General features: G+C 47.9%; 4 protein-coding genes, 1 non-coding gene and 2 pseudogenes across 5 annotated transcripts; 3 read left to right on the top strand and 4 right to left on the bottom strand.

Moving 5' to 3' along the window:
* The first annotated feature begins 4,889 nt into the window (after positions 1-4,889).
* On the top strand, positions 4,890-5,888 carry LOC137142601 (mas-related G-protein coupled receptor member H-like). Its single transcript, XM_067532003.1, has one exon. It carries the CDS (start codon positions 4,920-4,922, stop codon positions 5,886-5,888), a length of 969 nt encoding a protein of 322 aa, XP_067388104.1. The 5' UTR covers positions 4,890-4,919.
* Positions 5,889-12,007: 6,119 nt separating this feature from the next.
* On the bottom strand, positions 12,008-22,274 carry LOC137142622 (mas-related G-protein coupled receptor member H-like; annotated as a pseudogene).
* Positions 12,875-12,947, bottom strand: TRNAK-UUU (transfer RNA lysine (anticodon UUU)). Its single transcript has one exon. It is a non-coding gene; the product is annotated as a tRNA-Lys (tRNA).
* A 4,398-nt stretch (positions 22,275-26,672) lies between the features above and the next one.
* Positions 26,673-49,407, bottom strand: LOC137142621 (uncharacterized). The gene is given in 4 exon segments (XM_067532015.1): positions 26,673-27,679; positions 48,098-48,185; positions 48,476-48,870; positions 48,873-49,407. Coding segments are annotated over 4 exon segments (2,025 nt in total).
* Positions 28,649-45,203, bottom strand: LOC137142584 (mas-related G-protein coupled receptor member H-like; annotated as a pseudogene).
* LOC137142583 (mas-related G-protein coupled receptor member H-like) lies at positions 34,591-35,592 on the top strand. Its single transcript, XM_067531986.1, has one exon. It carries the CDS (start codon positions 34,624-34,626, stop codon positions 35,590-35,592), a length of 969 nt encoding a protein of 322 aa, XP_067388087.1. The 5' UTR covers positions 34,591-34,623.
* A 5,029-nt stretch (positions 49,408-54,436) lies between the features above and the next one.
* LOC137142597 (mas-related G-protein coupled receptor member H-like) lies at positions 54,437-55,405 on the top strand. Its single transcript, XM_067531999.1, has one exon. The coding sequence runs from the start codon at positions 54,437-54,439 to the stop codon at positions 55,403-55,405; it is 969 nt and encodes a 322-aa protein (XP_067388100.1).
* The last annotated feature ends 1,845 nt before the right edge of the window (positions 55,406-57,250 follow it).

Here is a 57,250-nt window from a genome sequence, read left to right as displayed (position 1 = left end):
ACAGGGACTCTGCCATGCAGGAGAGTGGAAGGGGAGCCCTCGAGGTCAGGCAGGTCTCTGGGTAAAGGCAGTGGGAGCGAGGAATCAGGTCCTTTTGCTAGTCAGCTCCACCAGGGTAGTGTATGAGCCAGGAAAGTTCCCCACAATAGCGGGACCATTCCCCTGCTTACAAGTGGAAGGTCCACATGCTTGCTTTGTCAGCAACATGTAGCTGTGCTAAACAAATACAACATTCGAAGACCCTATGAAGCAAACCATGGTGAGAAATATAATATGTACAAAGGAAAGTTACCTGAAGATACATAGTGTGAATTAGCACAGGCACTGAAAAAGCGGCAGCCACTGTTTGCTAATGCTTATCACATAAGTGATGCTGCTTTTAAGGTGAGTCATGTGATTGCCCATGAAATAGCTGTGTCATCAAAACCACTTTCTGAATGAATTTTTGAGGAACTGTATGCTAAAAGTAGCAGAAGAAGTGTGCCCAGATAAGCAGCAAGCTTTTACAATTACCAGCCAATTAAGAAACGCAATTGCTGAAAGCACCAGTGATTTAGCTGAGAATTTGAACAGTCAACTGTGGGACAAAGCAAAGTCCTTTGCTGCTTTTTTAGTTGCAGTCGATGAAAGCAGAGATGCAAGTGACGTGTCTCAACTAGCCATGCCTATGTGTGGAATTGAGAATAAGTGCAGCAGAGGATCTGTTAGAATTGGTGCCAATGAGAGACGGATAACAGCACCTCTTCAGCAACTTGGTGGAAGCTCTGAACAAAGTGGATGGGGACTGGACAAGAGCTGTGAGCCTGGCCTCAGACAGGGACACCTCAATGATGGGCAAGAAAGATGGAGTTTTGACAAAACTGAAGGCCAAATTACAAACTATCCAGCATAACCAGCGGCTTTCACTGCATTTCACATCAAGAAGCTCTCTGTAGTAAAATGCTGAAAATGAATCATGTCATGGATGTGGTTCTTAGACCTGAAAATTTTATTCAAGCCTCCAGTCTCAACCACTAATAGTTCAGCCAGCTTTTGGAAGAACGGGGCATTAATCGTGGACTATTGTATCACACTGAAGTCATTGGCTAAGTCGGAGAGCTGTGTTGCAGCTCTCTTTTAAATTGCGTGGTGAGATCCAACTTTTCATGGATCAGAAAGGGGAAAGCTGTCAGTGAGTTACAGGACAATGAATGGTTTCAAGACATTGCTTTCATGGTGGATATTACATTGCACTTGAATTCACTCTACACAAGAATGCCAGGGCACAACCAAGTAGGGACAGAATACTATGCTACCATTCACGCCATTGAAATTAAGCTTCAGCTGTAAGAGAAGCAGCATCTTGTGGCATATTTTCCTGCCTTGAAATTGCTACCTGCACTGTTGAGACTCAAGATGATGAGTACGTAGGCAAAATTGCTGTCTTGTGAAAGGCATTTCAAAAATGATTCTCTGACTCCAGGAACCGTGAAGGAGAACTTGCAGTTTTCTGCACACAATTTTCTGTCAATGTGCATCATGTACCAGAGGAGTTCCAAATGGATCTTATTGAACTGCTGGGTGACCCTCCATGGAAGAGCAAGATTTACGATATCGGGATTCCCAAGTTTTATCAATATCTGGGATCAAATTTTCCCAAACTGAAGTCCTTTGCCTCAAGAAGTCTTTCCATCTTGGGGAGCACGTACGTGTGTGAACAAGTATTCTCCATCATAAATATCAACAAATCTAACTGCTGTTCTAAACTAAGTCACACACCTGAACTCGATACTCAAGATAGCCTCAGCCTAATCAGTTGCTCTAAAGGTTGATGCACAGGGTCCAGCTCAGAGATGCCAGGTATCTGGCACCAGCAGCAGCATCTGTCACTAGAATCTAAAATAAACGACAGTAAGTGCCAGCATTTCTTTAGCTACTTGTATTTTAATAACTTGTGCTGAATGTGTCCTACGCGAAGTAGCAGGGATCAGGCCTGCCCCAAGAAATGAGTTTTACACCTATAGTCTAGATTCACCTTCGGAGCACCTTAGATTTTTAAAATGAGGCAACAAACCCAGCATGTTCACAGTGAAGTTTGCAATTCCGCATCATGCAACCCTAGCTCCATCCTGTGAGAGATACTGCTGTGGCATTTTTCTAGTGTAGACCTCTCCTTCATGCATGGCACTTACGCTGCAGTGCTTGGCTTTGAGCATCACCTGGAGCCCTTTCAACAATTGGTCTTTCCTGGCACATCAAGACCTAGAATCACGTTCCAGGGGCTGTTCCAGAGCTGTTCAGTGACACCAGGCTGATGCTGAAGGCTCCAATGTTCGGTCCCAGGAGGCGGTGAAGCCAGGTGGCTTACCCCAGAGAGACAGTGCAACCGTCAAGGAAGGTTGGCATACTGAAGGGGGTTCTTCTGGGGGTGGGGGATTTTCTGGAGCTGTTTGACATTCACTGGGCTTGTGAATCAGTGACAGTGATGAACTGGGAAGATGTCTGTACAACTGATGAATTCTATGTGAGCTTGTGAAAGCTGTGTCTGTGTCAGGCTGCAAACTCCGTTCTCAACGGGCAACCGTTTACCTTCTCTATGAGCTGTTTGCCTCCACGTTGGGTCCAAAACGCCACAGGCGGGTGGCAAAAGAATAGCAGTACAGAGTAGTTGACGCTCAGTGACCAATCATTGGAAAGCTAGTCACTCTAGACAAAAGACTGGTCGCAGCCCAGAACAACCAGCTTAGCAGGTGGGAGGTCATCTTTGCCAGGCAGTCATCTGGCCAGGATTTGTGCTCACATGGGGAAAATGGCCAGGGTGTCCCCTGACACAGGGTGCTAAAGGCTTTAAGAAGAACAGAGGCTGGTCTGCTCAGAGCCCTTTTCCTCCATTCCATGAAGGAGAGATCACTCAAGAGCCTGTATGAGGCAGAGGAAACTCTGCCTTCCTGTCTGGGCCCAGGTACGTCCCCCAGGACTCAGAAGGGAAGTGTTAGCTGGAAAGCGAGGGGCATTGCAGTTTCAAGTGTTGATTGGTTTGTAGGAGCTGTATTCTAATGTGCTTTGTGTGATTCAGTTTAAAAGAGCAGAAAGGTGTGAGACTGGCTAAAGTGTAAGTGTATTGACCACTTCATAACTGCTGCATGCCCTGAGAGTGTTAAACTATAACCCAAAGTTTGCACTTTTAGGGTGGGATTCTAGAGCAGGGATGTGTCACTGTATCTCGGAGGTCAGCACTAGGGCTGGGGCCTAAGGAGGCGGGGCCAAGGAGCCCAATTTCTGACAAGGGGCAGCCCCGGCACTTAAGTGTCACCAGCTGCATCATGCTGCTGCATGAATGGTGTAGTTGATAATCACAGGGCCACAGACTGTTTCTGAGATAATACAATAGAATGCCATACTGCAGCTGGTTAGAGAAGAAAGATTTTTCCCCCAGATGATTGTGACAAATAAAATATTGTTTCTGAATAATTTTTCAATGGAAAGTTTTCAAGTTTTGAATGAAAAATTAAACCCCAAAATACTTGGATTCTGAAATGTCACCATCGTTGCTAGTGGGAGTTGTACTTCAAGTGCCCCTAATTCCCATTTTCCTCCATAGACTGGGCTTCTTTGCAAAAAAAATTGATTGAAATAAAAACCTAATTTATCAACAAAAAAGAATAGAGATGGGAAATTGTTGACCCTCCCCCGGTAGAAAAGTAAAGAATTAAAGCTGGACACGTAGTCAGGCCTAAATTACAGGGAACGGGATCAAGGCAGGGACAAACCTTGTTTCTGTTAATTGGTGTGAATTTTAGTTAGTCAGTTATCTCTCTTCTTCTCCTCCATTCCTGGCCATCTGTAACGAAATAAGAGTCTATGGGGAATTGCTGAAAATGTATACGTTGACATACTGTTATGGATAAAAGAACTGTAAAGTAACCCCCTTGTTGCTCACTTGCAGAGTCGAGGTGGAACGAGCAGGCAATAAAGGGTTCTGTCTTCCCAATCCACCTCCTGGACAACCTCTTTGATTATTTCTAACACCCGTCATCCTCTATTTCTCTACGCCATAAAAGTAGCTTTCTACAACATCTATCTCGGGCAGTTTAATCTTGGGCAAGCCATTTCCTTTCCGTTGAGGAGAGCAGGAGCCATGTGCCTGTCACTGCCTGATGTTATCAAACCACCCAGTGTGCATGAGACCTCCTGATGCTGTGATCTTGATGTCCTACCCTGCAGGGTGGGGAGGACATTTCTCTTCCTACACTTGGCAGGCGCTCGGTGTCAGATCCTCCACAGGGACTGGCAGGGAAATACTCCATCTCTGGATAACAGATTATTAATTGGAAAATGTTTCCACGATGATACTATCTGGAAAATTGCAATTAGTGATTGTGAGACACTGAGATTCTGAAGTAGATCCAGCCCAGCCTGGCTTCTGTAAACACTTGGTTCAGGCCCCAGGGAGGAAGGACGGTAAGAGACCGGTGCATAGATTTGGTGCTCTTTGCCACCAATAATTACATATGATTATTCTCTCTCTCTCCCACTATCCACTTCCCCTACTCCATCCCCAGGCAGTACATGGCCAACATCCCATCCCATTTCCGTTCCTCCCTCCTTGTCTATCTGTCTGTCCAGTTCACCCCCTGTGTTTAATTCTGTCTCTGTCACTTGCTGTCTGTCCAGGATGCTTTCCACCCCTCAGCCTTCTTCCAGGTCTCTCGCTGTCCCCAGCACCACCCAAAGCCATTATCTCTCTGTAGATTTCTCACTCCCTTTCATTGGGATGTGACTGTTCCTTGCCATGAGGCTGGTGAGAAGCTAGAACAATCACTGAAACACAGCACTGGGGATGTCCGAGTCACTGATTCCCCTCTGTCTGCTCTGTGTTCACAGGTGTGTGTGAGAGAGGGGGAGAGAGAGAGAGACCAGCATCCCGCAGCAGAGGTTTCATGATGGCCAAGTTGAGCACAACCTCCCTGACCCCAACAGAGTTTAACCTAGATTACGAAGCCGAATATAACGAGACTGAATGCCTAGCGTACGATGAACCTCCAGTGACCATCTACAGCATCATTCTGCTCATCTGCCTGTTCGGGCTGGTGGGGAACGGGATCGTCCTCTGGTTCCTCGGCTTCCACATTAAGAGAAACCCCTTTACTGTCTACATCCTCAACCTAGGCACCACAGACACTTGCTTCCTCCTCTGTTCGGTTACTTGCATCATAACTCATATGGTGAAAGGTTCATTTTGTGTGGATGAAACTTTTATTTTCATATTTTTGCTATTTGACCTCCTGTCTGTGTTGACGTACAGCAACAGCCTTTATCTCCTGACAGCCATCAGCACTGAGAGGTGTCTGTCCGTCATCTACCCCATCTGGCACCGATGCCACCGGCGAAGACATTTGTCTGCCATTGTGTGCGCCCTGCTCTGGACTCTCTCCATTCTGCTCGCTGGACCAGTGGCTTTCTTTTGTGTTATTCTTAAAAATGAAATCTGTGGCATATCCCTCCTACCCGTCTTTGTTCTGAATGTCCTGATATTCACTCCCATCATGGTTCTGTCCAATCTGACCCTGTTCATCAAAGTCCGACGTAGCTCACAGCGACAACAGCCAGGGAAGCTCTACATTGTTATTCTGCTCAGCGTCCTCTTCTTCCTCCTCTTTGCTGTTCCTATGAGTGTCCAGATGTTCCTAGTTTTTCATAACATATATGATTCCAGTGAGATATTTCACATGCTGTCCTCTGCAAACAGCAGCATCAACCCATTCATTTACTTTCTAGTTGGAAGCTACAGGAAGCGGCGATTCAGAGGCTCTGTCAAGGACGCACTCCAGAGCGTTTTTGAGGAGAAGGTAGATCCCAGAGAAGATGGAGAGACCACCAGAGTAGACCCAGTGGAGACATCCACTTAAATTCCTACACCACCCAACCAGGGAGACCTGGTTCTGGGGATGGAGGTTTCACTAGATCCCAGAATCAAAGAACTTAGAGATGGAAAAGACCTTCCAGGTCACTTGTTAAATTCCTCCTCACCCAGAGCTGGGGCCTTCCCTAGAGTGGATCCCCAGTGTTCTCTGCAGTTATAAAGAACACCAATGGGTCACATGGGGCCCGATCCTACTGCCACTGAATCAGAATTATTGTCAGGGACTCTTCATAGCCTCCCCACTTTCCCTGTATATAGGCTGAGTAAAAATTCAGTGGCCAGGAGAAATGGTGGTGGTGGGGAATGATAGTGGCACTAATGCAGGAATATCCCTGAGAAAATCATTCCACAGCCAGCTCCCCTGTGCAGCGACACTCCCACGGAAGGAAGGGGATCGTTCCATGCAGCTCTGGACTCCCGCTGATCCCAGCTTCTCTTTGAATCATTCGCCTTTATTTCAATGGAAATAATACAAACTAACTATCGACTAATCAAACTTCAACTCATCTACTAATGTTGTGCTCCACAACGACCGTGGTGACTGCCTGGCATTGCTCTCCAAATCCTCTTCCTCTGTATTCACCCTGGCGTTGATGATCTGGGGAATGTGTGACAATGTGGGGAATGTATTTATAGTTTATGAATTTGTTGTGAGATGAACTCTCTGTATGTATCTGTATCAAGCTGTGAACTTCATTTTGACAATAAAGCTGTTTTATTTGCCTTCCTGCTGTCTTTGTGGCTCCATCTTGGACTAAATTCCAAGGGTTGATGGCTCAGGGATACTACAGAAGGTTGTCTAACTTTGATGATCATCCATTCAAATGGAAAACCCCTGGACATGGCGATGGCTGCTGACCACGGCATGCCCACTTTTCAAGCATGAATTCGGTGGGGAGGTAACTTAGCAATAGATCACCCGGTAAGGGACTTTGAGCCCCTGATGAGACTGTGAGGGGTTCACCTGGCAAATGCGAAGGGAGGTTGTGAAAGAGAGGGTCCATCACTGGCCATTTTACAGACACAGAGATGAAGGCACTGACTGCAGAAGAGAGAGCGATTATCTGATTCAGAAGAGAAACTATGTGCAGGGTTGGGGAACCAGGCCCCCCTAAGTGACTCTGACCTTCATCCAAAGAATACACCAGCATGGTGAGGAAACTGAGGCCAGGAAATGCTGTTACTAACCCGTTGCCCCAGGCTTCCCCTCCTTTAGCAAACAACACACACAGCTTCCCCATGCCTCCGTACAGCAACATTTCTCTGCCAGCTGGCGAGCTGTGCACTGGTCAGGTCGTACTGTGTGGCAATGGAGAAGTGGCCAGTAGGTGTCACTGGGAGATCGAGGAAGACAGAAGAGCAGCAGGTGATGCTCTGGGCTTTGTAAGTCAGGGGATGCACTCTGAGCTTGGAGTTCTTTCCATTGGACAGTGCTCTCCTGCCATCCCCAGACACAATATCCACTGCCCCTAAGCCCCAGTGGCTGAAATCAGGCCCTGCAGTGCTGGACATTGAGGGGGCAGCCTGGCCACAGAGCTTGGGAAAACTTTGTTGAAATGTATTTCCCTTTGGAAAAAGATGGCTTTCGGATCATTCCTTTGATATTTTTGTGGATTCCCTTCAATATACCCCAAACCCTGAAAACTGAACCCATCTCAGTTTTCAATGAAATCTGAAAAAAAATTCTGGGAAAAGATTTTTGGGGAAAAAAATAGGAATTAAAAAAAAATGGTGGAAGTTAAGATACACGGCTCAGGCAGAGCTGATTGAAAAATGGGTCAGATCAGGAGCCCAATCTTTTGGTGTCACACCCCTGAGCCCCAAGTCCTGTGCAGACGGGGATAACGCTCTAGGTTAAGCTTGCCACTTTTTGACTTCTGCCAATCAAACCCAGCGTAGGGGAAAGATACACACACACGAAAAGAGGTTGAGTCTCAGACCATTCTGTTCTAGTCAGGGTCTTACACTGCGTCCATCACCGTGGTATCTGCTGAGTGCCTTTCTAGGGTACCATAAGCCACATGACTAGCATAGCTTCTGTTCTCTGTCTCATAACACAAAAAGAAGGGGACCGACAACGAAACTGAAAGGTGACAGATTCTGAACAGATAAAGGCAGTTACACGTGCTATCAGACATGAAAGGTCACAAGCCAAAGGGAGAGATTGATAAGGGCAGTGGAGCGGCTTTTCCAAGTGCAGGAAAGTGAAAAATACAGCATACGTGAGAAACAGACCACGTTCCCTGCCTCTTACATTGAAACAGAGACTTGCACCGGCACCTTGGGTGACCAGATATCTCGATATTAGGGGCTTTGTCTTACGTACACAACTATACACCTTCCCTTCCCCCCCAAAAAGGCCCTTTTTTCACACTTGCAATCTGGTCACCCTACCTGTAGGTGCACCAGGTCAGTAATTCTGGGGCCTGCAGAGTGCTTTGAGCTTATATGCAGTAGAGGTGATGTGAAATCCAGCTGAGGAATGAGACATTCACAGAGGGAGAGGAAAAGCTTTTAAGAGAAATTCAACTGGGTCTCTGAGAAGGCCCAAACATCTCACCTCCCTAAGATCCCAGGGCTGTATTCAGAGGTCAGACTGTAGCAACGTGCATGGAACTTGCAGGGAGGAGCACAAATTGCAGGAAGGAAGCATTTGGAGGCGACACCAAGAAGGAGGCGCATGGGATAGCATCTGTGTTACATGGCTGGACTATTAGGTGCAGGTGCAGCACGTCTGCAAATAGTTCCTCAAGAGCCCATTTAGTTGTAGAAATGTGGCGTCCTCACCTGGTATTGCCCAGCACACCGTGCATGAAATGCAGACAAAGGGAGGCACCTGGTGTGTGTGTAGGACTGGATGATAGAGCCAACTCTACTTGATCCACTGCAGCCCAGGCCAGGTGAGCTGTGTGTGTGTGTGGGTGTGCACACATGGGAGGGTTAAAGCTGAGTGTCTGTTGCTTTGTTTAAAGACAGAGTAGTGTCACCAAACTCAGTCTGTCAAAAATCAGGACACTGGTTTAGAAGTGCTGTGATTTTTACCTATTCCAAATGTTGGGTTCTTTGCTTTCTGGCTCTTGCACCCTCAGAGTGCACTTAGGCCAGGATACATGACCCATCTCCACACGCCCCAGAGCTACAAACTCATACTTTTCCTGTATATTTATTTATTTATTATTTTAAAGTGATTCTCACACAGTCACATGATTCCAGAAGCTAGAACTTAGAAAAGACACAGATATCCCAAGATTCCAAGTAGCACTGGGAGAGTCACCAGTGTTGGCATTGTGTGGTGCCACTGTCTGCTCTTCTCTTTGTTTGCAAAAAGCAAAAAGAATCCCAAGCAACTAAAAGTTCTACCAAAACCCCCATTGAACCAGGCAGCTTTAGATCTTCAGTCGAATGCTCACCGAGCGCAGTGTTTTTGTGCTGTTCCTCTCACACTTCTTCATTAATCTCTACACCCTGTTCTTTAGAGCCCAGCTGTCATGCTCTGCTGATGGCATGTGGCTCAGAGACCTTCTCAGTCCAGGATGGTATTAGCCAATACATCTATGTTAAGTGCAGCATACACCACATTAATAAGTATTATGTGCATGGTATTACTATAATACGCACAAACACAATCACGTCAGTGTTGGAAAGTTTTGTTAACCGACTGTATTATGCTCACCCCACAATTCTGTCACCCATGTCAAGTATTCCCCAGCACTTTGCAAAGCTGAAGTAGCTTTATGTCCCAGTACCTGGAATTCTAATATCTAAAACAAAGAGAAAGAAGTTACAAAACAAGTCAATGAATGGGGAGAAACTGGGGGGCTGTATTTTAGAAAGTTTTGTAACTTGTAAAATCATCCGATAAGTATTGCTAGCTGGAATGCATTTCTTTGAAGCGCACCTGAGTAAGGTGAACATTCAGCCAAAACTTCCCAGAGGTTCACATGTCTACTTTTCGTAGTGTATCCACTTGTTTTGTCTTTAAACAACAAATCTGGCTAAATTCAATTATTTGGTCTCTTGAACATTTTAAGAGAAACTGCGAGTAGTCAGACAACTGGCTACATCTTTTAGTCAGTAAAGGGGCAACAGGAGGGTGAAAAATAAAAATCAGGAAGTGATTAAAACAGAGCAAGAGCCTTTATTTTTCATGGATGAGCCCTTAGGAAGTCACACCAACTGTTTTTGGATGGAAAGGAAATTTTGGGAAAGAAATTACCACTTTTCCACCTCCTGGGGATTTCGTCATCGAAATAAAAGTCATTTTTCAATGACAACCCAAAACAGTCTGAAAATATTGGGTGGAAAAAGAAATGAGGAAAGAGTTTCCAAAAATATAATGGAAATGAAAATATATTTACCAGCCAGTTCTGCCTGAGCCATGTGTCAGTGCAGGAGCGGGAATGGTGAGGGCTCAGAGCTTTGAGTCCCGTGGCCTGTGTGGAGGGGCCCTGTGAGCTCTGCCTTCTGCTGCCTGGAGAAAGGAACAAAAAATGTGGTTCCATCTTGCAGGCAGGCTGCAGGAAGGGGATTTATAAAAAAATCAGAGAAAATGAGAAGGAAACTCCCCAATCCTCACCCTTTCTCCTCATCCAGCCCCTCTGTGAGGGGCTCACTTCTTCCCGCTCTTCCAGATGCATGTCTTTATAAGATGCGAAAGGGCTGGCTTGCAAAGTGTGGTTCTGTAGTGTGGTAGTTACTATGTCTGCTATGTGCTCAGACGGTCTTGGCTTTGCGCCCCAGCAGATCTGTGCTGAAGGGACAATTTTTAATATCAAACTCCATACAGTGATTTCCAGGGGTCACTTGTGTTTTGCTGGAGCAGTCTCGGTATTTGTGGGACGCTCTCTCCACCCTGGAGGAGCTGATTTCAAATACAGCCCATAGAGCTGGCTCTCAGGGTGGGGAGGCGACTGTCACACACAGACACGGTTTCCTCCAGCAAAACAAAAGCAGCCCCTGAAAACTGCCAGCTTCACTTTGCAAAATCCAACCTCCATGGTCACTGCGTAGCAGCTGGTCCTGCTGATGCTGGAAGCTAACACCATCAGGCTGGAAAGGAGCCGTAACAACTGCAGTATGGAACCACCTCTTGTCAGAGCTTTGGTTGGTGCTTCACAAGAAGACCCCTGAGCTTCTGAGTCTATGGAGGCAGGGCGTCGGGGGTTGGGACGTGAGTACTTCACAGGGCAGGACCCATCAGGGGGTGCAACATTTAGAAGAGAAATGTCCACCAAAGAAAAAAACCACAGAAATCCCTGTGAATTAGTTTCTCCCTTCATCCCCAAGCTAGGAGTCTCTCTGGGGCAGAGAAGTACGCACCTAGCGTGGGAGTAACTCACCAGTCAGCGTGTATTACACAGCTGCCTCTGCTCCTGATGTACAGGGGATGGGGTTCTGGCACAGCCCCCAGCGGTACAGGCTGTCTCTCTCATGCTTTTATCTCCTTCCCCTCGTGCTGCATTTGTCTCCCCCATCCCATGCAGGAGCTCTTAGCGACCGAGCAAACAAACCCAGAAATGCAACCCATCTTAGCCACCTCCCTCCATCTGGGTGCACAGCTCCCTATAATGCAGCCCAGACCCCAATAGCTCACACCTTGATGGCGCCCCAGTGGAAATTACAATACTTGCTTACTCAGCTTCAGCTCCTCAAGCCCTTCCTTGAAGATACTCGTGCTAAATTTGCTCTTCTCCAGACTTCTGGGGTCTCTCCCATATTCCATGAGTTCTCAAAGATAGTTGTTAACGGTTCCAGCCCTCAATGCATTTGAAGACTATTGCGTTCCTCTACAGCCTTCTCTTTTTTTAAACTAGACGCGCCATTCTTTGAACCTTTCCTCTTAGGTCATGTTTCCCAAACCTCTCACTTTTGTTGCTCTCCTCTGGACTGTCTCCAATTTGTTCACAGCTTTCCTAATGTACAATACCCAAAACTGGACAGAGTCATACAATACTCCAGTGGAGGCCTTGCCGGTGCTGAGTAGAGCAGGACAGTTACAGCCCCGTGTTTTACATACAACACTCCTGTTAATTAGAAAACCCTCCAAGTATGACAGGAATCATAACCAAATTGGGAGAGTGGCAAAAGTGACAAGAATTGGAACCATCAACTGTTCTTCTCTTCAAAAAGAAAGAAAGAAAGAAAGAAAGAAAAGAATCCCTAGCAACCGAAATTATCTGATAGCAACATATGATCTGCAGAAACCAACACTTTTTAGATCTTCAGTCTAATGCTTTCCCAAACGAACTATTTCAGCTGCCCCAGGTGAGGAGGGCATGGAAGCTACTAAGAAAAAGCCATACATACTATATTTGGACCTCTCAGAAGCCGTATATGCCATATGTAGACATCTGACCCCAGTGACTCCATTTGATTGGCACATACGTGACAGCAGGAATTGAGAGGTAAATAGCTGAAGATGTAAAACCAAACAAGAGATTCTTGAAATAGATCAAGAAGGCTGTGAAAAAAATCGATGGATCCAAGGTTCACGAGGGGATAATGGAAGCAATTAAAGAAGATAAGGATATTACTGAGGAGCTAAATGAATTCTTTTATCAGTCCTCACTTCCGCACACTGACTTTTGATCTGCCATGGAAGATACTGGGGGGAGAAAAATATGATTGTGGTGGAAGGACACAAGAAGATGGAGGTGACAGAAGAAAGCAATTCACAATTCCTAAGGTCTTTCTGTATCCCCTCCCCTTTCTCTGAGCTCCTTCCCCCATACCTTTCCATTCAATCTCTCCCAAATCCATACAGGATGGAAGCATACAGTGGAGGAAGTTGCTCTTTGCCCCATCAGGATTTTGTACCCGGCCCATGGCTCCTTTTTTTTTTTTTTTCCTCTTCCTTTCTTGGGGGGACCTTATCACACTTTCCTTCACCTTTGTGGGGGTTGGTTGAAGTGTACATTAGGGCTAAACCTCTGGGGTTCTGGAAAATCAATGGCTTTGACTAAAGGGCACTTTCACCTGGACAGGGACTTGAACCCTGGACTCTCAGATTAAAAGGCTGATGCTCTACCAACTGAACTATCCAGGCTCTCACAAAGCTCTTTTCACTGTGCATATTGTGTCACCTAGGGTCAGTGACCTGCAGTATAGAAAATCAACCCCATGGAAGAGAAGGTGGTTCCCAGACATGAGGTTTTTTGCAGAACACACAATTTACCCCTACCTGAACAGCTTTCCTCAGGTGAAATGACGTTTACAGACATGTGACAGGTCGTGCTCTAGATATTAATCTTCTGAGAACATCAGAGTGTATGAACAAAGCTACAAGCCCCCTTTCAGGGCTCCTTCCTCCTTCACTTCTTTCCACTTTGCTGTACTGATGCTCAGGTGTCGCTGCGATTTCAAGGTGGAGAGGAAAGAGAAGGGCTAATCCTCTAGGGCAACGTCCTATGGTGTAGTGGTTATCACACTTACATTACACGTAGAGAGCCCTGGGTTCATGCCTCAGTGGAACCAGCCATGTGTCATTTTAGTGACAGTCTTCGTAAAATCCAGTAAATCCAACATTGCCGTTTTCAGGGGCTGATTTTGTTTTCCCAGGGCAGAAGGTGGTGGTGTCACACCATCAAACTGGCTCCATATGCATCTCATTGCAGATGTACATCACCAGCCCTGAGCACATCTGCAGCGTGACGCAATCTGTAATGTCCGAGTGCCCGCTAGTCCTCAGACAATAGAATCTCATGCAATTCTTTTCCACCTTCAGAGACACTCCTTCTCGTATTCAGTATAGCTGACCCCAAGAGGTTAAATACCTGTTGTAAACCCTGTGACCTGAAGCCCCAGAGAGAAGGGACCTGAAGCAGAGCTCTGTGTAAATGGAAAAACTTGTCTCTTTTGCCAATAGAAGTTGCTCCAATAAAAGATATATTACTACACCCACCTTGTCTCTGTCACACTGCAGACGCCTTGGGGATGGGGTGACATTCAGCTGCGAAGGGTTACACCGTCTGCCCCAGCAAAATGAACTCAGACCCTGAAAACTGCAGTGCTGGATAGGTTGGATTTAATAAACTCTTGCTATTCCTTAAACAGTTCAACACTGGTGGTGGCGTGTGGTGTGCGTGTTGTTCTACACCACAGGGAATAGGAGGTTGGGTCCACGCTGCGGTGTGTAGCTACACGTCGGGGAAAGATTCCAGCAGAGAGGAGGCAGCGGCTCCAGAGAGCTGAAAAAGTTACAATCTGTCAAATATGATTATCCTTTTACATGCCTGTATTATCTTTGTATCTAAAACTGTGAATATTGGCTATGTTCTTGTATCTCAAACCTGTGTCGTATTCCTGGGTGACACCTCCCCAGAGAGAATTTACATCAGGACTAGACAGCTCTGTATTGCTGGCCCATCAAGGACACTCCACGCTCACAAAGGGCCATTGAAGAAACTCATCCCAACCAGATAGCTCTTCTTGAGGATGCCTCAGACAGCGAGAACCCAATGGCCACCCCTTGGGATTCAGCAAATCCTATAAGGACATGTGACCTTGCATTCCATCTTGGGCCAGTAACTTTTGAGCCAGTAAATTTCCATTCGCATGGCAGAGGATATAAATTGCAGTTGGAACATCTCCATTTTGCCTCTTTTCCTGTTCTTTTTCTCAGGACTGTGGATTTACAACTAAAAGGAGCATCTTGAACTATGGGCTGAGGGCCTTCCAAGCTTCTGTAAGTTACCAGAATGACTTTACAAGCCAGCAGTCTATTCCATTGCTGCTGAAAACCTGATATAAGGATGTAGCCCCTTTGCCAGACAGAGCCGGCAGCAGCAAAGGGCCGGGTTCTATATCTAGAGGTTCCTATCGCTGATACAACACCAAACCGGCTTGGACCCCCACCCAGCCACCTGGGAAATTACACACTATCCCCGGGGCACCCCCAAAAGGCAATACTTCCTCTTGCGCAAGCTCCGAGTCTGAGTGTAGAAAGTAAATATTTTAATAAAAGGAAGGAAGTAACTTAACACTGGTTTGGGAAAACCGTGCAAACAGAATTCCTGAACACAATAAGCCAAACCCACTCCAGCACAGAGTACGTGGGGCGTGTCCCTTGCCTCCCCCTGCTTGCTTCCCCTGCTCTACTGACTGTCGTAGATTCACTGTCCACCAGTTGGTTGTGGGGCTCCCCAAGTCCCCGCTCCTGTGCCTGCTGCCTGCAGCCCCCACTCTGCTGCTGGCTCTGCCACCTTTTGGCTCCCACCGCCTCCAGGCCTCGCTGAGTCCCCTCTGCTGGTGGGCAGCCTCCTTTTTGGTTTCCCTGTTTCTTTGAGGTTTCCCAGTTCCTTTAGTGATTCCAGCTCTTAGTGAGTTTCAGCCGTCAGCTTTCATTCATGGGAAAGCTTTCTACTGACACAGGACAATGTCCCTGCTTTTAACAAAACAAAAGACTCCAAAAGGAATAAAGAATTCTACCTTTTAACAATGGGAGGAGATAGTCGTCAATCTGTGACCGAGAATAGCCCTTTGTCAGGACTGGTGCAATGTCAGAAGGAGACCCCCTCAACTCCCTTCCTCTTACAGCTCTCTGGAGTTCGTTCGCCACCTTTGTTGAGCTCTGTTTAGATGAGAGTGAATTTTTCACCGGAACAGGCTAAAGACAGTTCTGCTGCCATTTGTTCATACAACAGGAAAACAACATTTTATTTTCCATCATGCTGAGAAGCTAGCTATACTCCTGCAAATACCGAGCCCAGGCAAATAAAGTGCCCCCCTTCAGCTGTAGAGCAGGGGAGGGCCACTCAGTCCTTGCTCACAAGGATGTTAGTCATTTGTGTGTGTATATGATCCATTAATAACTTTCTTTTCTTTTGTTAATAAATCTTTAGTTAATTGACTAAGGATTGGCTGAATGTGTGATATTTGGCTAAATCTGAGATTCGTATTGACCTGAAGAAAAATGTCTGAGCCTTTGAGATTAGCAAGAACCTTACATATGGTGAAATGGGTTTTCAATAACCTCTCACTATATTAGATTGGGTTGCCCGGAAGGGAGCCAAAGGCTGGAGTGCCTAAAGAGGACTGTGTTTGGCTTCTGGTTAACCAGTGTGGTGCTGCAAAAGCTCTTTTGTTACTGGCTTGGTGAATCTAATTATAGAATAAACCACCAGTTTTAGGGATTGTCTGCCCTATTTCTTGCAGTCTGCCCTGAGTGTGGCTTTCGGTCCATCCCAGGCACCTAGTCACAAAAGATGACTGCATAGATGTTCTATATTTAGACTTTTTTAAGACTTTAGAAGCACACAGCATCTGAATTAAAAAATTATCCCTATTCCACATCAAGAGGGACCATCTGAGCCTCTCAGGACCAATGGAATCAGCTCTCTCTTTTTTCTGTAATACAGGCTTCATCCAGACACCAGGCATCTTATGATGTGGGATTTTGGGTGCGCTCCATGTGAGCAGCTCTGCAATAGGAAGCGGCAGTGCACCAGCATTCAATCTATCTATTGTTGTCCCTTAGCCTCACTCCTGGAGAGGAATTCAGGGGAGTGGGGGTGAGAAGTAGCTCCCTTAGCAGTGCTACAAACACATCCCCCACATACGAGTCCCGTCCAATCCAGAGCAAGGAATTCCAGGGAACTATTATGACAGAGGCTGTAGAAAAAACTAAACCAGACCAAGTGAGTTAGGCAGGGCCTAAGTTAATCGCTTTTATTAGCGTTGTTCAACACAATGACTGAACATCAAGTGGATTAAGTCTTGATTCACTATGTGAAGAACTTTGGAAAGAAAATGGGTTTTATCCCTATTGTTAAATGAAGATGTTGAGTTTTGGGGAGAAAACATTTCTACGTGGATCTTAAGTCCAATGCATTAACCACTTGGCCATTCAGGTAAGTGCCCTATAAGTAGTTTTGCAATACTGAGTTTTGCTGCCTGGAGCAACAACTCACTGCAAGGCTTCATGACTCTTTAGCAGCCCAAGGGAAAGCTGTGAGGACAGGTATTTCCTGCTCTGTCCCTCATACCCCTTCAGCTCTGTCCATACCTCTCTGAGCTCCATCTTTTTCTTCTTGGCTGTAACTTACAGAGATCCTGCCTACCACAGCTGCAAGGATCACCTCTAAATGGAGTCCTGAGGGGCCATCCTCCATCAGCAGGTTGCAGTGTGTAGTGGCTGTTTTGTAAAGGAACTCAGGTTGAGCTCCACTCCAGTAGAACCAGCAGTTCCTCTTTGAAGTACCAGTGTTTAAATATGACTGCCCCTTTGGTCTGCATCTCCTTATCTTTCTCCCCTCTCTCTCCTCCTCCCCATGCCCAGTGGATTACAGGAGGGAGGTGAAGGTAGTTGTGGAGACAGGGGATTTGATCATCAGGGATGCAGGGAGACCAAGGGTGTGTGGTGACAATGTAAACTGCTTGGTGACTTGCTTGCCAGGTGTCAGTGTGGTGGAAACCTAGACAGACCTTGTGATGAGCCCTGGGGAGGCGCTTGCCATTGTGGTCCATGTTTCAATTTGCAAAATAGGGTGGGTGGGCGGGCGTGAGTTCGCCCACCGCTCAAGGCCCCTCCCCCAGCCCAAGGGGAGGAGCCACCGGACCTAGAGAGCAACTAATTACTTGGGACAACAAATGTAAAAAACAGGAAAGGGCGTGAGGGTCAAAGGTATAAAAGAAGGGAACCGGAAGGGGACACCAAGCAGAGAACCCCAGACAGCGCCCACTGCTCCTGGAAGATGTCCATGGAGCCGGTGGACGCTGTCCAGAAGAACTCTGCCCGGATACGTGAACGGAGAAGGGAACGGAAATAGGCCCCACAGTCGCAGGACGCCTCCCCAGCCAACCTCCCCTCCCTGGTATTGAAGATGGCGACTTTCACCAGGGCCAGGAGGAGGTTGACGAGGAGGTCCCGCGACTTTGTGGGGCCACGGATGGGGTGTGCGTAAATAAACAAGTGCGGGGAAAAGTGCAGCCAGAACCTCAGCAGGAGGTTCTGGAGGAGCTGGAAGAGGGGCTGCAGCCTGGCGCAATCCAGGTACGCATGCGCCAGGGTCTCCCTCATGCCGCAAAAGGGGCAGGTGTCGGGACGGGGGGTGAACCGCCCCAAGAACACGCCCGTGCTCACGGCTCCTTGCAGGAGCCGCCAACTAATGTCCCCGGTGGGCCGTGGGGTCAAGGTGGAATATAGGCTGGCCCGCCAGGGGTCCCCGCCCTCTAGAGGTGGCAGCAGGTCCTGCCATTTGGTGTTGGGGGGGACGCGAGGGCAGGGAAGTGAAGGGTGTGGAGCACGAGTGTGTAAAGGTGGTCTCTCGGAGCGGTTCGAAAGGGGACCGGCTGCAAATCGTGCAGCTGGCTTGGTGCGTGGGGGGGGGGGGGGCCGAGCGGGCTCGCGGGGCCGGGGCCCGATGGAGAGTGCCGGAGGGCCGGGGCTGAGGGGTGGGCAGGGAGTACCCTCTCCCAGAACCCGCACGAGGTAGGCGTGAGCAGCGGGGGGCAAGGCTGCCCTCACCTCCTGGAGTACGCACTGGGGGGTACAAAGGGTGGAGAGCCCCATGCGCCGAGCCAGCGCGTGGGGATCCACCCAGTCCCCCCGGGCGTAGTCCAGGAGGTGTCCGATCTTGGTGACTCCCGCCAGAACCAGCCTCCGTCGCACCGAGGGGGTCTCCGCATGTTGGTACCACTGAGGGGAGAGAGCCTGAAAGCTAAAAGTAGACTGCTAGGTCAAAGGGCCAGGGTTGCAACAGTAGCGCTCCCTGAAATGCTTCCGGTTCCACAGGCAAGTCCAGCTAGGCAAGGGGAACATCAGGGTCTCCATGCGTGGTTGAAAAGATGGCACCAGGATGAAAAGTTTAAGTTTGTTAGACAGCGGGGAACATTTTTGCTGGCAGACTCCACCTGAATCAAAACGGAACCAGGTGGCTACAAGACAAATAAATAAGCCACTGGAGGCATGTTTAAACTGAGAGCTGGAGGAGAGGCAGAAGGAGCTGAGAAGCCTCTACGTCAGACAGAGATTCTGTTACAGGCCCTCGTGTTACAATGGCATGTGTGCATCCAGGGAAGGGAATGCTGCAGATTAGAAGCTTGTTGGCAACAGGGACAGGGAATGAACACAGGTAAATTTTGCAGAAGGTGAAACACTAGGATCCTCCCAGCAAAGACAGGCCTATTTCACCACCCAACACAAAGGCCTATGGGAGGCTGCTCGGGAGCTCGGAGTATGTGGCCAGAGAGGTTTAGCTCGACATTGTTTTAGAAGAGGGCGGGGGGTTTTCTTGTTCTTTTTGGCTATGGGAAAGGATGATAGATGCCACGTTTGTAGTACGGTAAGGGATAGAGTGCTGATTCTGGACACTTAGTGATCAGAGTGGTAACCAGTGAGACACAACACGCCTGATTTGCAGATTAATAAGGTTTAATGTGCAAGGTTTTCTATAAATATATTAGTTAGATACAAAGCCTAAAATTAACTACAATATATCATAGTCACTAAGCCTGGAGAGCTAAGCAGTCACTCAGAAGGCTGTATACAGGAACGGCTTTCTTCAGGGGCCCCGCCAGGGAGTCAGTGGATCCTCTGGTCCAACCGGCAGCACCTCCCATGGTGTCAGGTGTTGATGGAGGCCAGGAGAAGCAGAGGTGAGGCTGCAGGGGCTGAATTATGGCTGTGGCAAGCTGCACTGAGGGAGATGGGGGTGAACTGATGGGTCGGGGCTGAAGGGGGCTGAACTGATGGGATAAGGTTTGGTGGAGGCAGACGTGATAGCTGGCCAGGGGATGGCTAGATGTGGGGTGCCAGCTCCTGGAGCAGCTTCCATAATTCCCTTTCCCCATAAATTTGGGAGAGTGGGCAATGCTGATTCTCTCTCACACACACCGGGGATGGACAGGGGAATTCAACACTCAAAAGACAGACTAAAAATCACAGTTATCTTTCTTTTAAAAAATCTCCTGGTTTGTTTTGGGAAATCTCGTGATTTTTGATCATTGAGGTTGGCAGTACTGCAGACTCCCTGTCTTTTACTCCTTCCCTGAAATGGGACCTCATGGCTCAGTTGCCTGTGCCCACAGGACCAGTGCTGACCTCCAGTAGCTCAGTCAGACCCTTTCCAAGAGCTCCAATCTACTGGCTTTCCAGTTCACCCCTTCCGGGACACGGAAGAGCGAAGCGCACAGACACATGGGCTTTGCAAAGGGTTCAGAAAACCAATTGCTCTTTACTTTAGCTAACACGAGACATATACAGATCGAGACAAAACAATAACACATCTGTGTGCATTTCCTGTGTTCGTTTCCTCACTGCTCTGGAGCATTCTCTGGGCTTAGATCAAAATCCTTTAAGGTGCCCAGGATTCCCCCCTTCTGCTCCCCACAGCACATGGCTTCTCATGCAAATCATGGAGTCTCTCTTTGTCCTCTTCACTCAGTGTTTTCTACTCTCTCTCAAATGTCCAGTGAAACACCTACTCTTTTCTAACCTCCTGTCCCCTTTGCCAGGTGATCAAAGTCCCCCAACAGGTAATCTATTGCTTAGTTACCTACCTCTTGCAGAGTTCAGACTTGAAAAACAAGTTGGCCCAGGAAAGCAGCCATCTCTTTGTCCAAAGGTACTCCGTTTGAATGGACAATCATCGAAGTTTAACAACCTTCCACAGTGGCACAAGCCCTTGGAATTTAAGACCTAGTTGGAGGTAAAAAGACAACAGGGTGACAAAAACCAGCCTTACAATCAAAATGGAGTTTGTAGCATGATAAAGTTGATCATCACACATAAGATTCCCCCAAATCAGGACATGTGGCAACCCAAGGATGAGGAACAGTATTTAGACAGATCAATCCCAGGCACTTACCATGGTGAGCACAGAAGCCAGGTATTATTAGTTGTTGAAGTTTAAATATATTGCTGACTGGATAGTAATTTTGCATTGTGTCCATTGGGCCAGTGGTGACTGGTTCATATATCATCTGGGACCAGTGAGAATCAAGTGCTGCCTGGAGCGATCCCTTCATTCCATGCAAGTGCCTCCATGCAGGGGAGCTGGCTATGGAATAATTTACACAGGGACATTCCTGCATTACTGGTACTATTATTTCCACCACCACCGTTTCTCTTAGCCACTGTATTTTTACGCGGTGGAAAAGTCTCGAGGCTGCAAGGAGTGCTGGAAAGCATTTCTTTACGGTAGACAAGTAACACTCACCATGTGACACCAGAGAAACTTGCCTCCATAACTCTAATTACTTGTCCGTGGCATTTCCAAAGCAAAGTGAATGAGACCATTATAGACCCATTCCTGCTCCCATTGAAGTCAATAGGACTGTTCCCACTCTTTGCAAATGGAGCAGGAGCAGGCGTCATGTGAGCCATTTGTGTTCCTTACAACGGCACAGAGCCCTGGGGATCCGCTCTAGGGAAGGGGCATGGTCAGGGTTGTGCACAATTAGTGAGTGGCCTACAGGGTCCTTTCCATCTTTGAGTTCTTTGATTCTGTGATCTAAGGAAATCTCCAGCCCCAGAACAGGGTCTCCCAGGTTGGATGCTATATGGATTTAAGTGGCCGTCTCCTTTGGGGCTGCTTTGCTGGTCTCTCCAGCCTCTCTGGGATCTGCCTTCTCTTCAACGACCATCTGGACCATCAGATCCCCTGAATCGTAGCTTCCCGTAGCCTCTGAGTCCTAACTCGGAAGTAAATAACCGAGTTCATGCTGCTATTTGCAGAGGCCAGCATGTAAGATATTGCACACGTTACATGAAAAGAGAAAAATGTGGACACTGAGGGGGACAGCACAAAGGAGGAAGAAGAGGCCAGTGAGCAGGATAACAGCATAGAGCTGCTCTGGCTGATATCACTGGGCTACATCGGACATTGAGGAACAGGGTTAGACTGGACAGAACCACGAGGGGAGCAAATAGCAGGAAATTCACAACGCCAATGGCTATGTGGGCTATGACACAGATTTCATTTACAAAATAATCACAGAAAAAAGCCACTGATTCAGAGAGCAGCATGGAGAGAGCCCAGAATAAGGCACATATTATGGCGAACAAGCGTCTTGGCCGACAGCATCGGTACCAGATGGGGTAGAGGATGGACAGACACCTCTCAGTGCTGATGGCTGTCAGGAGATAGAGGCTGGTGCTGTATGAGAAGGGAACAAGCACACAAAGTAGAAAGGTCAAGGAAATAAAACTGGCATTCCAACAAAATAAATATTCTACCATAGAAATTACGAGATTAGAATCTGAGCAGAGGAGGAAGCAAGCCTCGGTGACAACCAGGTTGAGGATGTAGAGGGTGAACAGGTGCCTCTTAATGCAGAAGCCGAGGAGCCAGAGGACGATCCCATTACTGACCAGCCCAAACAGGCAGATGAGCAGAATGACGCTGTAGACGGTGGTGGGAGGTGCATCATACATTGGCCATGCAGTCATGTTATATTTCGTTTTAATATCCAGGCCAAACTCTGTTGGGGGCAGGGACGTCGTGCTCAGCTCCACTCAGCCATCATGAAACCTCTGTTGTGGGATGCTGGTCTCTTACTCGCTCCTTCTCTCGCATACATCTGTTTGCAGAGAGTAGACGGAGGGGAATCAGTGACTCGGAAATCTGTAGTGCTGTATTTCATTCATCGTTTCAGCCCCTCCCCAGCCTCTTTGCAGATCCCAATGAGTGGGGGGGAGATGTGCAAAGAGATAATGGCCATGGGGGAGGCTAGGGAGAGACAGAGATGTGGAGGAAGACTGATGGGAGGGGGAGACCAGCCAAGAGAGAGAGATATGGGAGGGGCTATAGGCCAGGTATGGACAGGGAACGGAACTGGGGACAGATGTGGCAGGGGATGTGGAGAGCAAAAGAGAGAAGAAACGTGTCTGGTGAACTGTGGCAAAGAGGACAGGATCCATCCAGCAGTCGCTTACCTTCCTTCCTCCAAAACCCCAAGGTCTGAACCGAGCGTTTACTGGAGCCGGACTGGAACGGACTCACTTCAGAATCCCAGTGTCACACTGTCACTAATTGTGATTCTCCTCATACGATCATCACAGGACAGTTTTCCAGGAATAATCTGTTACCCGGAAGCAGAGAATTCCCCTGCCAGTCCCTGTGCAGCATCTGACATCATGTGCCTGCCAGAAAAATGTGTTCTCCGCACGGGGCAGGGCAGGACACAGCGATCGCCGGATCAGGAGTTCTCATGAGCACTGGAAGGTTTGATAACTTAAAGCTATAAACGTACAGAGATGGCCTCTACAGATTAAGTCTCATGGGACTGATATCACAGACAGCCACACTTGTTGTTTAAAGGCTCTTGGTGCAAGTAGGCTATAACTTGACTCTGTTAATTAGCATGGAAATGAGCTCCTTCTTAATGGTTACAATTTTCCAATTAACTCATTTCTGTGACGATTCCTTCCTGTGGCACCATATTGATTCCCACATGGGTCATAAGCAGGGCTGGAATCTTTAGACCCATCGTACAGCCTTCTGCCACTACAGCTTATGGAGTTACTGATAGCAGTAGTAGGCTGTCATCCTCTATGTGGCCCAGCTGTAGAGGGGGATTAAACATGCACTCTGCCAGTGTGTTTTAGTGCTATCGGCCGAGAGAGAAGAAAAGTCAGACTCAGGAATCGTGGCTTCCATTCCAGACTCTGGAGGAGAGTGTTCCCTAGTGCTCACAGAGACTGCTGCCCCGTCCTCTCTGTCTTGCTCATGTCCCACCAGCTTCTTACTCCTCCGAGGCTCTTTGTATCATTCTCCCCCTCCCAGCTTCTTCCAACATGAGCTCTTCATCTGATTTATTCTTCTGTCTCACCCCCCCTCCCTCCAGCACCCTGTCTTACTCTCCATGCCCACCCAGTCTACTCGCTCCAGGCCCCAATGTAATCCCTTCCCCCACACCTCCGAGGTCTAGCTCTTGTCTCTTCTACATTTCAGTCCGACTCCCTCCTCCTCCTCGCTGCCTACATGCCAGCTAAGGGGGAGCATTGACAACTCAAGAGAGACCCAGGTATTTCTGGTGCACTGCAGCAGCTGAGAGGAACAATTGCAGGGAAAGTCCTGCTTGGTCCTTGCCAGTCGCAGGTTGGCGCGTGCTCAGGCACTCTATAGGGTGGGTGTACATGCAGTCTGGTCACACACACACGCTGGGAGGGGATGGAGCATTTGCAAATTGAGATTTTTAAAATGCTCATAGCTTGGCTAAATGTGGGTGATTTTTCCTGGAAACACTAAAAGGCCCATCCCTGACACACGAGTGACCCCCGCCCCCACTCCTCCCGGCCAAATGTCAAGCCGCTGCTCCAAAGCATGAGGGTGCTAGAGCATCGTGACAAAATGGTCTTAGGGACTTTTTTAAGACAAGCAAACGAATGTATTTACCCCAGTCTTGAGCTAAGAAAATGCTGAACCATTTCTGCTGAAATTAACAGGTAATGAAATTGTTCTCACGTCTGCTTTACACACAGACAGTCCTAGGCTTGAGCCCCAGTAGAGTCAGCCCTTCCTTGTGTCAGTGGCTATGTTTATAAAATCCAGCAGACCTTGTGCTGCAGTTTTCGGGGGCTGATTTTGTTGTGCCGCAGGAGACGGTGTTTGTGTGAGACTGTCACTGCCTGCCGTCGAGCTGACTCCAACTGCATCCCATTGAGTGGAGATTAACCCCATCCCCAGGGCATCTGCATTTTGACACACCCTATAATATGGTTGAACCTCACACAGTTTCTCGACACCCTCTCGATATGCATGTGCAGCATCTTCTAGTGCTGAGCATGCCGTGTCACCAACCAACCCCAAACATTCAAAAATCATGAGGTGGGCTTGGAAATCATGAGATCTTAAATAAATAATAAAGGTGGGGTTCTTTTTATTGGCCTTCTAATGCTGAACCTTTGGGCATCATGTTTTGCAAGATTTCCTCTACAGCCACAAGGGACAGAATCCTATTTTTTAAAATGAATCTGAGATTCTTGTATAATCACCTGATTCCAGGAGCTGGGGCTTTAAGATAAACACCCAATATCATAGGTACCTGCAATACAATTACAAGCTCCGTCAGTGCCAGGCACTCGTCTTTGTATACCAGAAAGATTGAGTCTATTCGAGTCATTTACATGAAACATGAAATATTTACAGCTGTTCACACTGTGGTCCCCACACCTCTAAGTTACCAGGAGTGCGCTAGGTGAACCACGAGTGGAAGGCAGCTGCTGACGGTGCCTCAACTGCTAGGCCTTTTAGGCACTAGCCATGCTGGGTCCCAGGAAGTGCTCAGACACACGGCTAAAGTGAAAGGGTATTTTATTAGGGCTGGAAAGGAAGGAAGAGGTTTATCCTTCTGGATATTGAGCCTTTGCAAAAGGCTCCCATTCAAGCAAGGTACCAGGCGCCCCAAGGGCTGAGCAAAGCAACTGTGACACAATCTTTTCCCATGTTGTCCCACCCAGCCCTGGCAAAGCTCCCCTGGCTGGACACTCAACAGGCTGCTGGGTTTGGGTCACACCACACTGGATCCTTGCACTCTAAAGTGCCCCTCAGTCTGTGTAGGCTGGAGCAGTTCTCTCCCCTTGGCCTTTCTGGCACATTTCCTGGGCCCAGGCTATCGTTCTGTTAGCCCATCACAGAAAAGGGACCAGATGGCCCAGCCGCCCTCACCCCAGGACCAGTGCAGACCACCCAGTAACTTACACCCGCCCCTTTCCCAGACCTCCACACTGGGAGCACTCGGAATTACAGGTCACGTCTTCAGAGGGACGTGATAGCGAAGCAAATAGATAAACACGCTTTGCAAAAGGATTTCAAACCGACCAATCTTTACTGTAGCTAGTGCAAGAAACATACATATGTAGACAAAGCAAAAAGACATCTAGGCACATTTCCCAGCCTCCGTTTCCTCACCATGCTGGTGTATTCTTTGACTGAAGGTCAGAATCACTTAAGGGGTCGTGGTTCCCCAACCCTGCACACAGTTTCTCTTCTGAATCAGATAATCTCTCTCTCTTCTGCAGTCAGTGCCTTCATCTCTGTGTCTGTAAAATGGCCAGTGACGGACGCTCTCTTTTACAAACTCCCTTCCCATTTGCCAGTGAACCCCTGACAGACTCATCAGGTGATCTATTGCTTTGTTACCTCCCCACCGAATTCACACTTGAAAATTGGACATGCCCTGGTCAGCAGCCATCGCCATGTCCAGGGGTTTTCCATTTGAATGGACGATCATCAAAGTTAGACGACCTTCTATAGTATCCCTGAGCCCCTCCCTGCCATGGGAGTGTCGCTGCACAGGGGAGCTGGCGGTGGAATGATTTACTCAGGGATATTTCAGCATTAGTGCTACTTTCTTCCCTCCCGCCTCCCCCCCATTTCTCCTGGCCATTGAATTTTTACTCAGCATATTTAAAGGGATAGTGGGGAGCTACGAGGTGTCCCCGACAATAATTCTTTACAGAAGCAACAATGACACTCACCGGGTGACACTGGGAAAAACTGGCCACCAAAACTGAAATTACTTGTCAGTGGCATTTCTAAACCACAGCAAATCAGACCATGATGGACCTGTTCCGAATCCCATTCAAGTCAATAGAGATTTCCAAACTTAGGCCAATAGGTACAGGCACGGGCCACGTGTGACCCAGTGGTGTTCTTTACAACTGCACAGAACACTGGAGATCCACTCTAGGGAAGGACCCAGCTCTGAGTGGGGAGGAATTTAAGAAGTGACCTGGAAGGTCTTTTCCATCTGTAAATTCTTTTATTCTGGGATCTAGTGAACTCTCTATTCCCAGAACAGAGTCTCCCAGGCTGGGTGCTGGAGGAATTTATGTGGCTGTCTCCACTGGGTTTGCCCTGGGGGTCTCTTCATCTTCTCTGGGTTCTGCCTTCTCTTCAAAGGCCATCTGGAGTGCGACCTTGCTGGAGGTCCTGAATCTCCGATTCCTGCAGCACCCCACTAGAAAGTAAATGAATGGGTTGATGCTGCTGTTTGCAGAGGCCAGAATGTAACTTACTAGATTGGAACTGTACACATGACGAGAAAATTGAAAGATCTTGACACTCAAAGGGACAGCGAACAGGAGGAAGAAGAGGACGGTGAGCAAAATAACCACGTAGAGCTTCCCTGGCTGACGTCGCTGTGAGCTACATTGGACCTTGATGAACAGGGTCAGACTGGACAGAACCATGATGGGAGGGAATATCAGGACATTCAGAACACCGATGGGCACATGTGACATGACACAGCTTTCAAATGAAAGATCACAGAAAAAAGCCACTGATCCAGAGAGCAGTGTGGAGAGAGCCCAGACTAGGGCACATATTATGGTGGACAAGTGTTTTGGCCGACGGCATCGGTGCCAGATGGGGTAGAGGACGGACAGACACCTCTCAGTGCTGATGGCTGTCAGGAGATACAGGCTGCTGCTGTACATCATCAGAGCCAGTCCATGGCATAGGTGTAATATGAAAATAAAAACAGAAAATGGATCTGTCACCACAGAGGTTAAGATATGAACAACCGAGCAGAGGAGGAAGCAAGTGTCGACGATGGCCAGGTTAAGGATGTAGACGGTGAAGGGGGTCCTCTTCATGCAGAAGCCAAGAAACCAGAGGATGATCCCATTCCCCACCAACCTGATCAGGAAGATGAGCAGGGCCTCATAGAAGATGGTCACGGTAGGTGCATCCATCACTGTCCATCCAGTCTCGTTATATTTCGTTTTATTATCCAGGCCATACTCTGCTCGGGGCAGGGATGTTGTGCTCAGCTCAGCCATCATGAAACCTCTGCTGCATGATGCCGGTATCTCCCTCTTTCTCTCACACACACCTGTTCGCAGAGAACAGACAGAGGGGAATCAGTGACTCGGACATCCCTAGAGCCGTGTTTCATTGATCGTTTCAGCCCCTCCCCAGCCTCATGGCCTGGAACAGCAAGTTCCCAATAAGTGGGAGTGAGACATGTGCAGAGAGATAATGGCCTTGGGGGGCTGCTGGAGACAGCGAGAGACCTGGAGAAAGGCTGATGGGTGGGAAGCATCCTGGACAGACAGCAAGTGACAGAGACAGAATTAAACATGGGGTGAGCTGGACAGACAGACAAAGAGGGAGGAACAGAAATGGGATGGGATATTGGCCATGTATGGACAAGGAACAGCCCTGGGGATGGAGTGGGGGAAGTGGATAGTGGGGGAAGGAGAGAGAGACAGAGAATTATCATGTGTAATTAATGATGGCAAAGAGCACCAAATCCATTACCGTCCTTCCTCCCTGGGCCTGAACTGCGTGTTTACAGGAGCTGGGCTGAGCTGGATCTGCTTCAGAATCTCAGTGTCTCACAGTCACTAATTGCAATTCTCCAGATAGGATCATGGTGGGAAAATTTTCCAATTAATAATCTGTAATCCAGAGACGGAGAATTTCCCTGGCAGTCCCTGTGGAGCAACTGACACCCGGCTCCTGCCAAGTGTAGGCAGAGAAACGTCCTCCCTACCCTGCAGGGTGGGACATCAAGATCACAGCATCAGAAGGTCTCGTGCACACCACGTGGTTTGATAACATCGGGCAGTGACAGGGCTTTGCACATTGCCTCTGCTCTTCTTATCGGAAAGGAAATGATGTGTTCACAATTAAATTGCCTGAGATAGATGTTGTAGAAAGTTGATTTTACGTGGGGAGAGTCAAAAATTTCCCATCTCTATTCTTCTTTGTTGCTAAATTAGATATTTGTTCTCTGATTCTGTGATCTAGGGAAATCTCCATCCCCAGAACAGGTCTCCAAGGCTGGGTGCTGTAGGATTTATGTGTCTGTCTCCACTGGATCTGGTCTGTTAGTTTCTCCATCCTTTCTGAGATCTGCCTTCTCTTCCAAGACCCTCTGCACCTCGACAGAGCCTCTGAATTGCCGCTTCCTGTGGTTCCCAACTAGAAAGCAAATAGCCGGGTTGATGCTGCTGTTTGCAGAGGTCAGCATGTGGCATATCTCACTGCAACGATATATATTCTAATGAACGAGGAAGGCCTGGGCACTCAGGAGAACAGCACAAAGGAGGCAGAAGAGGACAGTGAGCAGGGTAAAGCTTTTCTGGCTGAGGTCGCCGAGTGCTACATTGGACTTTGAAGGACAGTGTCAGGCTGCACAGAACCATGAGGGAAGCAAAGATCAAGACATTCAGAACACGGGTGGATTTGAGTGTGTGGACCCTTATTTATTTATTTATTTTTCATTTGCAGCAACACAAAAAAAAAAATGGCACTGATCCAGTGAGCAGGCTGACGAGAGCCCAGAGCAGGGAGAGCTCTGTGTAGCCCGAAAGCGTGTCTCTTTCACCAACTGAAGTTGGTCCAGTAAAAGATATGATCTCATCCGCCTTGTCTCTTTATAGAACATGGACATGAGCCCCTTCTTACTGGTTTAAATGTTCTCCCGTTTCTCCAGTTACTGTATTTCTGTGACGATTCCTTCGTGTGGCATCCTGCCGGCTCCCACGTGGGGCATCGGCAGGGCTGGAATGTTTATTTCCACCGCGCAGACTTCTGCTGCTGGAGCTAACAGTCACTGATGGCAGTGCTGAGTTATCATTCTCTAGGTGGACCAGCAGGAAGGGGGCATGAGACGTGCACTTTGCCAGTGGTTTCACAGCAGTTGGCTGGCAGCAGAGGAATGGGGAGATTCATGAATCATGGGTTCCATTCCTGGCTCTGTGCTCCAGTGGGCACAGACTCTCCTGCCTCTGTCTGCTCCCTCAGGAAGTTGTCCCAGGCTCTTTATCCCGTTCTCTGTGCCCAGGCTCCCAGTCAGATCTCAGCCTTCTGCCCTGCCCCACTGGCTGCCATTTTCCCTCCACCTCGTTGTCGCAGTCTCTGTGCCCAGCCGGTGTCAGTCTTCCCCCTGAAACCCTAGCTCCTCATCCATCTTCTGTCCCCATGATCCCTGGCATCATGTCCCAGTCTCCACCACCCAGTCCTAGTCTCCTTCTGCAGCTCCTTGTCCCCATCTCTGGGCCCATCAATCCTAATCTTCACCCCGTCACCAAACTGGGCTCCATATTTCCGGCCCCATTGGCTTCCGGTACACCCCATCTCCACCGTTTCCCCCCACTCCAGCTCCCAGTTGTAGTCTGCTTGCCACCCAGTCCCAGACTCTCCCTTTCCATGCCCCTTGTCCCAACCTACTCCTTCTACTGCTCACCAGGTCTGGCTATTGTCTCCCCTGCATTTCAGTCAGGTTGCTTCCTCCTCCTCATTGCCTTGGTTCCAGCTTTGGGAGCACTGAGAGCACAAGTGAGACGGTCTCCCTGTTCTCAGTTCCGGTGCCCAGCACTGCAGCAGTTGGGAGGAACAATTGCAAGGAAAGTCCTGCTTGGTCTATGCAGTCCCAGGTTGGAGCACGTTCAGGCACTCTGTAGCGATGCTGCCCGCACACTCTGGTCACACGTCAGAGCTGGGAGGGGATGGAGCTTGTGTGAATTGAGATTTTTTTTAAAGGCTCATAGCTTGGCCAAATTTGAGCAGTTTTTCATGGGAACACTAAAAGGCACATCTCTGACACCAGGGCCAATCAGAGAAAGGAAACTTTAAATAAGTGAAAGGGTGAATGCCTTCTGCTGATGGTAGACTGGCACACTCCTCTTTAAATAAAAAGAAAAGAAGGGGGCTATCCTTCCTTCTACCTCTCCCTTCCCTCATTTCTTTATTCAGCATGTGCAAAGTGGTCACCATGTCTTTATCAAGAAGAGAAAGGTAGATCAAGAGTATTGTGTGTTTCAAGAGAATTGGAGAATTTCATTTTGTGAGCATGAATGTTCAAGGGGTCTATTATCCCCTTACTGACACTAGTGGGTCTTTTTGGTTGGCCATTTCTTGAGGGAGTAAGAGACGGACAGCCCCCAGGGCCAGTGGGGAGAGGCCAACGTGCCAGGTCAGCCTGATTGACAGGGAGGGCAGGCCAATGAGGGAGCCAGGAGGGCAGAGGGGATCCCATCCTTATTATGAGCTGGAGCTGCCGCCTGGGCAGAGAATGGGGCCAAGCTAAGGACAAAGCAGCCGGCGACTGGGAGGCCAGAAAAGAAGCCCAGCCCAGGGAGCTGAACTGAGCTGACCCACGGCAGCAGAACCAGAGGGGCCCGAGGAGCGTCCCAGAGAGCCGAGCGGAGCAGAGCCAAGAGGAGCCGCACTGAAGCAGAGCTTGGGCTGGGGTTGGGGCTGGGCCTGGAGCCATCTGGAGCCGGGTGTGGTGAGGGGCTGTGGAGAGCGAGGGGGACCATGGGCAGGGCCCAGCGCAGGGAGACGCCCCCAGCCAAGAGGCCTCACAGGCTGGACTGGGAGGGGGACCATGACCCCAACGGTGGGGCCAACGTTGGGGAGAAGGGCCCTGTACCTCTAGAGCCTGGGGGTGTGTGGCCACCACCAGAGCCAGTGTCTGACCCACGGCGTCCCTGCAGCACAGCCAGGGCCTGGGCAGGAGAACTGGGACATGTGAGAAACCGACTGTGAACGTCCCTCCCACCCCAGAGTTGCTGTATGTGGTGCCCACATGCCGGGGGGCTGCGTTGGATGTTTTCCTTTAACCTTTCTCGTCTTTTCTTTATCTTTTTTAATTGATTCCTGATCAATAAATTGTATTGCTTTGAGCCAAATGCATCGATCAGTGGGTCGGGGAAGCGTCCAGTGCAGAGAGGGTACCCTGGAGTGGGGACATTCTGGCCCCTGCCCTGAGTGACCACGACAAGGTTGGGGGTCGATTCCCCCAGGGATCCTGGGCCCAGCCTTGTTGGGGTTACAGGGACTCTGCCATGCAGGAGAGCGGAAGGGGAGCCCTCGAGGTCAGGCAGGCCTCTGGGTAGAGGCAGTGGGAGTGAGGAATCAGATCCTTTTGCTAGTCAGCTCCACCAGGGTAGTGTATGAGCCAGGAAAGTTCCACACAATAGCGGGACCATTCCCTTGCTTACAAGTGGAAGGTCCACATTCTTGCTTTGTCAGCAACATGTAGCTGTGCTAAACAAATACAACATTCAAAGATCCTATGAAGCAAACCATGGTGAGAAATATAAGAAGTACAAAGGAAAATTACCTGAAGATACATAAGGTGAATTAGCACAGGCACTGAAAAAGCAGCAACCAGTTTGCTAATGCTTATCACATAAGTGATGCTGCTTTTAAGGTGAGTCGTGATTGCCCATTAAACAGCTGTGTCATCAAAACCACTTTCTGAATGAATTTTTGAGGAACTGTATGCTAAAAGTAGCAGAAGAAGTGTGCCCAGATAAGCAGCAAGCTTTTACAATCACCAGCCAATCAAGAAATGCAGTTGCTGAAAGGCCAGTGATTTAGCTGAGAATTTGAACAGTCAACCGTGGGACAAAGCAAAGACCTTTGCTGCTTTTTTAGTTGTAATTGATGAAAGCAGAGATGCAAGTGATGTGTCTCAACTAGCCATGCCTATGTGTGGAATTGATGAGAATAAATGCAACAGAGGATCTTTTAGAATTGGTGCCAATGAGAGACCAATAACAGCACCTCTTCAGCAACTTGGTGGAAGCTCTGAACAAAGTGGATGGGGACTGGACAAGAACTGTGAGTCTGGCCTCAGACAGGGGCACCTCAATGATGGGCAAGAAAGCTGGAGTTTTGACAAAATTGAAGGCCAGTCATCAGGCCAGGATTTGTGCTCACATGGGGAAAATGGCCAGGCTGTCCCCTGACACAGGGTGCTAAAGGCTTTAAGAAGAACGGAGGCTGGTCTGCTTAAAGCCCTTTTCCTCCATTCCATGAAGGAGAGATCACTCAAGAGCCTGTATGAGGCAGAGGAAACTCTGCCTTCCTGTCTGGGCCCAAGTACTTCCCCCAGGACTCAGAAGGGAAGTGTTAGCTGGAAAGCGAGGGGCATTGCAGTTTCAAGTGTTGATTGGTTTGTAGGAGCTGTATTCTAATGTGCTTTGTGTGATTAAGTTTAAAAGAGCAGAAAGGTGTTAGACTGGGTAAAGTGTAAGTGTATTGACTACTTCATAACTGCTGCATGCCCTGAGAGCGTTAAACTATAACCCAAAGTTTGCACTTTTAGGGTGGGATTCTAGAACAGGGATGTGTCACTGTATCTCAGAGGTCAGCACTAGGGCTGGGGCCTAAGGAGGTGGGACCAAGGAGCCCAATTTCTGACAAGGGGCAGCCCCTGGCACTTAAGTGTCACCAGCTGCATCATGCTGCTGCATGACTGGTGTAGTTGATAATCACAGGGCCCTAGACTATTTCTGAGATAATACAATAGAATACCATACTGCAGCTGGTTAGAGAAGAAAGATTTTTTTCCCCAGATGATTGTGACAAATAAAATATTGTTTCTGAATAATTTTTCAATGGAAAGTTTTCAAGTTTTGAATGAAAAATTAAAAACCAAAATACTTGGATTCTGAAATGTCATCATCGTTGCTATTGGGAGTTGTACTTCAAGTGCCTCTAATTCCCATTTTCCTCCATAGACTGGGCTTCCAGACAGACTACATCTCCCATGATGCACCACAGTCTTCCCTCTTGGTGCGAGGAGGCAGTTCATCATGGTAGTCACATGGATGCAGTGCATTGCAAGAGATAGAGTTTAGCAGGATAGCCTGGCCCATAGAAGAGAATGGGATCATGAGGAAATCCAAACTACAATCCCCACAATGCATCACAGAGGATCAAAATATTGTAGTTTACACCTAAAATATTTCCATTTGGGGTATCTAGTTTTCTGACCAAAAAAATGAAAAATGAAAGGAAACTGGACCTTTTTTACAAAAAAAAATTGATTGAAATAAAAACCTAATTTATCAGCAGAAAAGAATAGAGATGGGAAAATTTTGACCCTCCTGCGATCCTTTATTTCTCTACATCATAGAAGTAGCTTTCTACAACATCTATCTCGGGCAGTTTAATCTTGGGCAAGCCATTTCCTTTCCGTTGAGGAGAGCAGGAGCCATGTGCATGTCGCTGCCCGATGTTATCAAACCAACCCGCGCGCATGAGACCTCCTCATGCTGTGATCTCGATGTCCCACCCTGCAGGGTGGGGAGGACATTTCTCTGCCTACACTGGGTATCAGCGCTGGGTGTCAGATGCTCCACAGGGATTGGCAGGAAAATTCTCCATCTCTGGATAACAGATTATTAATTGGAAAACTTTCCCACGAAGATCCTATCTGGAGAATTGCAGTTAGTGGCTGTGAGACACTGAGATTCAGAAGCGTATCCAGCCCATCCCAGCTCCTGTAAACACTCAGGTAAGACCCCCCGGAGAAAGGACGGTAAGAGACTGGTGCATAGATTCGGTGCTCTTTGCCACCATTAATTACATATAATTAATCTCTTTCTCTCTCACTCTCCACTTCCCCCACTCCATTCCCAGGGCAGTTCTGTGTCCATACATGGCCGACATCCCATACCATTTTTGTTCCTCCCTCCTTGTCTGTCTGTCCAGCTCACCCCCTGTGTTTAATTCTGTCTCTGTCACTTGCTGTCTGCCCAGGATGCTTTCCACCCCTCAGCCTTTCTCCAGGTCTCTCACTGTCCCCAGCACCCCCCCAAAGCCATTATCTCTCTGTAGATTTCTCACTCCCTTTCATTGGGATCTGACTGTTCCAGGCCATGAGGTTAGTGAGATGCTAGAATGATCGCTGAAACACAGAGCTGGGGAAGTCCGAGTCACTGATTCCCCTCTGTCTGCTCTGTGTTCACAGGTGTGTGTGAGAGAGGGGGAGAGAGAGAGAGAGAGAGACCAGCATCCCACAGCAGAGATTTCATGATGGCCAAGTTGAGCACAACCTCCCTGACCCCAACAGAGTTTGACCTAAATTACGAAGCCGAATATAACGAGACTGAATGCCTAGTGTACGATGAACCTCCAGTGACCATCTACAGCGTCATTCTGCTCATCTGCGTGTTCGGGCTGGTGGGGAACGGGATCGTCCTCTGGTTCCTCAGCTTCCAGATTAAGACGACCCCCTTCACCGTCTACATCCTCAACCTGGGCATCACAGACACTTGCTTCCTCCTCTGCACATTTACTTACATCATACCTCATATGGTGAAAGATTTATTTTGTGTGGATGAAACTTTTATTTTTATATTTCTCCTATTTAACCTCCTGTATCTGTTGATGTACAACAACAGCCTTTATCTCCTGACAGCCATCAGCACTGAGAGGTGTCTGTCCATCCTCTACCCCATCTGGCATAGATGCCGCCGACCAAGACACATGTCTGCCATGGTGTGTGCCCTGCTCTGGGCTCTCTCCATTCTGCTTGCTGGACCAGTGGCTTTCTTTTGTATTATTTTTAAAAATGAAATCTGTGTCATAACCGCCATACCCATCTGTGTTCTGAATGTCCTGATATTCACTCCCATCATGGTTCTGTCCAATCTGACCCTGTTCATCAAAGTCCGATGTAGCTCACAACGACAACAGCCAGGGAAGCTCTACATTGTTATTCTGCTCAGTGTCCTCTTCTTCCTCCTCTTTGCTGTTCCTATGAGTGTCGAGATGTTCCTTGTTTTTGATAACACATACAATTCCAGTGAGATATTTCACATGCTGTCCTCTGCAAACAGCAGCATCAACCCTTTCATTTACTTTCTAGTTGGAAGCTACAGGAAGCGGCGATTCAGAGGCTCTGTCAAGGACGCACTGCAGAACGTTTTTGTGGAGAAGGTAGATCCCAGAGAAGATGGAGAGACCACCAGAGTAGACCCAGTGGAGACATCCACTTAAATTCCTACACCACCCAGCCAGGGAATGGAGGTTTCACTAGATCCCTGTTACCAGATTTGCCCATCACCTGGAGGTATACTTATTTATTAGGGTTACCTTCCTAGAAGAGGTGTGTGATTTTATTAAAGTACTGCTTGTGTTACTTGTGTGTTTGTATGGCTACAAGTCTCCTCCCAATGGAGCTATCCTGTAGGACCTAAGGTTTTTAGGGCTGGGTTTCTCCAGCCTCAGATTTAAATAAACCGCCCACAGATACACACACACACATTCCAGATTAACTGAGTGGGTTTGAGCGGACCGGGCTATCAGCACTTTTAGCTGATCCCTTATATGTTCCTGAACTCAGCAGGCTGTGTGACACAGCACTTTTAGTGGCCACCCTTATATTTCCCTTTGCAACGCACCAGAATAGAGCACACTTCTGAGCAGGCTGTGTCCAAACAGCACTTTTTGGCTGCCCCCCTTATTTGCCCATGGACTTAATCAGGCTGGGTTAAACAGCACTTTTAGCCACCACTCTTATTTGCCCCTGGACTCCGTAGACTAGGCAGAGCAGCACTTTTTAGCTGTGCCCTTCGTATGCCCCTTTACACCACTATTGTTCTAGCTGTAACCCCCTTGTTGAGCAAATCCCATATGATTTTGGGCACTCCATGGATTTTTGGCTTAGGTAAAAGAAGCGTTTCTGCAGAGAAAGAAGAACACAACGGAATAAATGCAGTTTGGGAAGGGAGGGAGAGTGGGGGGGGGGGGGAAACCAGCTTGATTATAACAGTTATTTTATTGCCAGGTATATAACACTTACGATACTAACAATAATACCATACAAGAAGAGAAAAATAATTAAATGCTTACAATACTACACAATTTCCGTTGGGGTATTGGAGAAAGCTAGCTCGTTTGATTACAAAAGTAGGAAGTTATACCTGGACAAAGAAAGAGAGAGGAAGAGAGAGAGAGAGAGTGTGTGTTGGGGGAAGAAGGGTGGGGCGGTCTTACCACTCCGTGCAGCTCAGAGGTTCCCAGCAGACAGGCTGTTCAGCTTAGGGTCTGGAGCGCTTGAGACAGGCAGAGCCCCCAACATGATCAGTCAGGGAGAGGGGAAGTTTCAGTGGGACTGATGCAGCATTTGGGATCCAAGCATCAGAACAGAAGTTTGAACTTGGGTAGGGGTTTTTGTAGGCACCAGGTTTGTTTATGGGTAAACAAAGTATTCCAGAGTGGTTTTCTTTATGCTGGACAAAAGGAGCCGATTATTCCTGGCTAGGGCAGTTTTTCTTCGAGGGCACTCACAATGCAACCAGATTCAGTGTTTTACATATTAATAACTAGAATGGTCTGATAACTGCAGAGCTGGATGTGTACAGGTGTGAGTTCATTTACATCAAGAGCAGAGATCTTCCATCATGCAGTTCGTCCCTGCTTTGGCAATCCCAGAGTTCAGTGCGGTTCCTGCTTTACCAATCCCAGAGTTCAGTGCATGTTCCATCTTCGAAGTAGATGAGGCTTCTGTTTTTCATTTGATGTGCTAATTGAGATGCCTCCTTTTTACATCTTTGATGTAGATGAGTCATGGGGAGTTGTATCACCCTTGATGGGAGAGTTTTAGGTGTGTCCACTGCCTTTTTATACTGAGATGCGTTTATTTTCTGGTTTAAGCAGAGGCTGGGGGATATTCAAGTGATCCAGAGAGAGTCAGGGTTTTGTACCCTGGTTCCCCAAGAACACAGAGCTGCCAGGTCACAATCCCAGAATCAAAGAACTTAGAGATGGAAAAGACCTTCCAGGTCACTTGTTAAATTCCTCCCCACCCGGAGTCGGGGCCTTCCCTAGAGTGGATCTCCAGTGTTCTCTGCAGTTATAAAGAACAATGGGTCACGTGGGGCCCGATCCTACTCCCACTGGAATCAGAATGATTGTCAGGGACTCTTCATAGCCTCCCCACTTTCCATGTATAAAGGCTGAATAAAAATTCAGTGGCCAGGAGAAATGGTGGTGGTGGGGAATGATAGTAGCACTAACGCCGGAATATCCCTGAGTAAATCATTCCACAGCCAGCTCCCCTGTGCAGCGACACTCGCACGGAAAGCAGGGGATCGTTCCATGCAGCTCTGGACTCCCGCTGATCCCAGCTTCTCTTTGAATCATTCACCTTTATTTCAATGGAAATAATACAAACTAACTCGACTAATCAAACTTCAACTCATCTACTAATGTTGTGCTGCACAACGACCGAGGTGACTGCCTGGCGTTGCTCTCCAAATCCTCTTCCTCTGTATTCACCCTGGCGTTGATGATTTGGGGAATGTGTGACAATGTGGGGAATGTATTTACAGTTTATGAATTTGGTGTGAGGTGAACTCTCTGTATGTCTCTGTATCAAGCTGTGAACTTCATTTTGACAATAAAGCTGTTTTATTTGCCTTCCTGCTGTCTTTGTGGCTCCATCTTGGACTAAATTCCAAGGGTTGGTGGCTCAGGGATGCTACAGAAGGTTGTCTAACTTTGATGATCGTCCATTCAAATGGAAAACCCCTGGACACGGCGATGGCTGCTGACCAGGGCACACCCATTTTTCAAGTGTGAATTCAGTGGGGAAGTAACTTAGCAATAGATCACCCGGTGAGGGACTTTGAGCCCCTGATGAGACTGTCAGGGGTTCACCTGGCAAATGGGAAGGGAGGTTGTTTAAGAGAGGGTCCGTCACTGGCCATTTTATCAACACAGAGATGAAGGCACTGACTGCAGAAGAGAGACCGATTATCTGATTCAGAAGAGAAACTCTGTGCAGGGTTGGGGAACCAGGACCTCCTAAGTGACTCCAACCTTCATCCAAAGAATACACCAGCGTGGTGAGGAAACTGAGGCCAGGAAATGCTGTTACTAACCCGTTGCCCCAGGCTTCCCCTCCTTTAGCAAACAACACACACACCTTCCCCATGCCTCCGTACAGCAACATTTCTCTGTCAGCTGGAGAGCTGTGCACTGGTCAGGTCGTACTGTGCGGCAATGGAGAAGTGGCCAGCAGGTGTCACTGGGAGATCGAGGAAGACAGAAGAGCAGCAGGTGATGCTCTGGGCTTTGTAAGTCAGGGGATGCGCTCTGAGCTTGGAGTTCTTTCCATTGGACAGTGCTCTCCTGCCATCCCCAGGCACAATATCCACTGCCCCTAAACCACAGTGGCTGAAATCAGGCCCAGCAGTGCTGCACATTGAGGGGGCAGCCTGGCCACAGAGCTTGGGAAAACTTTGTTGAAATGTTTTTCCCTTGAGAAAAAGATGGCTTTCGGATCATTCCTTTGATATTTTTGTGGGTTCCCTTCAATAAACCCCAAACCCTGAAAACTGAACCCATCTCAGTTTTCAGTGAAACCTGAAAAAATTCTGGGAAAGGATTTTTGGGGAAAAAATAGGATTTTAAAAAAAATGGTGGAAGTTAAGATACACGGCTCAGGCAGAGCTGATTGAAAAATGGGTCAGATCAGGAGCCCAATCTTTTGGTGCCACGCTCCTGAGCCCCAAGGCCTGTGCAGACAGGGGTAACGCTCTAGGTTAAACTTGCCACTTTTTGACTTCTGCCAATCAAACCCAGCGTAGGGGAAAGATACACACACATGAAAAGTGGTTGAGTCTCAGACCATTCTGTTCTAGTCAGGGTCTTACACTGCGTCCATCACTGTGGTATCTGCTGAGTGCCTTTCTGGGGTACCATAAGCATGTGACTAGCATGGCTTCTGTTATCTGTCTCATAAGACAAAAGAAGGAGACTGACAATGAAACTGAAAGGTGGCAAATTCTAAACAGATAATGGGATATACACGTGCTACCAGACAGGAAAGGTCACAAGCCAAAGGGAGAGATTGATAAGGGCGGTGGAGTAGCTTTTCCAAGTGCAGGAAAGTGAAAAATACAGCATACGTGAGAAACAGACCACGTTCCCTGCCTCTTACATTGAAACAGAGACTTGCACCGGCACCTTGGGTGACCAGATGTCCCGATATTAGGGGCTTTGTCTTATATACACAATTATACCCCTTCCCTCCCCCCCCAAAAAGGCCCTTATTTTTCACACTTGCTGTCTAGTCACCTGAAGGAAAATAATTGTCTGCTTGACCATAGTTACTCCATCTTAGTTCTTTGAGTGTTCTGCACTCTGCTGAAATCATTCCCCTTCTCTTCCTCTCCCCATAGTGTTTAAACTTCTGCCAGGGTTAGAGAAAGAGCAAGGAGACAGCCAACTGCTTTTTAATTAGTCACACAGCCTTGAGAGATAGATCAGACAACTTTGATAGATAAGTAGAAATCTTCTGTTAACATGTTATCTGTTATGCATACCTTTAGAAATAGAAAAGTATAAACCAATAGCAATAGTAGTAATAATTTGAATATACCTATAAGCATCAAGAATCCATGCATATGAAATTTCTTTGTCTTGTTTGTATAAATATGCAAAAGAGCATGCCTTCGAGGTCTCACACTGACCACTTGCTGGGACGTGTTTGACCTCTGCAGAAATAAAGCCCAACTACCTGCGTGGATCTCTTTTCTATCAGGTGCAAAGTAAACAAACTTCATTTGGAATCTTTTTTTTCCAACACACCCTACCTGTACGTGCACCAGGTCAGTATTTCTGGGGCCTCCAGAGTGACTTGTGCTTATATGCAATAGAGGTGATGTGAAATCCAGCTGAGGAATGAGACATTCACAGAGGGAGAGGAAAAGCTTTTAAGAGAAATTCAACTGGTCTCCAAGAAGGCCCAAACATCTCACTTCCTTAAGATCCCAGGGCTGTATTCAGAGATCAGACTGTAGCAACGTCCATGGAACTTGCAGGGAGGAGCACAAATTGCAGGAAGGAAGCATTTGAAGGCGACACCAAGAAGGAGGCGCATGGGATAGCATGTGTGTTACATGGCTGGACTATTAGCTGCAGGTGCAGCACGTCTGCAAATAGTTCCTCAAGAGCCCATTTAATTGTAGAAATGTGGCGTCTTCACCTGGTATTGCCCAGCACGCCGTGCATGAAATGCAGACAAGTGGAGGCACCTGGTGTGTGTGTAGGACTGGATGATAGAGCCAACTCTACTTGATCCACTGCAGCCCAGGCCAGGTGAGCTCTGTGTGTGTGTGTGTGTGTGTGTGTGTGTGTGTGTATGTGTGTGTGTGTGCGTGCACACGCTGGAGGGTTAAAGCTGAGTGTCTGTTGCTTTGTTTAAAGACAGAGTAGCATCACCAAACTCAGTCTGTCAAAAATCAGGACACTGGTTTAGAAGTGCTGTGATTTTTACCTATTCCAAATGCTGGGCTCTTTGCACCATGTCCACACGCCCCAGGGATAGAAACTCATACATTTCCTGTATATTTATTTATTTATTATTTTAAAGTGATTCTCACACAGTCACATGACTCCAGAAGCTGGAACTTAGAAAAGACGCCAGATATCCCAAGATTCAAGGTAGCACTGGGAGAGTCACCAGTATTGGCATTGTGTGGTGCCACTGTCTGCTCTTCTCTTTGTTTGCAAAAAGAATCCCATGCAACTAAAATTTCTACCAAAACCCCCCATTGAACCAGGCAGCTTTAGATCTTCAGTCGAATGCTCACCGAGTGCGGTGCTTTTGTGCTGTTCCTCTCACACTTCTTCATTAATCTCTACACCCTGTTCTTTAGAGCCCAGCTGTCATGCTCTGCTGATGGCATGTGGCTCAGAGACCTTCTCAGTCCAGGATGCTATTAGCCAATACATCTATGTTAAGTGCAGCATACACCACATTAATAAGTATTATGTGCATGGTACTACTATAATACGCACAAACACAATCATGTGAATGTTGGAAAATTTTGTTAACCGACTGTATTATGCTCACCCCACAATTCTGTCACCCATGTCAAGTATCCCCCAGAACTTTGCAAAGCTGAAGTAGCTTTACGGCCCAGTACCTGGAATTCTAATATCTAAAACAAAGAGAAAGAAGGTACAAAACAAGTTAATGAACTAGGAGAAACTGGTGGGCTGAATTTTAGAAAGTTTTGTAACTTGTAAAATCATCTGATAAGTATTGCTAGCTGGAATACATTTCTTTGAAGCACACCTGTGTAAGATGAACATTCAGCCAAAATTTGCTTCCCAGAGGTTCATATGTCTGCTTTTCGTAGTGTACCTACTTGTTTTGTCTTTAAACAACAAATCTGGCTAAATTCAATTATTTGGTCTCTTGAACATTTTAAGAGAAACTGCGAGTAGTCATACAACCGGCTACACCTTTTAGTCAATAAAGGGGCAACAGGAGTGTGAAAAATAAAAATCAGGAAGTGATTAAAACAGAGCAAGAGCCTTTATTTTTCATGGATGAGCCCTTAGGAAGTCACACCAACTGTTTTTGGATGGAAAGGAAATTTTGGGAAGAAAATTACCACTTTTCCACCTTCTGGGAGTTTTCGTTATCCAAATAAAAGTCATCATTCAATGACAACCCAAAACAGTCTGAAAATTTTGGGTGGAAAAAGAAATGAGGAAAGAGTTTCCAAAAACGTAATGGAAATGAAAATGTATTTTCCAGCCAGCTCTACCTAAGCCATGTGTCAGTGTAGGAGCAGGAATGGTGAGGGGTCAGAGCTTTGAGTCCCATTGCCTGTGTGGAGGGGCCCTGTGAGCTCAGCCTTCTGCTGCCTGGAGAAAGGAACAAAAAATGTGGTTCCATCTTGCAAGCAGGCTGCAGGAAGGGGAAGTATAAAATATTCAGAGACAATGAGAAGGAAACTCCCGACTCCTTGCCCTTTCCCCTCATCCAGCCCCTCTGTGAGGGGCTCACTTCTTCCCGCTCTTCCAGATGCATGTCTTTATAAGATGGGAAAGGGCTGGCTTGCAAAGTGTGGTTCCGTAGTGTAGTAGTTACTATGTCTGCTATGTGCTCAAACGGTCCTGGCTTTGCGCCCTGGCAGATCTGTGCTGAAGTGACAATTTTTAATATCAAGACAAACTAAAAATCACAGTTATCTTTATTTTAAAAAATCTTGTGGTTTGTTTTGGGAAATCTCGTGATTTTTGATCATTGAGGATGGCAGTACTGCAGACTCCCTGTCTTTTACCCCTTCCCTGAAATGGGACCTCATGGCTCAGTTGCCTATGCCCACAGGACCAGTGCTGACCTCCAGTAGCTCAGTCAGACCCTTTCCAAGAGCTCCAATCTACATGCTTTCCAGTTCACCCCTTCTGGGACACGGGAGACCGAAACGCACAGACACATGGGCTTTGCAAAGGGTTCAGAAAACCAATTGCTCTTTACCTTAGCTAACACGAGACATATACAGATCGAGACAAAACAATAACACGCCTGTTTGCATTTCCTGCATTCGTTTCCTCACTACTCTGAAGCATTCTTTGGGCTCAGATCAAAGTCCTTTAAGGTACCCGGGATCCGCCTCCCCGGCAGCACATGGCTTCTCATGCAAATCATGGAGTCTCTCTCTGTCCTCTTCACTCAGTGTTTTCTACTCTCTCTCAAATGTCCAGTGAAACACCCATTCTTTTCTAACTTCCTGTCCCCTTGGCCAGGTGATCTAAGTCCTCCAACAGGTAATCTATTGCTTAGTTACCTACCTCTCCTCAGAGTTCAGACTAGAAAAACAAGTTGGCCCAGGAAAGCAGCCATCTCTTTGTCCAAAGGTACTCCATTTGAATGGACAATCATTCAAGTTTAACAACCTTACACGGTGGCACCAGCCCTTGGAATTTAAGACCTATGTGGAAGTAAAAAGACAGCAGGGCGACAAAAACCAGCCTTATAATCAAAATGGAGTTTGTAGCGTGATAAACTTGATCATCACACATAAGATTCCCCCAAATTTGACATGTGGCAACCCAAGGATGAGGAACAGTATTTAGACAGATCAATCCCAGGCACTTACCATGGTGAGCACAGAAGCCAGGTATTATTAGTTGTTGAAGTTTAAATATATTGCTGACTGGATAGTAATTTTGCATTGTGCCCATTGGGCCAGTGGTGAATGGTTCAAATATCATCTGGGACCAGCGAGAATCAAGTGCTGCCCGGAACCATCCCTTCATTCCATGCAAGTGTCTCCATGCAGGGGAGCTGGCTATGGAATGATTTACGCAGGGACATTCCTGCATTACTGGTACTATTATTTCCACCACCACCGTTTCTCTTAGCCACTGTATTTTTATGCGATGGGAAAGTCTCGAGGCTGCAAGGAGTGCCGGGCAGTATTTCTTTACCGAAGACAAGTAACACTCACCATGTGACATCAGAGAAACTTGACTCCAAAACTCTAATTACTTGTCCATGGCATTTCCAAAGCAAAGTGAATGAGACCATTATAGACCCATTTCTGCTCCCATTGAAGTCAATAGGACTGTTCCCACTGATGCAAATGGAGCAGGAGCAGGCCCCATGTGAGCCATTTGTGTTCCTTACAACGGCACAGAGCCGTGGGGATCCGCTCTAGGGAAGGGGCATGCTCAGGGTTGTGCAGAATTAGTGAGTGGCCTACAGGGTCCTTTCCATCATTGTGTTTTTTGATTCTGTGATCTAAGGAAATCTCCAGCCCCAGAACAGGGTCTCCCAGGTTGGATGCTGTATGGATTTAAGTGGCCGTCTCCTTTGAGTCTGCTCTGCAGGTCTCTCCAGCCTCTCTGGGATCTGCCTTCTCTTCAACAACCATCTGCAGCGCGGCCTTTACAGATCCCCTGAATCGTTGCTTCCTGTAGCCCGCGAGTCCCAACTCGGAAGTAAATAACCGAGTTCATGCTGCTGTTTGCAGAGGCCAGCATGTAAGATATTGCACACGTTACACGAAAAGAGAAAAATGTGGACACTGAGGGGGACAGCACAAAGGAGGACAAAGAGGCCAGTGAGCAGGAGAACAGCATAGAGCTTCTCTGGCTGACATCACTGGGCTACATCGGACATTGAGGAACAGGGTTAGACTGGACAGAACCACGAGGGGAGCAAATAGCAGGAAATTCACAACGCCGACTGGTACGTGGGCTATGACACAGATTTCATTTGCAAAATGAGCACACAAAAAAGCCATGGATCCAGAGAGCAGCGTGGAGAGAGCCCAGGTCACATATTATGGCGAACAAGCGTCTTAGCCAACAGCATCGGTACCAGATGGGGTAGAGGATGGACAGACACCTCTCAGTGCTGATGGCTGTCAAGAGATAGAGGCTGGAGCTGTATGAGAAGGGAACAAGCACACAAAGTAGAAAGGTGAAGGAAATAAAACTGGCATGCCAACAAAATAAATATTCTACCATAGAAATTATGAGATTTAAATCTGAGCAGAGGACGAAGCAAGCCTTGGCAACGACCAGGTTGAGGATATAGAGGGTGAATAGGTGCCTCTTAATGCAGAAGCTGAGGAACCGAGGACAGTCCCGTTCCCCACCAGCCCGAACAGGCAGATGAGCAGAATGACACAGTAGACGGACACGGGAGGTGCATCATACATTGGCCATCCAGGCTCGTTATATTTCGTTTTATAATCCAGGCCAAACTTTGTTGGGGGCATGGACATCGTGCTCAGCTCAGCCATCATGAAACCTCTGCTGTGGGATGCCGGTCTCTCCCTCTCCCCCTCTCTGACACACACCTGTTCGCAGGGAGCAGACAGAGGGGAATCAGTGACTCGGACATCCACAGTGCCGTGTTTCATTGATCGTTCCAGCCTCATCCCAGCCTCTTTGCTTGGAACAGCCAGATCCCAATGAGTGGGAGTGAGACATGTGCAGAGACATAATGGCCATGGGGGAAGCTAAGGAGAGACTGATGGGAGGGGGGAGACCAGCCAAGAGAGAGAGAGATGAGAGGGGCTATAGGCCATGTATGGACAGGGAACGGCACTGGGGACACATGTGGCGGGGGATGTGAATAGCAAAAGAGAGAACAATTGTGTCTGGTGAACGGTGGCAAAGAGCACAGGATCCATCCAGCAGTTGCTTACCTTCCTTCCTCCAAAACCCCAAGGTCTGAACCGAGCTTTTACTGGAGCCGGATTGGAACGGACTCACTTCAGAATCCCAGTGTCACACTGTCATTAATTGCGATTCTCCCCATATGATCATCACAGGAAAGTTTTCCAAGTAATAATCTGTTACCCAGAAGCAGAGAATTCCCCTGCCAGTCCCTGTGCAGCATCTGACATCCTGTGCCTGCCAGAGAAATGTCTTCCCCCCGCAGGGCAGGGCAGGACACAGCGATCACCGGATCAGGGGTTCTCATGAGCACTGGACGGTTTGATAACATTAAGCTATAAACGTACAGAGATGTCCTCTACAGATTAAGTCTCATGGGACTGATATCATAGAAAACCACACTTGTTGTTTAAAGGCTCATGGTGCAAGTCGGCTGTAACCCGACTCTGTTAATTAGCATGGAAATGAGCTCCTTCTTAATGGTTACAATTTTCCAATTAACTCATTTCTGTGACAATTCCTTCCTGTATCACCATATTGATTCCCACATGGGTCATCAGCAGGGCTGGAATCTTTAGACCCATCGTACAGCCTTCTGCCGCTGAAGCTAATGGAGTTACTGATAGCAGTAGTAGGCTGTCATCCTCTATGTGGCCCAGCTGTAGAGGGAGATGAGACATGCACTCTGCCAGTGTGTGTTTCAGTACTATTGGCCAAGAGAGAAGAAAAGTCAGACTCAGGAATCGTGGCTTCCATTCCAGGCTCTGGAGGGGAGTGTGCTCTAGTGCGCATACAGACTGCTGCCCCGTCCTCTCTGTCTTGCTCATGTCCCAGTCATCCCCCCAGCACCCTGCCTTACTCTCCTTGCCCACCCAGTCTCCTCACTCCAGGCTCCTTGTCCCAATGTAATCCATTCCCCCACACCTCCGAGGTCTAGCTCTTGTCTTTCCTACATTTCAGTCTGGCTCTTTCCTCCTCCTCTTCACTGCCTGCATGCCAGCTAAGAGGGAGCATTGACAACTCAAGTGAGACGGTCTTTCTGGTGCACTGCAGCAGCTGGGAGGAACAATTGCAGGGAAAGGCCTGCTTGGTCCCTGCCAGTCGCAGGTTGGCGCACGCTCAGGCACTCTGTGGGGTGGGTGTACATGCAGTCTGGTCGCACACAGAAGCTGGGAGGGGATGGAGCATTTGCAAATTGAGATTTTTAAAATGCTCATAGCTTGGCTAAATGTGGGTGATTTTTCCTGGAAACACTAAAAGGCCCATCCCCGATACTCGAGTAACCCCCGCCCCCACTGCTCCAGGCCAAATGTCAAGTCTCTGCTCCAAAGCATGAGGGTGCTAGAGCATGGATTGGAATGATCTTTAACTAACAGACTTATAAGACAATAGAGTAGAAAGACAATAGCCTCTGACTCTCCTTCCATCATTTAGGACAGCACTGGTATAGACTTGACTAGTCAACCCACAGCAAAGCGACTGTGACAAAATGTTTCTTCATGTTGGCCCACCCAGCCCTGGCAAAGCTCCCCTGGCTGGACACTCAACAGGCTGCTGGGTTTGGGTCACACCACACTGGATCCTTGCACTCTAAAGCGCCCCTCAGTCTGTGTAGGCTGAAGCAGTTCTCTCCCCTTGGCCTCTCTGGCACATTTCCTGGGCCCAGGCTATTGTTCTGTTAGCCCGTCACAGAAATGGGACCAGATGGCCCAGCTGCCCTCACCCCAGGACCAGTGCAGACCACCCAGTAACTTACACCCGTCCCTTTCCTAGATCTCCACACTGTGAGCACTTGGATTTACAGGTCACCCCTTCAGGGGGACGTGATAGTGAAGCAAACAGGTAAACGCGCTTTGCAAAGAGGTTTCAAACCAATCACTGTTTACTGTAGCTAGTGCAAGAAACATACATATGTAGACAAAGCAATAAGACATCTAGGCACATTTCCAAGCCTCAGTTTCCTCACCATGCTGGTGTATTCTTTGGCTGAAGGTCAGAGTCTCTTAGGATGTCCTGGTTCCCCAACCCTGCACACAGTTTCTCTTCTGAATCAGATAATCTCACTCTCTTTTGCAGTCAGTGCCTTCATCTCTGTGTCGCTAAAATGGCCAGTGATGGACCCTCTCTTTTACAACCTCCCTCCCCTTTCCTGCTGAACCCCTGACAGTCTCATCAGGTGCCCAAAATCCTTCACCAGGTGATTCGTTGCTTAGTTACCTCCCCACCGAATTGACACTTGAAAATTGGGTGTGCCCTGGTCAGCAGCCATCACCGTGTCCAGGGGTTTTCCATTTGAATGGACGATCATCAAAGTTAGACGACCTTCTGTAGTATCCCTGAGCCATCAACGATCCCCTGCCTTCCGTGGGGGTGTCGCTGCACAGGGGAGCTGGCGGTGGAATGATTTACTCAGGGATAGTCCAGCATTAGTGCTACTTTCTTCCCTCCCACCTCTCCCCCATTTCCCCTGGCCATTGAATTTTTACTCAGCATATTTACAGGGAAAGTGGGGAGCTACGAGGTGTCCCTGACAGTAATTCTTTACAGAAGCAACAATGACACTCACCGGGTGACACTGGGATAAACTGGCCACCAAAACTGAAATTACTTGTCAGTGGCATTTCTAAAACGCAGCCAATCAGACCATGATGGACCTGTTCCGAATTCCATTCAAGTCAATAGGGCTTTCCAAAGGTAGGCCAATGGGAGCAGGCGCAGGCCCCGTGTGACCCAGTGGTGTTCTTTACAACTGCACAGAACACTGGGGATCCACTCTAGGGAAGGACCCGGCTCTCAGTGGGGAGGAATTTAACAAGTGACCTGCAAGGTCTTTTCCATCTCTAAGTTCTTTTATTCTGGGATCTAGTGAACTCTCTATGCCCAGAACAGAGTCTCCCAAGCTGGGTGCTGTAGTAATTTAAGTGGCTGTCTCCACTGGGTTTGCCCTGGGGGCCTCTTCATCTTCTCTGGATTCTGCCTTCTCCTCAAAGGCCATCTGGAGTGCGACCTTGCTGGAGGTCCTGATTTGCCGCTTCCTGCAGCACCCCACTAGAAAGTAAATGAATGGGTTGATGCTGCTGTTTGCAGAGGCCAGAATGTAACTGACTGTACTGAAACTGTCTACGTGATGAGAAAAGAGGAAGATCTGGACACTCTCAGGGACAGTGAACAGGAGGAAGAAGAGGACGGTGAGCAAGATTACCACGTAGAGCTTCCCTGGCTGACGTCGCTGTGAGCTACATTGGACCTTGATGAACAGGGTCAGACTGGACAGAACCATGATGGAAGGGAATATCAGGAAATTCAGAATGCCGATGGGCACATGTAACATGAAACAGATTTAGATGAAAGAGCACACAAAAAAGCCATTGATTCAGAGAGCAGCGTGGAGAGAGCCCAGACCAGGGCACATATTATGGTGGACAAGTGTCTTGGCCGACGGCATCGGTGCCAGATGGGGTAGAGGACGGACAGACACCCCTCAGTGCTGATGGCTGTCAGGAGATACAGGCTGCTGCTGTACATCAACATAGCCAGTATATGGCATAGGTATGATATGAAAATAAACACTTCAGTCACAGAAAATGGATCTGTCACCATATAAGTTATGATATAAACAACCGAGCAGAGGAGGAAGCAAGTGTCAGCGATGGCCAGGTTGAGGATGTAGACGGTGAAGGGGTTCCTCTTCATGCGGAATCCAAGAAACCAGAGAATGAAACCATTCCCCACCAGCCCGAACAGAGAGATGAGCAGAATGACGCAGAAGATGGTCACAGGAGGTGCATCGATCACTGTCGATGCAGTCTCATTATATTTCGTTTTATTATCCAGGCCTGTTGGGAACAGGGATGTTGTGCTCAGCTCAGCCATCATGAAACCTCTGCTGTGGGATGCCGGTCTCTTCCTCTGCCCCTCTCTCACACACACACCTGTTCGCAGAGAACAGACAGAGGGGAATCAGTGACTCGGACATCCCTAGAGCCGTGTTTCGTTGATCGTCCCAGCCACTGCCCAGCCTCATGGCCTGGAACAGCCAGATCCCAATGAGTGGGAGTGAGAAATATACAGAGAGATAATGGCTTTGGGGGGTGCTGAGGACTGCGAGAGACCTGGAGAAAGGCTGATGGGTGGGAAGCATCCTGGACTGACTCCAAGTGACGGAGACAGAATTAAACACAGGGGGTGAGCTGGACAGACAGACAAAGAGGGAGAAACAGAAATGGGATGGAATATTGGCCATGTATGGACAAGGTACAGCCCTGGGGATGGAGTGGGGGAAGTGGACAGTGGGGGAGGGAAAGAGAGAGAGAGAATAATCATGTGTAATTAATGGTGGCAAAGAGCACCAAATCCATTACCATCTTTTCTCCCTGGGCCTGAACCGAGTGTTTACAGGAGTCGGGCTGGGCTGGATCCGCTTCATAATCTCAGTGTCTCACAGTCACTAATTGCAATTCTCCAGATAGGATCATGGTGAGAAAGTTTTCCAATTAATAATCTGTTATCCAGAGATGGAGAATTTTTCTGCCAGTCCCTGTGGAGCATCTGACACTCAGTGCCTGCCAAGTGTAAGCAGAGAAATGTCCTCCCCACTCTGCAGGGTGGGACATCAAGATCACAGCATCAGGAGGTCTCATGCCACCAAGTGGTTTGATAACATCGGGCAGTGACAGGGCTTTGCACATTGCCTCTGTTCTCCTCATCAGAAAGGAAATGGCTTGCCCACAATTAAATTGCCCGAGATAGATGTTGTAGAAAGTTGATTTTATGATGTAGAGAAATAGAGGACATGGGGAGGGTCAAAAATTTCCCATCTCTATTCTTTTTTGTTGCTAAATTAGGCATTTGTTTTCTGATTCTGCGATCTAGGGAAATCTCCATCCCCAGAACAGGTCTCCCAGACTGGGTGCTGTAGGATTTATGTGCCGGTCTCCACTGGGTCTGGTCTGTTAGTTTCTCCATCCTTTCTGAGATCTGCCTTCTCTTCCAAGACTTTCTGGATCTCGACAGAGCCCCTGAATTGCCGCTTCTTTGTAATTCCCAGCTAGAAAGCAAATCGCCAGGTTAATGCTGCTGCTTGCAGAGGTCAGCATGTGGCATATCTCACTGCAACGATATATATTCTAATGAACGAGAAAGGTCTGGACACTCAGAGGAACAGCACAAAGGAGGCAGAAGAGGACAGTGAGAAGGGTAAAGCTTTTCTGGCTGAGGTCGCAGAGTGCTACATTGGACTTTGAAGGACAGGGTCAGGCTGCACAGAACCATGAGGGAAGCAAAGATCAAGAGATTCAGAACACGGGTGGATTTGAGTGTGAGGACCCTTTTTTTCTTTTTTCATTTGCAGCAACACAAAAAAAATGGCACTGATCCAGTGAGCAGGCTGACGAGAGCCCGGAGCAGGGAGAGCTCTGTGTAGCTCGAAAGCGTGTCTCTTTCCAGTAAAAGATATGACCTCATCCGCCTTGTCTCTTTATAGAACATGGACATGAGCCCCTTCTTACTGGTTTAAATGTTCTCCCGTTTCTCCAGTTACTGTATTTCTGTGATGATTCCTTCATGTGGCATCCTGCCGCCTCCCACGTGGGGCATCGGCAGGGCTGGAATGTTTATTTCCACCGTGCAGATCTCTGCCCCTGGAGCTAACACGATCATTGATGGCAGTGGTGAGTTATCATCCTCTAGGTGGACCAGCAGGAAGGGGGCATGAGCCGTGCACTTTGCCAGTGGTTTCACAGCAGTTGGCTGGCAGCAGAGGAATGGGTAGATTCATGAATCATGGGTTCCATTCCTGGCTCTGTGCTCCAGTGGGCACAGACTCTCCTGCCTCTGTCTGCTCCCTCAGCAAGTTGTCGCAGGCTCCTTATCCCATTCTCTGTGCCCAGGCTCCCCATCTAATCTCAGCCTTCTGCCCTGCCCCACTGGCTGCCATTTTCCCTCCATCTCGTTGTCCCAGTCTCTGTGCCCAGCCGGTCCCAGTCTTCCCCCTGAAACCCTAGCTCCTCATCCATCTTCTGTCCCCATGATCCCTGGCATCATGTCCCAGTTTCCACCATCCTGTCCTAGCCTCCTTCTGCAGTTCCTTGTCCCCATCTCCGGGTCCAGCCAATCCTAATCTTCACACTGCTCCCAAACTGGGCTCCATATTTCCTGCCCCATTGGTTTCCAGTGCACCCCATCTCCACCGTTTCCCCCCACTCCAGCTCCCAGTTGCAGTCTGCTTGCCACCCAGTCCCAGACTCCCCCTATCCATGCCCCTTGTCCCAACCTACTCCTTCTGCTGCTCACCAGGTCTAGCTATTGTCTCCCTGCATTTCAATCAGGTTGCTTCCTCCTCCTCATTGCCTTGGTTCCAGCTTTGGGAGCACTGAGAGCACTAGTGAGACAGTCTCCCTGTTCTCAGTTCCAGTGCCCAGCACTGCAGCAGTTGGGAGTTGCAAGGAAAGCCCTGCTTGGTCCATGCAGTCCCAGGTTGGAGCATGCTCAGGCACTCTTAGCGATGCTGTCCGCACAGTCTGGTCACACGTCAGAGCTGGGAGGGGATGGAGCTTGTGTGAAATGAGATTTTTTTAAAAGGCTCATAACTTTGCCAAATTTGAGCAGTTTTTCATGGGAACACTAAAAGGCACATCTCTGACACCAGGGCGACTCACCTACTGGGCCAAATTTCAAGTCTGTGACCCAAAGCCTGGGGGCACTAGAGCATCACAATGAAAGGGTTTTAATAGCTCTTCTTAACATGGGCAAAATCACATATTGTCCCCTGTCTTCATTCTTGGAAATGGCTGGACTCTTTTTTTCTGAAATTAAAGAGAAATATATGAAGCAAAATGGAATTCAGTGGTTTTCACATATGCTTTACATGCGAAAGCTCCTGGATTTGAGCCCCAGGGGAACCAGCAACTCCTCATCTTAGTGACAATGTTTATAAATTCCAGCAAACCCAGCACTGTAATTTTTAGAAGCTGGTTTTATTTTATTGGAGGAGACTGTTACCTCTACACCAGCAATTTGGAATCAAATCAATGTGGGTTGGGGAAGGTGTTACACAGTGTTTAACACTGTCACTGAAACATAGCTCTATCTGCTTCCACCAGGGCTGAACCCAGCATATTCTGCGTATAAAACAACTGTGATAACAGCTACACTCTTGAGCCGCCTGTCAAAGTGAAGGCCTTTGGCCTCTCATGAAAAATATGTGAGCTTCTGAGTCTATGGAAGCGATGGGAGAAAGGAGTCCCTCTCAAAGAGGGCCTCATGAGAAGAAATGGGGGGAGAAATGTTAATGAGAACTTTTTCCCTAAGAGGGTGGTGAAGCACTGGAATGGGTTACCTAGGGAGGCGGTGAAATCTCCATCCTTAAAGGTTTTTAAGGTATGGCTTCACAAAGCCCTGGCTGGGATGATTTAGTTGGGGTTGGTCCTGCTTTGAGCAGGGGGTTGGACTAGATGACCTCCTGCAGTCCCTTCCAACCCTAATCTTCTATGATTCTGTGAAATGACATTAGATGGGATTTAGGTCCACCAAAAATATCAAGCAAGAAAAATCATACTTAAAATCCCTTCTCTTCAGAATTCCCCAAGGGTCAGTATCCCCTTGGGAGAAAAGGGATGGCTTTCCTTCTCCTGTCCCCAGATAGACTCCCTGAAGGGCTGAAGGGCTAATGTCTCTGGTTGAGCCGAGTGAAATATTTCTGAGGAAAAAAATCGCCGAAAATCATTTTGATGACAGTGAAACTTTCCAGTGGGGAAAACTCATTTTCATCCAATTTTTTCATTTGCCAGTGAAATTTTGAAACACAAATGTTCGTGGAAAATTTTGGCAAACAGTTTGTTTTGAGATTATGGGGATAATCCTGGCTTTCTCCCTTTCTTAAATATCTTTTTTTCCACTAGGGAAAGGTGGAAAAAAGTTAAATGGAGAAAATGTGTGTAGGATGGCCTATCCTTTATCAACAAAAAAGAATAGAGATGGTAAATCTTTGACCCTCCCCCATCCTCTATTTCTCTATATCATAAAAGTAGATTTCTACAACATCTATCTTGGCCAGTTTAATCTTGGGCAAGCCATTTCCTTTCCGTTGAGGAGAGCAGGAGCCATGTGCATGTCGCTGCCACTGATGTTATCAAACCACCCGGTGCGCACAAGACTTCCTGACGCTGTGATCTTGATGTCCTACCCTGCAGGATGGGGAGGACAGTTCTCTGTCTACACTTGTCAGGTGCTGGGTGTCAGATCCTCCACAGGGAATGGCAGGGAAATTCTCCATCTCTGGATAACAGATTATTAATTGGAAAACTTTCCCATGAAGATACTATCTGGACAATTGCAGTTAGTGACTGTGAGACGCTGAGATTCTAAAGCGGATCCAGGCGAGCCCAGCTTCTGTAAACACTCGGTTCAGGCCCAGGGAGGAAGGACGGTAAGAAACTGGTGCGTAGATTCAGTGCTCTTTGCCACCATTAATTACATATGATTAGTCTCTTTCTCACCCAGTATTCACTTCCCAGGGCAGTTCTGTGTCCATACAAGGCCAACATCCCATTCCATTTCTGTTCCTCCCTCCTTGTCTGTCTGTCCAGCTCACCCCCTGTGTTTAATTTTGTCACTGTCACTTGCTGTCTGTCCAGGATGCTTCTCACCCTTCAGCCTTTCTCCAGGTCTCTCGCTGTCCCCAGCACCCCCCAAAGCCATTATCTCTCTGTAGATTTCTCACTCCCTTTCATTGGGATCTGACTGTTCCTGGCCATGAGGCTGGTGAGAAGCTAGAACGATCACTGAAACACAGCGCTGGGGATGTCCGAGTCACTGATTCCCCTCTGTCTGCTCTGTGTTCACAGGTGTGTGTGAGAGAGGGGGAGAGAGAGAGAGAGAGAGACGGGCATCCCGCAGCAGAGGTTTCATGATGGCCAACTTGAGCACAACCTCCCTGACCTCAATAGAGTTTGACCTAGATTACGAAGCTGAATATAACGAGACTGAATGCCTAGTGTACGATGAACCTCCAGTGACCATCTACAGCGTCATTCTGCTCATCTGCCTGTTCGGGCTGGTGGGGAACGGGATCGTCCTCTGGTTCCTCGGCTTCCACATTAAGAGAAACCCCTTCACTGTCTACATCCTCAACCTGGCCATCACAGACGCTTGCTTCCTTCTCTCCTCGGTTACTTGCATCATAACTCATATGGTGAAAGGTTCATTTTGTGTGGATGAAACTTTTATTTTCATATTTTTGCTATGTAACTTCCTGGCTGTGTTGACATACAACAACAGTCTTTATCTCCTGACAGCCATCAGCATTGAGAGGTGCCTGTCCGTCCTCTACCCCATCTGGCACAGATGCCGCCGGCCAAGACACTTGTCTGCCATTGTGTGTGCCCTGCTCTGGGCTCTCTCCATTCTGCTTGCTGGATCAGTGGCTTTCTTTTGTGTTATTCTTGGAAACGAAATCTGTGTCATATCCCTCCTACCCATCTTTGTTCTGAATATCCTGATATTCACTCCCATCATGATTCTGTCCAATCTGACCCTGTTCATCAAAGTCCGACGTAGCTCACAGCGACAACAGCCAGGGAAGCTCTACATTGTTATTCTGCTCAGTGTCTTCTTCTTCCTTCTCTTTGCTGTCCCTATGAGTGTCGAGACCTTCCTCGTTTATCATAACATACACGATTCCAGTGAGATATTTCAGATGCTGTGCTCCGCAAACAGCAGCATCAACCCATTCATTTACTTTTTAGTTGGAAGCTACAGGAAGCGGCGATTCAGAGGCTTTATCAAGGACGCACTCCAGAGCGTTTTTAAGGAGAAGGTAGATCCCAGAGAAGATGGAGAGACCACCAGAGTAGACCCAGTGGAGACATCCTCTTAAATTCCTACACCACCCAGCCAGGGAGACTTGGTTCTGGGGATGGAGATTTCACTAGATCCCAGAATCAAAGAACTTAGAGATGGAAAAGACCTTCCAGGTCACTTGTTAAATTTCTCCCCACCCAGAGCCGGGGCCTTCCCTAGAGTGGATCCCCAGTGTGCTCTGTAGTTGTAAAGAACACCAGTGGGTTATGTGGGGCCCGATCCTACTCCCACTGAATCAGAATTATTGTCAGGGACTCTTCATAGCCTCCCCACTTTCCCTGTATATAGGCTGAGTAAAAATTCAGTGGCCAGGAGAAATGGTGGTGGTGGGGAATGATAGTAGCACTAACGCAGGAATATCCCTGAATAAATCATTCCACAGCCAGCTCCCCTGTGCAGCGACACTCCCACGGAAAGCAGGGGATCGTTCCATGCAGCTGTAGACTCCCGCTGATCCCAGCTTCTCTTTGAATCATTCACCTTTATTTCAATGAAAATAATACAAACTAACTATCGACTAATCAAACTTCAACTCATCTACTAATGTTGTGCTCCACAACGACCGTGGTGACTTCCTGGCATTGCTCTCCAAATCCTCTTCCTCTGTATTCACCCTGGCATTGATGAGTTGGGGAATGTGTGACAATGTGGGGAATGTATTTACAGTTTATGAATTTGTTGTGAGATGAACTCTCTGTATGTATCTGTATCAAGCTGCAATCTTCATTTTGATGATAAAGCTGTTTTATTTGCCTTCCTGCTGTCTTTGTGGCTCCATCTTGGACTAAATTCCAAGGGTTGGTGGCTCAGGGATACTACAGAAGGTCGTCTAATTTTGATGATCGTCCATTCAAATGGAAAACCCCTGGACACGGTGATGGCTGCTGACCAGGGCACACCCATTTTTCAAGCGTGAATTCAGTGGGGAGGTAACTAAGCAATAGATCACCCGGTGAGGGACTTTGAGCCCCTGATGAGACTGTCAGGGGTTCACCTGGCAAATGGGAAGGGAGGTTGTAAAAGAAAGGGTCCGTCACTGGCCATTTTACAGACACAGAGATGAAGGCACTGACTGCAAAAGGGAGAGATTATCTGATTCAGAAGAGAAACTCTGTGCAGGGTTGGGGAACCAGGACCTCCTAAGTGACTCTGACCTTCATCCAAAGAATACACCAGCATGGTGAGGAAACGGAGGCCGGGAAATGTGCCTAGATTTCTTATTGCTTTGTCTACATATATATGTTTCTTGCACTAGCTACAATAAAGAGTGGTTGGTTTGAAACCCTTTTGCAAAACGCGTTTATCTGTTTGCTTCACTATCACGTCCCCCTGAAGGGGTGACCTGTAAATCTGAGTGCTCACAATGTGGAGGTCTGGGAAAGGGATGGGTGTAAGTTACTGGGGGGGTCTGCACTGGTCCTGGGGTGAGGGCAGCTGGGCCATCTGGTCCCATTGCTGTGACGGGCTAACAGAATGATAGCCTGGGCCCAGGAAATGTGCCAGAGAGGCCAAAGGGAGAGAACTGCTGCAGCCTACACAGACCAAGGGTTGCTTAAGAGCACAAGGGTCCAGTGTAGTGGGACCCAAACCCAGCAGCCTGTTGAGTGTCCAGCCAGGGAAGCGTTGCCAGGGCTGGGTGGGTCAACATGAAGAAACATTTTGTCACAGTCTCTTTGCTGTGGGTTGACTAGTCAAGTCTATACCAGTGCTGTCCTAAATGATGGAAGGAGAGTCAGAGGCTATTGTCTTTCTACTCTATTGTCTTATAAGTCTGTTAGTTAAAGATCATTCCAATCCATGCTCTAGCACCCTCATGCTTTGGAGCAGAGACTTGACATTTGGCCGGGAGCAGTGGGGCAGG

Source organism: Emydura macquarii, unplaced genomic scaffold, assembly GCF_026122565.2.
Source record: "Emydura macquarii macquarii isolate MOO-44397 ecotype Brisbane River unplaced genomic scaffold, CSIRO-AGI_Emac_v2 contig_3235, whole genome shotgun sequence".
Taxonomy (NCBI): Eukaryota; Metazoa; Chordata; order Testudines; family Chelidae; genus Emydura; species Emydura macquarii.
Note: the sequence above shows the minus strand (reverse complement) of the source record. Positions and strands in the feature narration are given on the sequence as shown.

Coding starts and splice junctions, on each gene's coding strand:
- LOC137142601 (XM_067532003.1), top strand. CDS start 4,920: ATGATGGCCAAGTTGAGCACAACCTCCCTGACCCCAACAGAGTTTAAC.
- LOC137142583 (XM_067531986.1), top strand. CDS start 34,624: ATGATGGCCAAGTTGAGCACAACCTCCCTGACCCCAACAGAGTTTGAC.
- LOC137142597 (XM_067531999.1), top strand. CDS start 54,437: ATGATGGCCAACTTGAGCACAACCTCCCTGACCTCAATAGAGTTTGAC.